General features: G+C 38.6%; 1 protein-coding gene and 1 pseudogene across 1 annotated transcript; both read right to left on the reverse strand.

Moving 5' to 3' along the window:
* Positions 1–13,817: 13,817 nt before the first annotated feature.
* Positions 13,818–44,204, reverse strand: CLCA4 (chloride channel accessory 4). The gene is made up of 14 exons (XM_043878525.1): positions 43,999–44,204; positions 38,730–38,870; positions 38,442–38,589; positions 34,050–34,158; positions 31,844–32,024; positions 31,290–31,508; positions 28,553–28,780; positions 22,542–22,719; positions 21,175–21,281; positions 20,259–20,474; positions 19,062–19,329; positions 16,067–16,237; positions 14,933–15,169; positions 13,818–14,593 (listed from the first exon to the last, which is right to left on the reverse strand). Exons 1-14 carry the CDS (start codon positions 44,155–44,157, stop codon positions 14,151–14,153), a joined length of 2,805 nt encoding a protein of 934 aa, XP_043734460.1. The 5' UTR covers positions 44,158–44,204; the 3' UTR covers positions 13,818–14,150.
* A 519-nt stretch (positions 44,205–44,723) lies between these two features.
* Positions 44,724–46,315, reverse strand: LOC122677251 (annotated as a pseudogene).
* Between the last annotated feature and the right edge of the window lie 14,633 nt (positions 46,316–60,948).

The raw sequence follows: 60,948 nt of genomic DNA on the forward strand, positions 1-60,948 counted from the left end.
TACAAAGTTCCAAAGAATAGCAAGGAGAGATAAGAAAGCCTTCCTCATGATCAGTGTTAGAGAAATGACTCTGATGCTGGGAAAGGTTGAAGGCAGGAGAAGGGGATGACAGTCGATGAGATGGTTGGATGGCATCACTGACTCGATGGACATGAATTTGAACAAGCTCCAGGGTTTGATGATGAACAGGGAAGCCTGGTGTGCTGCGGTCCATGGAGTCACAAAGAGTCAGACGTGGCTGAGTAACTGAACTAAACTGAACTGAACTACCAAACATTAATCAGCCATAGGTTTACCCATATCCCGTTCCACTTGAACATCTGTCCCACCACACTCCTCTAGGTTGTTATCAAGCCCCAGTTTGAGTTCCCTGAGTCATAAAGCAAATTCCTGTTGGTTATCTATTTTATATATGGTAAAGTATGTTTTCATGTTACTTTTCCATGCCTCCCAACCTCTCCTTCTTCCTCAACCAGCCATGTCCATAATTCTGTTCTCTATGTGTGTGCAATTGGATAGTTTTAAGATGCCGTCTTTGTTGTAGGGTAATTGAGCATAGGTAGGTGAGTTTATCTCTGGGCTTTCTTTCCTGTTCCATTGATCTGTATTTCTGTTTTTGGTTAACACCATATACAAAAATAAACTCAAAATGAATTAAAGGCCTGCATGTAGAACTGGATGCTATAAATCTCTTAGAGGAAACATAGACCACTCTTTGGCATAAATCGCAATAATTGATTTTAGGAGCAGTCTCCTCCTGTAATGGAAATAAAAATAGACAAATGAGACCTAATTAAACTCAAAAACTTTTGCCCAGTGAAGGAACCATAAGCAGATTGGAAAGAAATCCCACAGAAGGGGAGAAAATATTTGCAAATGATGAGACTGACAAGGGTTTAATCTGTAAAATTTACAAATGGATCATGAGGCTCAATATAAAAAAACACAAACAACCCAACTAAAAATAGACAGAAGACCTATAGACATTTCTCCAAAGAAGACATAAAGATAGCCAAGAGGCACATCTAAAGATTCTTAACATTGCTAATTACTAGAGAAATGCAAGTCAAATGTAATATCAAACACATTGTCAAATATCAATAAGATATTACCTCACACCAATCAGAGTGGCCATCATCAAAACATCTACAAACAATAAATTCTGGAGAGGGTGTTCCCTTTTGGCGAAATGTGAATTGGTATAGCCACCATGGGGAATCTCCAAAGTATGGAGATTCCTTAAAAAACTAAAAATAGAGCTATCATATAATCTAGCAATCTACTCCTTAGAATATATCCAGAGAAAAAGATGGTTCAAAAGATTCCATGTACTCCAGGTTTCATTGTAGTGCTGTTTACAGTAGTCAGGACATGGAAGTAACTTACCTACATGTCCCCTCAGAGATGTATGGATAAAGAAGATGTGGTACATATATACAATGAAATATTTCTCAAGTATTAAAAAGAGTGAAATAATGCCATTTACAGCAACATGGGTGAACCTAGAGAGTATCATCCTAAATGTGGTAAGTAAGAGAAAGATAAATATATGATATAGCTTATATGTGAAATCCGAAAATCTGATACAAATGAAATTACTTACAAAATGGAAACAGACTCACAGAGTTAAAAAAAGGAATTTATGATTGCTGGGGGTAAGGATGAGTTGAGGAGAGAGATAGATTGGGAGTTTGGGATTGACATGTATACACTACTGTATTTAAAATAGAAAACCAACAAAGACACTCTATAGCACAGGAAATTCTGCACAATATTCTGTAATATCCTAAATGGGAAAAGATTGAAAAAGAATAGATGCATGTAAAATGTGTAACTGAATCATTTTTCTGTATGCTTGGAACTAACACAATATTGTGAATCAGTTATGGTCCAGTGTTGGGGTCCTTTAATGGACTGGAACCTGGTGGTCCGGAGTTCACTATGAGAAAATGAAAGAAGGAAGGAGGCTAATATTCCCTGGGTTACACAGCCAGCCTTCACGTTCCAGGGTATCAGCCACAAATAGAGAGAGAGAGAGAGAGAGAGAGAGAGAGAGAGAGAGAGAGAGAGAAGGACACGGGGACCCAAGTCTCTGGTGGAGCAAGGGTGCCTTATTGAATTCTGTAAGAGTATATATACTGTAAAACAAGGTAGCTTCTTCAGATAAAGATCAAGAGACCAGACTTTACAAGTTACCAAGGAAGCAAGGAGCAATAGAGTCCAGAAGGCCAAAAGGCGATCCATATAAAAAGAGGGTCGTAAAGAATCCCTTTCACCAAATGGAAAAGCTAATGAAGGAAATCCTATGCAATCTTCCCATCTCTTTGATCTCCATCCTGGGAGCAGCTTGCCTGCTCCTCTCGCCCCTGACAGGGACTAATAAGGAACAGAGGGCTCAAGAGAGAGAGGAAACAGCACACAGGAATCCTCCTGTTAAACATTCCCTGACAGTCCAGTACAAAATTAAATTGAAAAAGATAGAGACAAGGTAGGGAGCATCTGCACCCAGCAGATGATGATGGATGCTGAACTGAGGCAGCATCACTGATGGTGAGATGGGGAGAGACAAAGATGAGATGGGGAGATGTCTGTGACAGGACTTGTCAACTGATGGGAGGCAAAATGTGAGGAAATTGGCAGGTCAAGGTTTGGCTTCCTGGTCTCCAATTTGAATGCCTGGGTGGTAAAGATATTTCTTTCTCTGAGAAAAAGAAGTTCAGATGGAGGTGTGGGTGAAGATAATATTTAAGTTTTATGGAATTGTTTCATTTCCTTATCAAAATTGACAAACCTTTATCCAAAAAGCTCTCTAAACTACCCACATTTTAAATGTTGTCTTAAAATGTGTGTTTGTGAGTATGTGTGTACGTGTGACATTCATGGTGTGGGAGCAAAAGCTGGAGATGGAACTGGCATTCAATAGCAGGATTTCCTCTGATGGACTTATCCCTTGACTTTAGATTCTCTGGAATCTGGAGAGCCCTGTTTTCCTTCCTAGGAAAAAAAGTTTGATTAAAGGTCAAAATATATGTGAGAAACTGCTGTGTATGAATTTACATTTGGAGAAAAGCACCAGACTTTGATCATTGCCACTTCTAAGTCCAATCTGATATTCAAATTATGGAATGAGTGATGGCGCTACTTCCATATCACAACATTGTTACTTTTCAGTTTCTCATGTGCCTCTGTCACAATTTTGTGTAAATGCCCTCCTTTATTCCTTAAACTGTGTGAGGACAGATAGCAGGAAACATAGTGTTGAGCACTTTGCTTATATTCCCCTTGAGGTCAGACATACCACAAATTAATGTGTGGGTCATCACATAGTTTTTAAAAGAACATAGAGCACTGGGATCATAATTCGTATAGTTGTTTTGCAAAAAGTGTTACTTGGATTGAGGTATAATGGGCTATTGTAGTACTAAAGCTATAGGACCGCTTAATGGTACATTTACAACCTTTCCCAAAGACTACATATTTTTCATGTGTCAGTCCTATATGGTGAACAAGGCCACCACATGACAACCCTGAGATTGTGCTTTGCTAAACTCCAGTAATGCCATTAATATATGATTTAAATGGATCCCTTTGGAGTCATATATGTGATGGTCCTAGATAAGAATTGAGATTATAAGGAAACAGAAGACAGAAACAGAGGGAAATGGAGCCAATCCAAGGGAGGAAGCCATGCTCAGCACCAGAAGTAGTGGGTAATGCTAGGAGGGCTCACTGGAAATGAAGACAAGGACTTGTCAGGAAATCCAGCATGGAAAATGACTGGACCTATGCCTGCAGAAGGAAGAATGGATGATGATGAGAACACAAATCTTATCTACAGGGGGGGAAGGAAGTGGAAGACAGTAGGAGTTTGGTGTCCAGGAAATTGTCTGTATATCAATTGCTTTGTCACCATAATTTTGTGCAACCATATTGTTGACTGTGATCACTATGAAGTCAATTTATTGAGTGGTATTATCTCTTTACCATCTGAGCCATATCTCTTTGGTGTATAAGCCTGGAAGAATATTGTTCTTCCATGTCTCTAATGAACTGTGCTCCAGAGCTCTCCTATTTGATTGGGTACCAATGTCTCTTACTTACTTACAAGACACTCCAATTCCATTGTATGCGTGTGTTCATGTGTGTGTGTGCAAGTGTGTGTGTGTGTTAGTCGCTCAGTTGTATCCAACTCTTTGCAACCCCATGGACTATAGCCTGCCAGGCTTCTCTGTCCATGAAATTCTCCAGGCAAAAATACTGGAGTAGGTAGCCATTCCCTTCTCCAGGGGATCTTCCTGACCCACTGATTGAACCCTGGCCTCCCTCATTCCAGGCAGATTCTATACTGTCTGAGATATCAGGGAAGACCAAATTCCATTAGTATTATCAATTTTGGCTCTCGTGTTTCGTTTGATGGTTAAATCCCAATCCTATTCAGATATGCCTACACTTGAGTTGGATTTCCCAGGTAGCTCAGATTGTAAAGAATCTGCCTGCAATGCAGGATACCCGGGTTCGATCCCTGGGTCAATAAGATTCCCTGGAGAAGGGAATGGTAACCCAATCCATTATTCTTGCCTGGAGAATTCCATGGACAGAGGAGCCTGGTGGGCTACAGTCCATGGGGTCACAAACAGTCGGACATGACTGAGTGACTAGCACTTCACACTTGAATGGCAGCTTTCCTCTTTCTCTTCCTCTAATCCAAGCCAGACTTATGGCTATGACTTAAAGTAGGGGAGGATGGAGTGTAATACCTCAGTCTCTATATCTTCTCCCTTTTCCTAGAGGTATTCTGCTTGGATCTTGGTGAGGATGAATAGGAGAGGCCTCCTCATGAGCCTGTCCCACTCTTGTGTAGTTTCAGATGTCACTCAGTGGCAGGTGTTCCAAACATTCCCTAGCAGTTTCTTCGATGGGTCCTATAAAGCTCTTCTCTTTATACAGTCTCTTGACATGGGAGATCCCAAGTGGGTTAAGCCCAGTCACAATCTACAGTTCTACTCTAAGAAACTCTATACTCCTTGATGTATCAAACATGCACAAAATACTTGATGCCTTCCACTTTCTCTCTCCTGTTCATTTCTTCCATGTCAGCAGCATCAGCAACTCTGCCCTTCCAGAGGCTCAGCAATGTTGATGTTAGTGGATTACCCTCCTGACTTATGTGGCTTCCTGAGATTTACACTTCATTCAGGAGTGTCTTTTCAGAACACTGCATTCTCCAGAAGGACAACCGCTTTCTCTCTTTCCTTATCTTCTTGTATTGGGCAGTGTTTAGAGTAGTAGAATTAGTGGGTGATTGTCATGCTTGGCTGACTTAGTACCTCTCACTTTCTGTAAGGAGATGTGGCTTGCAGTATTCTAAGTTTGTAATCTGGTACATTGATAAATTTTGTTCTCTGTTTTGGGCCTGCATAGTTGATTTTTGGACATGATATCCTGATAGGTAGTAAATACTCCCTTGTTCTTATAGTAAAGGTCATATTGTGGGCAAAACCTTGTGCTCCTAGAAATCTGAATATGAATGGAAGGTCAGTGGTGTCAATAGTGAGGATTTTACTTGCTTGGAGCCTTGATAAGTATCATGAGAGATACAATTACTAATGAAACCTCAGACCACTTTGAAAAGTTGTAATTATTTGTGTCTTGTCATTTGTTTAATGTCTGTCTTTCTGTGATACTCTAACCTCCATGAAGACTTAGGGTAGCATTTTCATTCACCATTCTACTCACAACATTTAGCTGCAAAGTGTTGATAAATAGGAATTTAATATCCTGGATGACTGACTGACAAGCAATTTGCCCTTAGTGCTGAGATACCTGAATTTAGGGTATGGCAGTACAAACCTGCTTAGCATGAGAGCTGCTATGAAATGAACCATAAGTATGTGCAGAAATGAGGCCAAGGACTGCCATTATCTTGATATTTATACAACACTTGCGGGAGACCTGGGTTTGATCAGTGGGTTGGGAAGATACCTTGGAGAAGGGAACGGCCACCTATTCCAGTATTCTGGCCTGGAGAATTCCATGGACAGAGGAGCCTGGCAGGTTATAGTCCATGGGGTTGCAAAGAGTCGGGCATGACTCAGCAACTTTCCCTTTCACTTTTTTTTTTTCCCCCCCTCTGGTCTTCTAACATTTAACTTATTAATTTTTTTTTTTTTTTTGTCATACATTGATATGAATCAGCCATAGATTTACACGTATTCCCCATTCCGATCCCCCCTCCCACCTCCCTCTCCACCCGATTCCTCTGGGTCTTCCCAGTGCACCAGGCCAGAGCACTTGTCTCATGCATCCCTCCTGGGCTGGTGATCTGTTTCACCATAGATAGTATACATGCTATTCTTTTGAAATATCCCACCCTCACATTCTCCCACAGAGTTCAAAAGTCTGTTCTGTATTTCTGTGTCTCTTTTTCTGTTTTGCATATAGGGTTATCGTTACCATCTTTTTAAATTCCATATATATGTGTTAGTATGCTGTAATGTTCTTTATCTTTCTGCCTTACTTCACTCTGTATAAGGGGCTCCAGTTTCATCCATCTCATTAGGACTGATTCAAATGAATTCTTTTTAACGGCTGAGTAATATTCCATGGTGTATATGTACCACAGCTTCCTTATCCATTCATCTGCTGATGGGCATCTAGGTTGCTTCCATGTTTTGGCTATTATAAACAGTGCTGCGATGAACATTGGGGTACACGTGTCTCTTTCAGCTCTGGTTTCCTCAGTGTGTATGCCCAGGAGTGGGATTGTTGGGTCATATGGCAGTTCTATTTCCAGTTTTTTAAGAAATCTCCACACTGTTTTCCATAGTGGCTGTACTAGTTTGCATTCCCACCAACAGTGTAAGAGGGTTCCCTTTTCTCCACACCCTCTCCAGCATTTATTGCTTGTAGACTTTTGGATAGCAGCCATCCTGACTGGCGTGTAATGGTACCTCATTGTGGTTTTGATTTGCATTTCTCTAATAATGAGTGATGTTGAGCATCTTTTCATGTGTTTGTTAGCCATCTGTATGTCTTCTTTGGAGAAATGTCTGTTTAGTTCTTTGGCCCATTTTTTGATTGGGTCATTTATTTTTCTGGAATTGAGCTGCAGGAGTTGCTTGTATATTTTTTAGATTAATCCTTTGTCTGTTTCTTCATTTGCTATTATTTTCTCCCAATCTGAGGGCTGTCTTTTCACCTTACTTATAGTTTCCTTTGTAGTGCAAAAGCTTTTAAGTTTCATTAGATCCCATTTGTTTAGTTTTGCTTTTATTTCCAATATTCTGGGAGGTGGGTCATAGAGGATCTTGCTGTGATTTATGTCGGAGAGTGTTTTGCCTATGTTCTCCTCTAGGAGTTTTATAGTTTCTGGTCTGACATTTAGATCTTTAATCCATTTTGAGTTTATTTTTGTGTATGGTGTTAGAAAGTGTTCTAGTTTCATTCTTTTACAAGTGGTTGACCAGTTATCCCAGCACCACTTGTTAAAGAGATTGTCTTTTTTCCATTGTATATCCTTGCCTCCTTTGTCAAAGATGAGGTGTCCATAGGTTCGTGGATTTATCTCTGGGCTTCCTATTCTGTTCCATTGATCTATATTTCTGTCTTTGTGCCAGTACCATACTGTCTTGATGACTGTGGCTTTGTAGTAGAGCCTGAAGTCAGGCAGGTTGATTCCTCCAGTTCCATTCTTCTTTCTCAAGATTACTTTGGCTATTCGAGGTTTTTTGTATTTCCATACAAATTGTGAAATTCTTTGGTCTAGTTCTGTGAAAAATACCGTTGGTAACTTGATAGGGATTGCATTGAATCTATAGACTGCTTTGGGTAGAATAGCCATTTTGACAATATTGATTCTTCCAATCCATGAACACGGTATGTTTCTCCATCTGTTTGTGTCCTCTTTGATTTCTTTCATCAGTGTTTTATAGTTTTCTATGTATAGGTCTTTTGTTTCTTTAGGTAGATATACTCCTAAGTATTTTATCCTTTTTGTTGCAATGGTGAATGGTATTGTTTCCTTAATTTCTCTTTCTCTTTTCTCATTGTTAGTGTGTAGGAATGCAAGGGATTTCTGGGTGTTAATTTTATATCCTGCAACTTTACTATATTCATTGATTAGCTCTAGTAATTTTCTGGTAGAGTCTTTAGGGTTTTCTATGTAGAGGATCATGTCATCTGCAAACAGTGAGAGTTTCACTTCTTCTTTTCCTATCTGGATTCCTTTTACTTCTTTTTCTGCTCTGATTGCTGTGGCCAAAACTTCCAACACTATGTTGAATAGTAGTGGTGAGAGTGGGCACCCTTGTCTTGTTCCTGATTTCAGGGGAAATGCTTTCAATTTTTCACCATTGAGGGTGATGCTTGCTGTGGGTTTGTCGTATATAGCTTTTATTATGTTGAGGTATGTTCCTTCTATTCCTGCTTTTTGGAGAGTTTTAATCATAAATGAGTGTTGAATTTTGTCAAAGGCTTTCTCTGCATCTATTGAGATAATCATATGGTTTTTAACGAGTATGAAAGAGGAAATTAATAGTAACACAATAATAGTGGGAGACTTTAATACCCCACTCACAACTATGGATAGATCAACTAAACAGAAAATTAACAAGGAAACACAAACCTTAAATGACACAATGGACCAGCTAGACCTAATCGATATCTATAGGACATTTCACCCCAAAACAATCAACTTCACCTTTTTCTCAAGTGCACATGGAACCTTCTCCAGAATAGATCACATCCTGGGCCATAAATCTGGTCTTGGAAAATTCAAAAAAATTGAAATCATTCCAGTCATCTTTTCTGACCACAGTGCAGTAAGATTAGATCTCAATTACAGGAAAAAAATTGTTAAAAATTCAAACATATGGAGGCTAAATAACACGCTTCTGAATAACCAACAAATCATAGAAGAAATCAAAAAAGAAATCAAAATATGTATAGAAATGAATGAAAATGAAAACACAACAACCCAAAACCTATGGGACACTGTAAAAGCAGTGCTAAGGGGAAGGTTCATAACATTACAGGCTCACATCAAGAAACAAGAAAAAAACCAAATAAATAACCTAACTCTACACCTAAAGCAACTAGAGAAGGAAGAAATGAAGAACCCCAGGGTTAGCAGAAGGAAAGAAATCTTAAAAATCAGGGCAGAAATAAATGCAAAAGAAACTAAAGAGACCATAGCAAAAATCAACAAAGCTAAAAGCTGGTTTTTTGAAAAAATAAACAAAATTGACAAGCCATTAGCAAGACTCATTAAGAAACAAAGAGAGAAGAACCAAATTAACAAAATTAGAAATGAAAATGGAGAGATCACAACAGACAACACTGAAATACAAAGGATCATAAGAGACTACTACCAGCAGCTCTATGCCAATAAAATGGACAACTTGGATGAAATGGACAAATTCTTAGAAAAGTATAACTTTCCAAAACTGAACCAGGAAGAAATAGAAGATCTTAACAGACCCATCACAAGCAAGGAAATCGAAACTGTAATAAAAAATCTTCCAGCAAACAAAAGCCCAGGACCAGATGGCTTCACAGCTGAATTCTACCAAAAATTTAGAGAAGAGCTAACACCTATCTTACTCAAACTCTTCCAGAAAATTGCAGAGGAAGGTAAGCTTCCAAACTCATTCTATGAGGCCACCATCACCCTAATTCCAAAACCAGACAAAGATGCCACAAAAAAAGAAAACTACAGGCCAATATCACTGATGAACATAGATGCAAAAATCCTTAACAAAATTCTAGCAAACAGAATACAACAACATATTAAAAAGATCATACATCATGACCAAGTGGGCTTTATCCCAGGAATGCAAGGATTCTTTAATATCTGCAAATCAATCAATGTAATACACCACATTAACAAATTGAAAGATAAAAACCTTTCACTTTTCTGAGGGTGGATATTAGTATTTTCACAGATTTTTACAGACGAGAAAATTAAAGCATAGTTTCTGTTGCTTTTATATCAATCTCTAATTACAAAGAACTGTTTTAAAGTTTTATTTTTTATCAGCTCATTATGTAGAGAGAGTTTAAAATTTAAAATAGCTCTGAAACATTTGAAAAAAACTTACAATTGTAGTACAGATTAAATCTCTTTGGACCACATATTACTTTTCCCAATTTCTATTCCTTTTTTCTGCTCTACTTCCAAGTTAAAATCTTGAAAGAATTGTGTGCATACAGTTTCTGGATTTATTCACTTCCTGTTTTTCTTAAGCAAGATTTCTCTTATTAAGGTCATTAATAACTGTGTTGTTATATTCATTGGCCACATTTTAGCATTAATCAGAAGTGCTTGAATGCTTCTTCCTTCTTGAATCATTCTTATCTTTTCTTGATCTCACACACTTGAGTTTCTCAATTGTATTTATAAGCTCTTTCTCCCCACCGCCTGCCCCCTGCCCCCAGCAGTTTATGCTTTTCTATTCAGTATCAAAACTATTTGTGTCATTTGGAAGTTGATAATATTTCTTAATTGTTTATTACTGGATAACAAGGTTTATTACTGAATTTGCAAAGAAGCAATACAAAAGGTTTACAGAATATTGACGTAAATAGATAAGTGGGCTCAGTACAACATGCCTCCACAGTTCCTCATGGGAGTGGGCCAGAAGTTCTGCAGTCCATGAAGCCGTTTTGGAGGGAGTAATCTACCAGGTCACAGGAGCTCAGAGCTTCCTGTTTCTTTCAGTTTTCTTATTACATTAAGGACAGGGTCCACTTACTACCACATAAAGAAATTCCTTGCTGTGCTACAGATCATCATTACATACTTCCCTGTTTGAATTTGCTTTGCTGAGGCAACTTGGAGAAAATAGAAGTACATTTCACAGAAACTGTATGGTTTGGGTTAGAGTTGGTGACAAGAGACATTTGCTTGAAAGTTCAAAGGTCTAAAAGAGCTGCCATAACTATCTGAAGCTGGGGTGATAGGAGGCAATAAGAAAGATGGAAATGGGCCAGTGTCCTTACTCTTTCCCTACTCCATGTGCAACTCCTCTGCTTTAATGCTGGCTTTGCTGACCTATCATGATCCCAGACCCACAATGAGATACTTGGCAACTGTCTTACAGAGGTGGTAGAGGAGCAGAGGCAATAGACTTCTACAGCACACAGCAAACTTCTACAGTTCCACGCTAGTTCCTGGCCTTGCTTAACTTCCAACACCCAACGCCAAGAGCTAACTCCAGGGTTTCAGGGAGGTTTGTTATTAATATTTATATTAAGTTTTTTTTTTTTTCTGATTCTACAGTTTTTTGTTCAGTTCTTTAGTGTCCCAGTTAACCCCTATAATAAATTCTCAATTCCATAATGTTAACAGTGGTTCTGATACCCAGATGGAACACCGACTAATACTGTTATTGGTTGTTTCAGTAATTTAGATTTATGGACCAAACTAGTTGAAAACTTGATGGCTAAAAGAACTACCTATTTATCCCCTCCATAATTGTGTTGGCTTACTGATCTTAAAGGGGAGATTCTTTTGCCAGTTATGCTTGAAGTCTAACGACTGCAAATAGAATAATCTTGAGGTATGACTGGGAAGCAGGGATAGTTAGGTCTCTTTCATTCTCTGTATAGTCTTGGAACCTCTGTAGTGATATCTGTCACTATAACTGAATTTTGTAAATGACAGAGTTATCAAGAACACAAAAATGTTGTGTCCATCATTTCTGCTGCTTTCTAATTTTTAAATAAGTCACTGGGGCCATCCCATACCCTAATGTGGGAGGCAACTACATAAGGCCATGAACAATAGGAGCTGTGGCTCTTTGGAAATCCTTTTGGAGACTAGCAACCATACTTTACTGTTAAATCTATAGCAGTCCCAACTCACTTCGTAGTTACTTTGACCTGTGCTATTCTGAGTTCCATTTTATGCTAGTGTCATCAGACACTGTGGTTTGGGTCTGGCCATTTACCCATGCTGTATTAGGTCACTCTGACCTGTAACATCAGCCAACACCAAGTAGCATGCATTATAACATGGGAAAGTGGTTCCCTCAGCTGAGATGGTAAATGGATACCATCTCTTGGTCCTGTAGCTTGGACTGACCTCTCCAGGTGGGTCATTAGCTTGTGACACTGCCAGCTGCCCATCTTTAGGGACTGCAGCCAGTTGGATGGCTGCTGGGGTGGTTTTTCTCTTCAGGAATCCTGTAGTCATTTGAACTTTTGTGGTTAGTAATGGGCTACTCTTCCCCACTTAGGGCTGCCTCTCTTCCTTTACTGGGATAGCTTAGAATTTTTTCCCGCAGTTAGATTTCCTACCAGATGCTGATGGCCCCAAGGTTTCATTTCTATATCTGGTACATTTTATAAATAAATGATTATATCATAACAATGCTATAGGAATGTAATGGAAATCCCATGTAGAGCCTTTATACTGCAGATTTTCTCACTAGGTTATCCTGTACTATAGTCAGGGCTAGCTTTGTGGGGTGAGACTTGTACATTTGCATGGTGTCTCATGCTTAGAAGGTCCAAGAACTTGGTTTAATGCTTTGCTGTTACCATCTTGAAATCCTTATAAATTATCGAGCAGGAGCTCTTCATTTTCATTTTTCACTGAGTCCTATAAATTTTGTAGCTTATTCAGAATGCAAAAACAGTAATCATTCTGCTATTTTTCTGATTCTTACCAATTCATATTCAGCTACTGATGTAGTTCTGGAAATAGATCTAAATCAAAGCCTGACCTGAAAGTGGAGAGTCTTCAACTGAGACTCATCAGAGCAAAGCTGTTGCCTCAGAGAATCAGGAAGAGTACTAACCAGGCTGGTAGGCTTTGCCTCCAGGGCTATTGGGTTGATAGGTTGGAAGGACATAGGGAAAGTCTGGCTATTTCACATTATTTCTGTAACTATTAGAGAATTTCAGGCTTTTATTCCCCTCCTGGTAAAAAGTCAGTTGTCTTATGCTAGCCCCTTTGGAGAAGGAAAACGCAACCCACTCCAGTATTTTTGTTTGGAGAATCCCATGGACAGAGGAGCCTGGTGGACTACTATAGTTCATGGGGTCGCAGAGTTGGATATGACTGAGCAACTAACACTTCCACTTTCAACCCCTTTCCTACATTTTCTCCATGTCCACCTCTATGTATATAGCTTTCAGCAATGCTTGAGTAGGTGCCAGCCCACCAGAGGAATTAAATGTGCTAATAGACCTTCTACCTCAATAGCACAGTCCCTAAATGCCCTACTACACAGCTTGTTTTCCAATGAATGCTATAAGAGTAAAACCAACATTTCTAGTTATCAGGCATCCCTCACTTATTTCCTTTCCCCTAGCTTCTTTAATATTATCTTACATATCAATGAAGTACAGTAAACATGCCCTTATTTATATTGTATATACTAGTATATTGTTGAAGAAGACTCTTGAGAGTCCCTTGGACTGCAAGGAGATCCAATCAGTCCATCTTAAAGGAAACCAGTCCTGAATATTCACTGGGAGGACTAATGCTGAAGTTGAAACTCCAGTACTTTGGCCACTGATGCAAAGGACTGATTCATTTGAAAAGACCCTGATGCTGGGAAAGATTGGAGGTGGGAGGAGAAGGGGACGACAGAGGCTGAGATGGTTGGATGGCATCACCAACTGAATGGACCTGAGTTTGAGTAAACTCCAGGAGTTGGTGATGGACAGGGAGACCTGGCTTGTTGCAGTCCATGGGGTCGCAAAGAGTCAGACATGACTGAGCAACTGAACTGAACTGATACAAGTATATAATTAAAGACCTTCAGTGAATACAATAAAATCAATTTATACTAAAAAATACTGAGACCAAATTATTTCTTGAAAATAATGTTTATTTGCCTCCTTACATTTGTATTTTGACCACTCCAGTAGACAGGTTTAACTTCTTGATGAAACTTGAGTTTTTATAGAGAACTTTTGTGTCAGATAATATGTAACCAGGTATGAATATGAAAAAGATCTTTATCACCTTTTGATAAATTAATAAATAAAAATTGTTTAATTTAATATTGATTTACAATTTTTCAAATATCTCTGCATGTTTATATTTAGTCAAAGTGTCCCTTGTAAAACTTAAAATAATTTTCACACATGATAAATTTAAAAATTCTGAAACATTCTTTAATTTTGTTGTTGATATATTCTTAAAACCCTGTTCTAGGTCTGCTAGGATTTCTTCTCTTGTTTAAGAAATAAATGGTGATGCTTAAAATCAGACTAACAATTACCACAGAGCCAACCACTAACAACACCAAGGCAGAAATGCTGAGTCCGGACTTAGGGGGATTTTTATCAGGACTAGGATCTGGATGAATTTCATCAGGAATGTAATCTTCTTGAGGAACAAACAAAGCTACTTGCACAATGTTGGATACTTTTGATGTCAAATTGCTTTTATCCACACTTTGAATGGCAATGAAAATGTGGGTTTCATTTTCTTCTGAGATATTTCCTGGTTTGAATGTGAAGGTTTCCTTGGAGTTGGCCTCATTGGGTAACAGAGCAGTAGTGTTTACTTGCAGAGCATCATCAAAATTATCCCTTAAATCCAGGATGCTTTCACTTATTCTTATGATATATTCTTGAACTAAGAAAAAAAGTTATATGTAGTTTAGAAACTAGAGCATACCATATGAAATCTTTTTTCATTCTCCTCTGAAATGCTGTTAGTCATGCCAAAGTTATGCTCACATCCAGAGCCTTATTTATTTTCCCATAAAAGCTGAATTCTGATTTTTATACTCTGCAAATTATACATGGCAGGTTATAATGTGCCACATTTGATGATTCATAACATGAGATTATAAAATTAATACTTTGCTGAGCTATTAATTATAAATTATTTTCCTCTCACACACCCTTAGACACTTGCTTTTGCAACAAGCAACTTTCACTTAATCAACAGTGCATGACACATAGTCCTTACCTTTTCCAACATCAAAATCATCTCCTGGTGCTGTCCACGTTAGACTTATCTCATCCTCATGTGATGTGGCCTCAAGATCTGTGATTTGACTTGGTGGGAAGACGTCAAGGGATGAGGGAGACTGTGGGACATTGGAAACCACAAATGCACCTCCTGTTGCTGTTCTGGTGAAACTCTCCACATTTGTCTGAGTGTCCTCATCATTTTCAGGTCTTGATGGATTCCTTTCAATGTTGCCTGCATTACAAATTCCTGGTATTTAATGGACAAATCTGCACTAATATTTTCAGAACTCACTGAATTGTATTTCTTATCCTACATTTCCCCCCCCTCCTTTTTTCCCATATACACAGTTTCATTTTATTAATTTTGATTACAAGGTCATAAGGATGCAGTTGGTAGAATTCTTTCTTTAGCATCCTGACCAGAGTATTGTAGGGTAGAATTGGATAATAAATTGCTTTGGAATTAAGACTGTCCTGAGTGGGAATATTGTTATATAGTTAATATATGCTTTAAAAATAAAGGAATTGCTTTATTTCTTAAATTACCTTTAAGATGGGAATAAATCTGGGGGAATTTCTACTGGTTCCCTTTCAGTCACTTGTGTCAGGTTTCACACTTCGTCCCTGTTGCAAGTGCTAATGAATAATATTCAGATTATATTGCAACAGAAAGCCCCTATAAGGGTGACATAAGGGACAAAATAAAGGAAAGCTAACAAAAATGCATTCTTATTATTTGTCATCGCTTTCCTCTACACATTTTTCCTTTACTTTGCAAATAAAAGCATATATAATCAGATGGATAAATTCTACCATTGGTTTCTAGTTAAGTACATAACATATTAGCCTCTTTACTTCATCCTAAACTGAAAATGTGGCAAATTTTTGTTGATACAGGTCAGATGCTCCAAACAAATGTAATAATGGCTGGCTTTCATTGAAATGTCTATACCAAAGACACTGTACCAAAGCTTAGGTTAATTTGGAGGCAAACTGTCATATGACTGAGAATTCATTCCAGAAATGGGAGAAGCTATACTCTGAAGTTATAGAATATTTGTAGCCTTAATCATACCAACTCACAATTATTCAAGTCACCAGTGAGTTTCAGACATTATGAAGTACTCACCGTCTACTACCCAGCCTGGTATGTATGCAGCTCTATTCGGTGGGTGCCTTAAGCTCCTTGTGACAGCATTTTCTCCTCCATGAGCCCGAACTTTTAAGTTATACATGCCATTTTCTTTATAAGTTGTAAAGTATCTAGAGTAGACTCCATCATTCTTGAAAGAATCAGCACCTTGTTAAGGAAGTGAAGGAATAAATTATTAATGTAAAGAAAAAGAAAAACTTAAGTATTTCCTAAGTCAAGCGTATGGGCATTATAAGCATATTGCTTTTATAGATCTCCCTATTTTGTGATTGACCCCTTGGGGAATATTTCCATTTTGCTCTGCCAACCAGTATCTCGTTGGATGGATATCCTTGTGGTACTGTGTTTGTGTGTGTACATATGCATGCATACTAAGTCACTTCAGTTGTGTCAGACTCTGCAACCCTGTAGACTGTAGCCTACCAATGTCCTGTGTCTATGGGATTCTTCAGGCAAGAATACTGGAGTGGGTTTCCATGCCCTCCTCCAGGAGATCTTCCTGACCCTGGGATCAAACCTGAGCCTCTTATGTTTCCTGCATTGGCAGGTGGGCTCTTTACCACTGGTGCCATCTGGGAAGCCCGTGTGTGTGTGTGTGTGTGTGTGTGTGTGTGTTTGTGTGTGTGTGTGTGTATTATTTTTGTTGTGATTGTTGTTCAGTCACTAAGTTGTGTTTGACTTTTTGTGACCCCATGAACTGCAGCACACCAAGCCTTCTTGTCCTCTGCTATCTCCCAGAGTTTGCTGAAATTCATGTCCATTGAGTCAATGGTGCTATCTAACCATCTAATCTTCAGCCCTCTTCTCCTTTTGCCTTCCGTCTTTCCCAGCATCAGGGTCTTTTCCAATGAATCAGCTCTTTGCATCAGGTGACCAAAGTATTAGAGCTTCAGCAACAGTCCTTCCAATGAATATTCAGGGTTTATTTCCTTTAAGATTGAATGGTTTAATATCCTTGCTGTTCAAGGGACTCTCAAGAGTCTTCTCCAGCATCACAGTGCAAAAGCATCAATTCTTTGGCACTCAGCCTTCTTTGTGGTCCAAATTTTACATCTGTAAATGACTAATGGAAAAACTGTAGCTTTGACTATTCAGACCTTTGTTGGCAAAGTGATGGCTCTGCTTTTTAATATGCTGCCTAGGTTTGTCATAGCTTTTCTTCCAAGGAGCAAGAGTTTTTTTAATTTCATGGCTGCAATCACTACAGTGATTTTGGAGACCAAGAAAATAAAATCTTTCACTGCTTCCATTTTTTACCTTTCTATTTGTAATAATATATTATTACATAGACATAATGGTATATATACTGATACCTATGCATGTGTATTTAATGCCTTCATTTTATGAACTCATATGCAGATTATCATAGCATTCTTCTTACCATTTCTCAGCTAGATAGTCTGTTTGCAGCTCATGCTTTAAGTACAATTACGTTGTCTCTCTCTCTGAATCAAAGGATCCCCACTAAAGAAATATTTTCTTTGCATAAGATTTAATTCTCATTGCTATCACCTACAAATTACTTATTTTAACTTATCTTCAATCTCTCATTTTTCATTTTAATCCCTACCTCTTATACTATGATCGATTAATTTTCTGGTCTAACAGTGGAAAACCCCATCTATTTTTAGAATAAACATTTAGGAGAGCTTAGGAATACTGTATCATAAGGATATTTCTTCATATCACCACTACTAGAGAGTTTTGTTAACTTGCAAACACATTTCTCGGGAGGGTTAGGACTCTAAGAGAGAGATTCTTAAAATGAAATCCTTAGACCAACAGCATCTGCATTTCTCTGGGTCATATTAGGAATGAAAGTTTTTCCAGCGTTCCCATTCTGTGTTATAAAACAAGCTGTTCAGGAGTTTCACTTTTATGTTAAAATTTGAGAACCCCTGCTCCAAATCATTGTTAATTACCACTGCTTTCTTAGGTAAAGCCATTCTTAATCACCTATGCTTTCTTAGGTAAAGGTGTCCCAAATTATTTGAGTTTTATTTGAGAAATTTTATTTCTCCTTGAGAAATGAAACAAGATATAGGAGTTTTAATGTAGCATGGAAGGGGTTGGGAGAAAGAGATTCACAGGATAATTTAAGAAAATATTGTCGTATTAGATGAAGGCACTGATAAAGCAAAGACTTTTGCCTTCTAAACTTTTCACAGGGCCAACTCTAGTTGATGATAGGTTATAAGCTGGCTGATTTAACTGCACTGAAAAGAAGCTAATTGAAAATTCTGACAACTTAGAAGTTTACTGAGATAGTCATTTCTTTACTAAATGACCTCTCTAAAGAAGTTTTAGTTCCCAGAATAATTCGGAATTGGGAAAATGTTTTAAAAGACAGTACTACTCACCTATACAGACCAAGGAGATAGAGAGTGATCAACACTCTATTTTGATACCTTCCAGTCAGATCTGGTATCTGATGATGACCCCGTGATGTCCCCTTCTCTCTGATGGCAGATCTAGCTTCCTTTGGTCTCAATTCCCAAGATTATATGTGAACTTTTATCCAGCTGTTGGGAATTTCTCATGACTGTCATCCCCTCCCTGCCAGGGACCCAAATTGTACTGCTTCATTCCATACAACTACTTGTGTTTCACTGTCTCTGGCCAGATTTTCTTGATTATATACCCCTAAGAATCACTTATTCAGAATTCTTGATGCTGTCCTCAATCTCAGCAATGACACTATCCTATTTATTGGAAGACATTGGTTGTCTAAATGAAAGAAAGAACAATAATGACAGTAAATAAAATTCATTGAGTGCTCTACCATCTGTGAGACACTGGCAAATCACTTTGGAGTTGTTACCTGGATAGATTTTCACCCTGGTCCAGTTGTGCATCCACAATCTGCATCAATTTTCTGATGCCTGTCCCTCTGCCCCACACTTCCTCAGGGACTCATAACATATCCTGAGTTATGAAAATTTAGACTGGTTCAGAGAAATCTGTGATTTACCTGCACCATTATCCAAAAGTTCCAAAACTTCTGTTTCTCCAAATTTCGATTCAATGAAAGCAGTCACATTGGCTCCAAGAATGGGTAAATACCCTTGTACAATTTCTGCATAAACAATCAGTGGGTTGGGATAGCTGTTTGTATCTTTATTCATTTTAGCATTCACTGTGATTGGAGGCACAAAAGAGTTTGCTGCCCGAGAATTTACTGTTATAGTCAATGTTTCTTGGCTTGCTTTTGCTTGAATGTTGTAAGTCCACACACCCACCTACAAATGCAATAAAAATGGAGTAAGTATCCAACAACAGAAACAGCAAGCTATTTTCTGTTTTTCCATTATCTAACTCTAAACTATTAAGTGTGTTACCAAATAAACAGTTTTGAGAGCTTTAAGAGTTTTGAGGGTAAAGAGGTAAGAGTTGAGGCAGTTTGGAAAGAATATCCTATTATCATGCCTGGTATCCAAAGTTTATGAAATCTCCATTGGTAAAAATAAGTTTTGGAAAGTTTGCCTTGATCTTGGACTTATCCTCAGATCTCAGAGTCTACAGATTCTATGACCTGGTGAAAAGTGAAAGTGAAAGTCACTCAGTCGTGTCCGACTCTTTGTGACCCCACAGACAATAGTCCATGGAATTCTCTAGGCCACAATATTGGAATGGGTAGCCTTTCCCTTCTCTAGGGAGTCTTCCCAACCCAGGGATCAAACCCAGGTCTCCTACATTGCAGACGGATTCTTTACCTGCTGAGCCACAAGAGAAGCCTAAGAATACTGGGGAGGGTAGCCTATCCCTTCTCCAGCAGATCTTCCCGAGCCAGGAATCAAACTGGGGTCTCCTGCATTGTAGGCGGATTCTTTACCAACTGAGCTATGAGGGAAGCTCTCCTATGACCTGGTAGTACTAAGAAATAGCTCTGTAGCTATCTACACAGCAAGCTGCACAGACTTACTACACTGTCTCCTCAAAGTTATCCTTAGCCTACTTAATTTTTTCCCTTCTCTTCCTTTCTTCTAAATGCTTAAGTTCTTTTTTTTTTTCCTCTGTCACCAAAATTTTCAGGACCATACAGTCATACCAAGTACATTCTACTTTATCTTAATTTTGAAATGATACAAGTATTGGCATTCATATTTATGATATCAAATGATGTATTTTCACCTATAAAATTTGGGAGGTCTAAAAATGAATTGCTTACCTTTGTAGCTCCTGGAATATTGAGATAGGCCATTTTGGAAGCTGAATCCACTATGAAAGTCCCCATTGATATTCCACTGGGATCAAAGAGATAAATAGAGGGAAGTTGCTGGTTCCACGTGATGAGAAAGAATGTGTCCTTTCCCACAGTGCTATCAATTATTACAGTGCCATTCATCCAGTCATTACTGTTGAGTTTTAATCCCTTGCTTTCAAGCTGTTTAAATATATTAAAAATTAATAACTGTAGAAGAGAGTAATTTTATGCTTTTTTTCTGTTTTACATATTTTTAAATTTCTGCCTTGAGAACAAACTTAAATATGGCATACCACTTAGGCTTGTAATCTCTTTGAAAGCTAATTGAGATGTGACAGTTGTCAGTCAGAAAGTGTGGAAATATAGCTACTGAGGCGAGAACAGGGTATAATAAAAGCATTAGAGCAGGACAATGGGATTTACAGTTGGAGATATGGCCCTGGGAGATTATTTTCCCAGTTGTCTTGGTGAGCACCTACACTAGGATTTAGCATTAAAGTGCTAAACTACCTCTGAGAAAATTAGTTCTGTGTGTGCGTGTGTGTGTGTGTGTGTGTATTGCCCTCAGTTTACCATTTTCTTGATGACTTAAAATAAAGTGCTCAGTCACTCAGTTGTGTCTGACTCTTTGTGACCCCATGGATTATAGCCCTGCAGGTTCCTATGTGCATGGAATTCTCCAGGCAAGAATACTGGAATGGATTGCCATTTCCTCCTCCAGGGGATCTTCCCCACCCAGCATCTCCTAAATTGGCAGGCAGATTCTTAACCACTGAGCCACCTGGTGATGATATAGAACTCAAAACTTGTAACAACCAGATTATTTTTCTTGGTTAGGTCTAAATCCAAACATAAATACTCAAGGACTAGGAACTCTGACCTGAAGAGATTGCTGGGAGGCATCGATGTTCCCTGATGCAAGGGCCGCAAAAGCATCAATAAGGCCATTGTTCTGGCCTTCATCCGAAGCATAATCATATATTCCTCCTAAAATGTAAATACATTAACTAGGTTGCTTTTCAGAAAATAAGTGCTTTTCACATTTTAGTGATTAAGACGATATCAGGGTAAACAAAACCATAGTTTCAGTATGTATTATAAAAATAAACCCAAATCGGATAGGTATAAAGATTATCTCTGAAATGTTACCTTAAAAATGTCATAACTGGGAGGTAAGCTACCTTTAAACTCCACTAATAGAAATCTTTCTGACTTAAATGCATCAACTAACTAAAGAATATGAAAGGAGATGCTCTAACTTCATGAACTAAAGCTCACAGGATCACATAACCTTTAGGAAAAGTATTCACTTTGATGATTATTTAAGATACGTTCTAACCATATCAGCTTTCAAGTTTTCCTGCCAGAGTAGATCAGAATCAGAAAGGTTAAAGAGATTTCATATTGAAGCATCCTGACAAAATTTGGCAATGAGCAGATAAAAAAATGGTAAGCAATAGAGACAAGTTTAAAAACAATACTTTTGGAGGGATATTTAGGACAGAAATACTTTACAATGGCTATAAAATTACTTCAAAATGATGGGAGTTTGTACAATTAAGCATTAAAAAGCAAGTGTTTGTTTGGTAACATTAGAGGTCAATTCAATACAATAATTGATTTTTATAATGTTATAAATTATATATTCTCTACTATGTTTAAGAAGGCACTGAACACATGTAGTCCATTTTCTTCACATGTCTCTGTCTGTAAGATAATAGCTGTTTTATGTTTAATCTAGAAACCTTGTTATTACTAAATTTATAGCCTGAGCTTCTGTTAAACCCATCCTGAACTTCCAGTCTATTCTCTAGTCTCACGTATTTCTCACTATCCTTCAATATGGCTTCCATTGTTACCCCAACATGCTTTATATTCTCTGTCATCCTTTTTCTTCCAGAGAAAGGAAACAAATTGATAAATGTCTAGCTCCTCGTCTCTCATGCCTTGTTTCCCTGACTCTATTCAATGCTGAGAGAATCAATGACTCCATCTGCTCACGTGGTGTTTGACATCTATGTATGTCTCTTGGTATGGAGGAGTGTTATCTGACTATGCTTTTCTGATTAGCAGTGTTATTTGTCTCTCGGGTCAGCAGGACTATTGGCACATTGAGATCATGTCTGGTTTAACTCTGATCCCAAGCTCCTGGCACAGAACCTGCAGAGTAGGAGCTTAAGAGGACTTGTTGAATTGTCAGCCTCTACATTTATGTATTGCTATCAAAGGATGTATGTCATATTTTACCTGTTGCAGTGCTCATCTCTATGACTTCTGGTGCAGCAACTGGTCCAAGAGCAATAAAATGAATGATGGCCCCGCTCTGTTTCACTTCCTCAATACAAGACTTTGCAGTGTTATCCTCCCCGTCTGTCAGCAGCACTATTTCAGATCCATCTATTGGGAAGTAAGCATTTCTAATTGCCTACAAATATAACCAGAGCATTATTATAGGTGATCCTAGGTCAACTAGGCCTGGGAGAGATTAGGATAAAATGGATATAGAAAATAATGTGCAGAAAAGAGGAGAGAGCTTCATTTTTAAATCAAAGGATCTGTAATCCACAATGCTAGGGGAATTTAAACAGGACTTTTTATTTTCTGTCCACCCACTGTAGGAAATGTTTGCTCAGATGAAATTGTGTGGGAGTAGGGGTATGGAAAATCCTACTTGAGTTCAATAACTATGACATCACATTCTGTGGCACTCAGGAAAACCAGACATCAAGCATATAATGGCATTAAATATTTTTCTGCTTCTTTGGTTCTATATGCAGCTAGATGTATTAAGAGTTCACCTCAACATTTTAAAGAAGCTGTTGATTCCAAATTAGGGTATCCTCAGTATGCTAATAAACAAAAGATATGGAAAGTTCTACACAGGTTAAAAATCTTGTTATACAATTTTTAATTAATCTCTAATAGTCACAAGAACATAGCTAAGCATATTAATGGTGCTAAGAGAATATAAGAGTTGACTCATTGGAAAAGACCCTGATGCTAGGAGGGATTGGGGGCAAGAGGAGAAGGGGACGACAGAGGGTGAGATGGCTAGATGGCATCACCAACTCGATGGACATGAGTTTGAGTAAACTCCGGGTGTTGGTGATGGACAGGGAGGCCTGGTGTGCTGCGACTCATGGGGTCGCAAAGAGTCGGACATGACTGAGCAACTGAACTGAACTGAACTGAAGAGAATATATGACTTACTGAGAATGTGTCCTATTTATGGCTTGAGCAATTTCCTATAAAGCGAAACAGTTTGAATCACAGAGCTTTGAATATAGGATAAAGAAAAAAAGGATAAAGAGAGTTTATCTCAGGAAGGCAACTGTATTTCATCTTCTTTGACAGCTTTATTGGAAGTGGCTTCTTGACACATCATTTTGAGAAACCGAGTCTAGTCCAAGAGGAAAAAAATGATAGGCTATTGGTGGCTTCCCTGAACTTGTAGTGGAGATGTATATAGGTTTACAAAGAAAGGTTTACAATGTAAAAAAGTCTTACTAATGTTGGTGTCAGGATACAATGTGACCAGTCTTGTTTCAATTTTTGCAGGTTTTGAGGCAAAGAATGACTGTTATATATAATTTTCAGTTCAGTCAGTTCAGTCGCTCAGTTGTGTCAGACTCTTTGTGACCCCATGGACTACAGCACACCAGGCTTCCCTGTCCATCACTAACTCTTGGAGCTTATGTCCATCGAGTCGGTGATATCATCCAACCATCTCATCCTCTGTCGTCCCCTTCTCCCGCCTTCAATCTTTCCCAGCATCCGGGTCTTTTCAGTTCTTTGCATCAGGTGGCCTAAGTGTTGGAGCTTCAGCATCAGCATCAGTCCTTCCAATTAACATTCAGGACAGATTTCCTTTAAGATTGACTGGTTTGATCTCCTTGCAGTCCAAGTGACTTCAAAGCATCAGTTCTTCAGTACTCAACTTTCTTTATAGTCCAACTCTCTCATCCATACATGACTACTGGAAAACCATAGCTTTGACTAGATGGACCTTCTTTGGGAAAGTAATGTTTCTGCTTTTTAATATGCTGTCTAGGTTGGTTATAGCTTTTCTTCCAAGGAGCAAGCGTCTTTTAATTTCATGGCCGCAGTCACCATCTGCAGTGATTTTGGAGCCCCCAAATATAAAGTCTCTCACTGTTTCCATTGTTTCCCTATTTACTTGCCATGGAGCAATGGGACCAGATGCCATGATCTTAGTTTTCTGAATGTATATTTTTAATATATGTGAAATATGGCTCAATGTACACTAGAACCAAATTAAAATTTAGGAAATGCTTTCAGGTATTATAGCATTTATACAGCATCCCCATCACATCCCCCCTACACATTTGGGAACAAATGAAGATTCAAAGATGAAGCAGAGTTCTCTGTCCTTCATGTCTCCCTTGTATTATTTTATTCACTGAACACTTGCAGTGTGTTTTCACTGTACTGACTGCTGGGGATTCAGCAGGAACTACATGGATTTTGTATTCATGGAAATAATTACACTTAAAGATATTTATTGGGAGTTGGGTGAGAGACTGGAGAAATATAGAGATGACTGGCAAAGGCAAAACTAATATATTCAATAAAGAGAATTATAATATTATAGTGCTACCATTTACTGAAATTTGCTGTGAGTTAAATGTGTTTTACACATTTTGTAATTTAATCCAACTCCAAAATCCCAACCTGTCTCTAGATTACTACTCTACTAAAATGTAAAATCCTTACATTTTATTTGATATAGGGTAACGAGAGTCATCTTCCCAAAATATGAATTAATTATGTCTTTTATGGCCCTCAATATGCCAGCAAATTTGGAAAACTCAGCAGTGGCCACAGGACTGGAAAAGGTCAGTTTTCATTCCAATCCCAAAGAATGCTCAAACTACCACACAATTGCACTCATCTCACACGCTAGTAAAGTAATGCTCAAAATTCTCCAAGCCAGGCTTCAGCAATACATGAACTGTGAACTTCCAGATATTCAAGCTGGTTTTAGAAAAGGCAGAGGAATCAGAGATCAAATTGCCAACATCCACTGATCATCGAAAAAGCAAGAGAGTTCCAGAAAAACATCTATTTCTGCTTTATTGACTATACCAAAGCCTTCGACTGTGTGGGTCACAATAAACTGTGGAAAATTCTGAAAGAGGTGGGAATACCAGACCAACTGACCCACCTCTTGAGAAACCTATATACAGGTCAGGAAGCAACAGCTAGAACTGGACATGGACCAACAGACTGGTTCCAAATAGGAAAAGGAGTAGTACATCAAGGCTGTATGTTGTCACCCTGCTTATTTAATTTATATGCAGAGTACATCATGAGAAATGCTGGGCTGGAAGAAGCACAAGCTGGAATCAAGATTGCTGGGAGAAATATCAATAACCTCAGATATGCAGATGACACCACCCTTATGGCAGAAAGTGAAGAGGAACTAAAAAGCTTCTTGATGAAACTGAAAGAGGAGAGTGAAAAAGTTGGCTTAAAGCTCAACATTCAGAAAACTAAGATCATGGCATCCAGTCCCATCACTTCATGGTAAATAGATGGGGAAACAGAGGAAACAGGGGCTGACTTTATTTTGGGGGGGTCCAAAATCACTGCAGATGGTGATTGCAGCCATGAAATGAAAAGACGCTTACTCCTTGGAAGGATAGTTATGACCAACCTAGACAGCATATTAAAAAGCAGAGACATTACTTTGCCAACAAAGGTCTGTCTGATCAAGGTTTTTCCAGTGGTTATGTATGGATGTGAGAGTTGGACTGTGAAGAAAGCTGAGCGCTGAAGAATTGATGCTTTTGAACTGTGGTGTTGGAGAAGACTCTTGAGAGTCCCTTGGACTGCAAGGAGATCCAACCTGTCCATCCTGAAGGAGATCAGTCCTGGGTGTTCAATGGAAGGACTGATGCTGAAGCGGAATACTTTGGCCATCTCATGTGAAGAGTTGACTCATTGGAAAAGACCCTGATGCTGGGAGGGATTGGGGGCAGGAGGAGAAGGGGATGGCAGAGGATGAGATGGCTGGATGGCATCACTGACTTGATGGACATGAGTTTGAGTAAACTCCGGGAGTTTGTGATGGACAGGGATGCCTGGCATGCTGCGATTCATGGGGTCACAAAGAGTGAGACACAACTGAGCGACTGAACTGAATCATAGTCATCTTCCAAAAATATGAATTAATTTTGTCTTTTGTGCTTAAAGCCCTTCTGTTGTGTTTAAAATACAAACCTCATCATATTTTTTTGAGAGTTTGAAAAATATCACCATTTTCTACCTGGCCATTACATTTCATTCCCCTTACTTGCCAAATTCCAGTGTCACTGGCTTCTGTCATTTCTTAAATAATTCAGTTTTTGTTCACCTCATTCCCAGGGGACTTTACCCTTTTCTTTCTACCTGAATGACTAGCTCCTTCTCATCCTTCAAATCTTAGCTTAACCATCACCCTTCAGATAGATCCTCTCTTCTAACGTAGGCTTTGTCCCTCTTTTCCCTCTTACTTAATCACATCACATTTGTTTGGTCACTTCACAAGACTATATCTACAACCTTCAATTAAAAAAATTATTGATACATTTATCTGTATATTATCTGTTCCCCAATAAATTAACATGTGAGATTTTCTTCTTACATAAATATGTGTTAATAAATTATAATATATTATGGTTACTCCCTACAGTAAATATGTATTGAATAAATTAACATGAACAACCCTACAGACTAACATTCATACTTAATTTTATTGATGAGGTAATTAAAAGCTAGTGAGGTGAAGAATGCTTAGGGTAAGAAATCTGGTAAGTGATCATTGGAGTATGAACCCAGACTTCATGCTAGAAAACTATACTAAAATGCCATTAATTCATAAAAGAAGGACATTTGATAGAGTTGGAAGTATCAGGAGAAGCTGCATGAAGGAGCAAGGATTTTGAAGAATAGATAGAATTTGGGCATGCAAAGACAGAAAAGAAGCATTTTAGACTGGAGAATTACATGTATGGAGGCTGTTAGTACATAGGGGCTTGGAGAACAATGTGTGTTGTAAATTGGTTGAAGCATAGAGTATTGGTAACGGAGAACTGAAAACAAAGGTTGGCAAGAGAGGTGAGGGCAAGTTTATCATAGAATGAAAAGCTTTTAAATAACATCACACTGAGGAATTCAGACTTTGTCTTAAGGACTGTGAAGGGACACGTTTTCTAAGCAGGAAAATGATGCAATTGATATTAATTTTGAGCTCAAGATGACCAGTTGGATAAAAATAATATTTGTAATAATAATTAATGTGAATTATATGTTTACTATGTAGTATAATGACTATTGTCCTAAGTACAAACATGTATCATTTTGCTTAATTCTCATAATAATCCTACGAGTTAAGCATTCTTATTTTCCTATATTTTATACATAAGACATTGGAGACTAACTTCCAAGGAGGCTGAAGACTGTGCCTAGATCACATGGCTGGTAAGTAGTATAGCCAGTACTCTGATGATGTCACAACTCATGTTATGACCAGTATTCCTTACCCTAAGTATGATTAATAGTTCCTGCTACATCTGGAACTTTGACAGATAAACATTAGTTTCCCTAACTGAATATATAACAGAAGCTAAAATGAGGATTGCTCTGAAGGAGAATCATACCATATAACTTGCTTCATTGCTTAAAATTGGATGACTCTTGCTGCTCAAGCCCTCTTATTTAATTAACATTCCTTGAGCACTGACTGCAGCTGCTGCTGCTAAGTCGCTTCAGTCGTGTCTGACTCTGTGTGATCCCATAGATGGAAGCCCACCCGGCTCCCCCGTCCCCGGGATTCTCCAGACAAGAACACTGGAGTGGGGTGCCATTTCCTTCTCCAATGCATGAAAGTGAAAAGTGAAAGTGAAGTCGCTCAGTCGTGTCCGACTCTTAGCCACCCCATGGACTGCAGCCTACCAGGCTCCTCCATCCATGGGATTTTCCAGGCAGGAGTGCTGGAGTGGGTTGCCATTATAAGACAAAGTCTCTGACCTCATTGGCCTTACACTCCAGTGAAACTGTAATAGTCATTTATTTACCCATTACTTTGCTCATTGATTTCTTTTAATGAAAAGATGGACAAGTGGATTTCTCTATGTGATTAGTTCTCTACTTTTTAGAATTAGTTATGTTAAAATTAGACAGCAAGTATGAGGAGCATCACTTAACATTAAAATGTTCTAATAATAAACAAAGTATATTTGAAGTATGATTTTCACCTGAAATCCTGATTTAATTCCACTGCAGATGGAAGTTCCTCCGCTAGCAACTGTAGGTAAACTTCCCAAGAGCTTTCTTCTTTCACTGTTGCTTATGATTTGGATTGGATTACTTTTGATGGAGGCAGAACTATCAAAGTGCACCATCCCCACCCAAGATCCATTTTCGACAGTCTGCAGCAGGAAATGTTGGGCCGCTTGGTTCATTCGATTTAGACGATTATAAGTCTGAATAAAAACGGGTAACAAAAACAAGTAATTTTTGACAGGAAAGTAATAGAAGATCACATAAAATGAGTGAACAGATTTTGTTGTTAAAGGTTTTCTATCAATAGTAATTTATGTTATTTAAAAAAGCAAATTTTTTTAATTGATAAAATTAAAAATATAGTTTTGTTTATTGTGTAATACATGGTGGTTTGGTTGCTAAGTTGTGTTCAATTCTTTTGCAGCTCCATGAACTGTAGCCTGCCAGGCTCTTCTGTCCATGGGATTCTCCAGGAAAGAATACAGGAGTGGTTTGCCATTTCCTTCTCCAGGGGATCTTCCTAACCCAGGGACTGAACCCGCATCTCTTGTATTGCAGGCAATCGCCTGCATTACAGGTGGATTCTTTACCCTCTGAGCCACCTGGAAAGCCTTATGTAATACATATGTATAGTATATTAAGGAACATGGGTTTTTAACTAGAGCTGATCCTTGACTTCTAAGCACCTCAATTAGAGGTATAGAGTACGGTGGAGGTTGGGTTGGAATTGGAGGGTGATGACTCAAATGTTACAGACTGCCTGATTACTCCTGGGATCCTCTGTTCTGGTTGTATCAAGATGAAACTACTCCCCAGGTCCCATAATATCAATATCAAACCAGACCATCATGGACTCCAACTAGAGACTGAAATCTCTCTATCCCCTGGCCACCTGACTAACCAAAAGATGAAATTTACTGTAAATCCCACCTCACCCATTTCTGCTTCTACACCTAACCACACCCCACCACATTTCCACTAATGGATTAACTGTAATTGGTTCTTTGGTAACTGATTAGGATTCAAGTCCTTATTTTCTAGGTGAATACCCTGGGATGTACACCTTTTCATGCACTGGTCTTGTCCAGTCCCTCAGTACCAATTGAACTGTGGCACCTGTTCCCAATACATGCCCAAATTTCCCTCTGAACTGCCTAGAAACAAACCACAGTGAGGAACTTCTTCTATAATACATCCCCATCTTAGAGGGTTGTGTCTGCCATTTTGCTTTACCTCTAAACTTGACTATGCCTGCATCCTGTCTAGGGAAAACTGCTCATCTTCTCTCCCAATTAAGAATCTCATGTCTCCCCAGGGACTCTTCCTAAAACATTGCTATGTGGTGAGGTTTAGCACTCTGATGTTCTTTCTGAAACCCTGTAGTACTGTGGATTATTTCAGCCAGCTGTATCATCCTCTGCCATTTCCACTAACTAAGCAACCCCCATTTGTTGAATGCATTATTCCTGATCTTCAGCATGCTTTATTCTGCTTCAAATGTGCCATCCTTTTGACACATTCCATCTGCTCATTTATAGTTCATTCATTTCAACAATTATTTATTGAATGCCTACATGTGATAAACCATATTCTAGACAAAAGGACACAAGATGAATAAGACTACTTCAAGTCCTAGAAGACCTAGTTCCTAGATAGGATGGTTTCAAGTCTGAGAGGTATTCATAGAATAGTGGGAGAAAAATGTGTAATTTCAATGTAATATATAGTAATGAGGGGAACCCTGATGATTCAGCAGGTAAAGAATTTGCCTGCAATGCATGAGACACAGGAGACATGGGTTCAATCCCTAGGTCAAGAAGATCCCTTAGAGGAGAAAATGGCACTCCAGTATTCTTTCCTGGAAAATCCCATGGACGAAGGATTCAGTTCATCGGGTCACAAAGAGTCAGACATGACTGAGTGACTGAACACACACCCAGGTCCCTGTGAAAGTACTACAGAAATGCCCTTAGCCCAGCCTGGAAGACCAGCCCATGTCCTGGACAAAGTGGATACCTATGCCAAATATTGAAATATAATTAAGTATAAATCATGATGGGGAAGAGAGTGAAATTTTTCTTTATTCATCTATTAACTTTTCAAGGATATAGATCTCTATTCCTAAAGCCTAGTACCAGCCTAGTACCATTCTCTTAATATAGTAGAAGGAATGAATGACTGAATCTGGCCATATCTTCTTTATAGTGATGCTTTTTGTCTGTGTCTTTGAGCATAAGGAGGTCATTCCTATAGACAGTTTAAATAAGAGAAACATGTTAAGAATCCTCCTGGTTGATCTTGTTCCTTGATTTGGAATATAGTTTGGAAGCTCTGAATCAACTCTTTCTTCATGCCTGTCAAGTATTTTCAATAGATAAAGGGAGTAAGACTAGGAAATAATTACACATTTCAATCTCCAGTTCTGATCCTGGAACAAAAGTTTTACTAAAGACTTAAAAGTTCTCCTCAATAAACTCTCCATTTTCTGGGAAAGAAAATTCTTGGATTAGGTCCTTCTAACTCTTATTATCATCCTTCTTTCATTATAATGTTCATTGCCCCTCTTGAGGTCAAGATCACAGGAGGTGACAGTACTTATGTCACCATACATTTTAGAAGAACCCAGGTGCAGGTAGCAGTCAGAATGTTCTTAGACATTCAGTCACTGCCCTGTCCCTACATCCAGGAGAAATGGGCCCATGAACTCACCGCCATGCTTCCAGACTTGTCAAGGACTAAGCACACAATTCTCTCACTGATCTTTAGCAATGAGAAGACAGGTGGTGGGGGTGGTGCCATCATAGCTGTTGTGTTTTTAAAATCCTCAGAATTGCTGATCACCTCCCATGTGCTTCTATAATTGCACATTTTGTTTTGTAGACTTGGAGCTTCTCGGTTATGGGTTTTTTCATTACAGAATTTAGTGACCTAAAAGGTTAATATTATAAAATGAAAAAAAAATTATATGAGGTGCATTTAAATACTCACCAACAGATCTGAAAATATTAAAAACCTTTTCTTTAAAAATGCTTATTGAATGAAATATGATTTAAGGGAGGAAATGTTTTAGTAAGGCAGATTTTCAATAATAACAGGTAACACTACTTGAGTGCTTACTATGTGCCAGCCAGTGTTCAAAGAATTCTATAATATTACATCTAATCCCTCAGGTCACCTATAGATAATTTATAAACATGATAACAAGTCCTCTGATTATAAATATATCAACACAAACTGAAGTAATGATTGATTGGTATACTTACAGAATCAATACCTTGCATAAACATTATGGATGTCTTTTCAGTTTGATCTTTATCAGGGAAGAATTGACAATCTTTTTCATACAAGTTTGTCTTGGAATCAGTTCTGCATTGCCTATTTGTTACACAGCTGTCTCCTTGACATATATACACTCTATTTAAACCAGTAATACCTGTGGAACACCTGAAAATATGTGACAGTTAGTCTTTCAGGCAATCTAATCATTAAAATTTTTATAAAATATTAAGTGGTCTTCTTGTCAAGGTTGTTAATAATGATCTTTATCATTATTTTTGTCCTTATTTGTATACCACACACATCCTATTTTGACAGCAAAGTTTAAGGGTTCCCACCAGGTAGCTTATCTGTTTTACAAGAAATTTTTGAAGGAAATTTGAAGTAGAATCTCCTGTCTATGCAAAGGGTGAGTCCTCTGGAATTAAATCTTCTGTTGTCCCACTTATACTAGTGACTGTAGGCTCCCCTTTTCCAAACATCTCTCCCAGTAACCTCGTGATGGTAAATATATTGCAGGAATCTGGAAAAGGCATCTTGTGAAATCATTTACTTTTGGTACCACTTTAGCCTAAGACTTTTTGTGTATTCCTCACTCAAAGAAATTTTCTTCAAAAGAATGAAATGTTGCATAGCTACAAGTGTTTTGATTATTCAAGGAGCATTTTTATGCAAAGTGAAATGTGGCTAGAAGGAAAGACTGGGGTTCTGCCAAGGCTAGTAAAGAATAGTAGAGGAATTTTAGACATATGTCTTATTGCATGGAATTTGCATGTGACAGTGATTGCAGCAAATATGTTGTAATGTTAGTGTAGCTCATCTTTTCAGTGTGTTCCAGTCCAAATTAAAGAAACAAAGACTAGCTTTTATTCAGTAATTTCATAAGTCTTCTAAATATGTCTATGCCTCTATTGCCCCCAAACTCAGCAGACTTAGCATTACCTATGTTAACAACTAAAACTCAATTGGTAAAGAATCCACCTGCAATGCAGGAGACCCTGGTTCAATTCCTGGATCAGGAAGATCGACTGGAGAAGGGATAGCCTACCCACTATAGTCTTCTTGGGCTTCCCTTGTGGCTCAGCTGGTAAATAATCTGCCTGCAATGCGGGAGACCTGGGTTAGGTCCCTGGGTCGGAAAGATCCCCTGGAGAAGGGAAAGGTTACCCACTCCAGTATTCTGGACTGGAGAATTCCATGGACAAGTCAGACATGACTGAGCAACTTTTACTCTCACATGTTAACAACCATGATGAATAGCCTGTAGCAGAGATAGGATTTTAGGGGAATATGACCTAAACAAAGAACTTCCCACCTGCCTGCCAAAGCAGGAGACATAAGAGACATGGATTCTATCCCTGGATTGGGAAGATCCCCTAGAGAAAGAAGGGCATGACAACACATTCCAGTATTCTTCGCTGGAGAATCCCAGGGACAGAGGAACCTGGCAAGCTACCGTCCATAGTCTGGCAAAGGGTTGGACACAACTGAAGTGACTTAACATGCATGCATGATCTAAACAAATGTTATCAACATAATAATCTTTGAAATATGCATCCTAAAAGTTGGTGCTATGGTGCTGAGGAAGAATCTTCACTGAAATTTGTACATTTTTTAATAAGTCCCCATTCCCAGCAGGGCATCTAAGGTTGATTAAGCAGCTGGCACCCGATTTTATATTTATTAGCCCACATATTCTGTTCTCTTGATCTCATAATCAAGGGGATTGTCTATTGTTAAGTGTGATGCTTCACAGATATTTTAACGTAAACTTTATTAATCTCAAGAAATTTCTCCTTGGCTCTTTGAAGCTGGTTGATTTCCTGCTCAACTGGCATTCTCCACTACTTATTTTTTCATTCTTTTGTAGTGTAAATAATTTTTACCTCCTAGAACATAGTACAACCCTTTACATAGAGCATTAACTTCAGCAAAAATGAGTTCTGGCAGCTATGGTAGAGAGGTATAAAAATAAATCAACTTGGCCACCAGATGCTCTTGAATCTATGTGTATTTTAAATGGACAACCAGTTTCTTTCAGGTATATTTTCTTAAAAAACCAAAAAGCTCTGTTTTGTGATATGGCATTCATTATCTACATTGGGACAAAAATGAAAGAAAGGCTTTTAAAGAAATAAGTCTAAGGAAAATAAGTTACTGCCAGCAGTAATTTAAAAATGTAAATATTCATGCCTTGTTGCTTCAATTTTCCTTGACTTTGCCCTGTAGAAAGGCTCATCATCGTTGTACTCATCAAACACTCCCCAGCGGAGATGGGCCCACTCGTGGACAAGCAGTCTACCTGTGGGAAAATATTTCAAATCCATGATTATATTTTAAGTGACATAACTTGTCCCTCATATTTTAATAAAAAATTTAAAGTCCAGAATATTTAAATATCTGCTAGCATTTGTATTTTGTTTCTAAAACACATGTTGCATTATATTTCATTGCATTAATTATCTCGTTTCAGCATATTATTTTTTATTCCACATCTGTTAAGTCAACAAACCATTTACTATGTATATGCTGTGGGCAGAACAGTTTGAACTCTGAGTTTTGGTTCTTGAGGGGTCAAAAAGTCTTAGATATTACTGTGGTTTTTATCCCTACAAAAGTTACTTCTACCATAGCATAAACATATATAAAGCACATCTATGGTATTAAAATTTCATGAAGGTACAACTAATTTAAAAAATGTTTACATATGCTTGTTAAGGATTGATAATGAAAAAAAGGTTGAAAAACACTGCTGTAGACAAAATATAATTTGAGGATGTCTAATGAGGTGATAGTGAAGAAGAACTAAAGAGCCTCTTGATGAAAGTGAAAGAGGAGAGTGAAGAAGTTGGCTTAAAGCTCAACATTCAGAAAACAAAGATCATGGCATCTGGTCCCATCACTTCATGGCAAATAGATGGAGAAACAGTGGGAACAGTGGCAGACTGGTTTTTTGGGGCTCCAGAATCACTGCAGATGGTGATTGCAGCCATGAAATTAAAAGACGCTTACTCCTTGGAAGGAAAGTTATGACCAGTGAGGACAGCATATTAAAAAGCAGAGACATTACTTTGCCAAAAAAGGTCTGTCTAGTCAAGGCTATGGTTTTTCCAGTGGTCATGTATGGATGTGAGAGTTGGACTATAAAGAAAGCTGAGTGCTGAAGAATTGATGCTTTTGGACTGTGGTGTTGAGGAAGACTCTTAAGAGTCCCTTGGACTGCAAGGAGATCCAACCAGTCCATCCTAAAGGAAATCAGTCCTCAATGTTCACTGGAAGGACTAATGTTGAAGCTGAAACTCCAATACTTTGGCCACCTGCTGCAAAGAGCTGACTGATTTGTAAAGACCCTGACGCTGGGAGGGATTGGGGGCAGGAAGAGAAGGGGACGACAGAGGATGAGATGGTTGGATGGCATCACTGACTCAATGGACATGAGTTTGGGTAAACTCCAGGAGCTGGGGATGGACAGCGAGGCCTGGTGTACTGCAGTCCATGGGGTTGCAAAGAATCGGACACGACTGAGCGACTGAACTGAACTGAATGAGGTAATTAGTTTATAGTACTTAGCACATATAAGCATTAATTAAATAAAAACAGTTATTTTTAATTATATATATTCAGCACTGTACTAGATACTAAGAAATATAGATATGAGTAAGATAGAGTCCTTGAGTAGGATAGGTTCTAGAGTGAGTCAGAACTAAACTTTTTTTCCCTAAGAGTTTCAGGATTAATAGAAGCATAAAGGTTAAATCGAAGCTTAAAATGCACAAAGAAGAATAACTACATTTTTGTTTTAGCAATATTAAGAAAAACTTTAGTGGAAATTGAAATAGAGAGGTAGAATTTGAAAATATAGTCTGGTCCACTACAATGTGTGTTTCTCCAACTGTAATGACCTCATGAGACATGAAAATAGGGGGAAAATGTCACCATTATGAAGAAGTCATGCTTCTTCTTTAAACCTTTGCTACTCAATATGTGTTCCTTGTACCAGCAGTGTCAGGATCACCTGGGAGCTGACAAGACACGTAGAATGTTGTGCCTACTCTAGACCTAATGACTCAGAATTTGGTCAAGACCCCTAAATTACTACTCTACACATTAAAGTTTAAAAACACTGTTTTTAGGTTTCTTAGGCAAATGGTGCCAATGAGTGAGCATGAATTATTTATATCCTTCAGGGTGGGAGGAAAAAGCTCTCATATCAATGACTGTGATAGAAATTTGGTGAACTTTAAGAAAACTCATATCTTCCTGCATCTGTGGTTCCTTTTTTAGAACAGTCCACGTCAGATTGACTTTTTTAGCTCATGGCTGGTTGCCTGGCTCCCATGGTTTCCTCAGTTTGTTGAAAGGATAGAATTCAGGTACCCTGACCACACATGTGCTGTGGTGTGCTGTGCTTAGTCGCTCAGTTGTATCTGACTCTTTGTGACCCCATGGACTGTAGCCTGCCAGGCTCCTCTGTCCATGGGGATTCTCCAGACAAGAATACTGGAGTGAGTTGCCATGTCTTCCTCTAGGGGAAGGGTTCAACCCAGGGATTGAACCCAGGTCTCCCACATTGCAGGTGGATTCTTTACTGTCTGAATCAGCAGGGAAGCCCAAGAATACTGGAGTGGGTAACCTATCTCTTCTCCAGGGCACCACATATACAAAAGGGTAACTATGTGAGGAGATGATATGTTAATTAGCTCAACCATGGTAATCATTTTACTATGTCCAGGTATGTGAAATCATTGTGTTATACATCTTAATTATATACAATTGTTATTAAAAAGCAGTTCCTCTGACTTAGAATTCCATTCTTATCTCAATTATTGGCTCAGTTCCTACTAGTCCTGTTCTTGCTTCCAATAGTATTTCACTGTGTGTGTGTGTGTGGGGGGTATACTTCTAGTATCTGCTTTGGAGGTAGCTTCCAGACACGCTGAACTGCTGCTTGAGGGTCCAAAAACTCTTTCCAGGGAACTATTGCTTTGCTGTTATCATTTTTATTACAAATTGCATAGATTTTGAAGAGTTTCTTCTTAATCTTATTTCCTCCCAAAGCCCTGTTGTTTTTAAGGCATCGTTTTCCAGAATTTGAGTTTTCCCACAAACACATGTATCACATTATGGGAGAAATACTTGTCTAAGAAAGAGGGGGAAACTGTCAGTTATGGGATGGGATAATCTGAGAAGTGTGGGAAAAGAATAAGAGCTCCAGTGGGGGCATTGTTTTTTAAAAACTGAAGAAAATCTTCCTCTTCTAAGACAGGTGGAGATGGAGGGAGATGACATGGACATGAGTTTGGAAGTAGAAAGGTAGAAGGTAGGGGCTTCTACTTTCTCAATCAAGGCGTTCATTAACTTTTAAGGTGGAAAAGATTGGTTATTGGTCTTAAGAAAAGTGATAGATATTTAGGACAACTGTTAGGGGGAATGAACGAGATGATAGGAAGCAAGTCCAATCATTGTTGAGTGGATTTGAGAGCTTCACTGATCTTGTGAAGTGTGTTTTTTAAAACAATGCCAATTAGTTTTATAATTTTCTTTCACAATCTTGGAAAGATACTACAGAAGTCAAAAGAAACTGTCTAGAAATTCAATATGGAGAAATGGCAGTTGAATAAAACATAAGGATAAAAGTGGTAAGGGAGTTGTGCTATTTACACTAGTATGTGACATGACCAACTTCGCTGGACATGCCAAGTAGAAAAGAAACTATATCTAGAAAGGCACAAGGGGCTAAAGGTGCCAAGTACAACAAACATGGTCAGATCAAAGTGAGGGGGAGAGGTAAGACTGGGATGGGATGGGGTGATGGGGCTTTAGGATTGAGGTGGAGAACAGGTCCAGAAAATGTTGAGGATGAGGACTGACTTGTTTGACAAAGATAAAAGACTAAATAATGTTCATTGAAGGGGCAGTGCAAGAGGAAAAGTTGGTTCTGGGGAGTGCGAATTTAAGAAGTCTTTTTATTGATTAGTGATGAGTTGGACATGCTTTGACAATGATTTTCATCTTCATCTGAAATATAATGTGCTTTAGTTCATTTCAAAAAATGATCTTAACTCTTAGATTGAACTAGATGAAATTGTCATTTTCATAGGTAAAAATGATCACTTATAAACAAGTTCATCTGGTTCAAAGAATGGGTTGAATAATAATAGCAGCTACCAGCCTATTAGTGTTTTCTCTTGGCCCTTTTCATTTTGCCTTGCATCTGCCTTTCATGGAGGTGGCATGTGATTAATATCCAGCAATGGAGAACTGAAAAATTAAAATCTAAAATGTGTTCCTAAAGTAAAAAATTTATCATGGCTGTCCCGTATTCAAATTTCTGTAGAGACAATACTGAGTACACTTACAAGGATTATCTAGTTTAATGTTTCCAACAATTCTATAAGGCAGGAGCAGCTCCTCTATTCATCATTTTTAAAGGAAATAAGCACAGAAAGTCTTGGTCACTTGTCCAAGGTCACACACAACCATAGGGGAGTCAGAATTTAAGCCTACGAGGCTGCATACTAAACATGGATACAAATCTGCATGTTGGAATCATTGCAAAATATTTGTTTTAACCAAAATTCCTACCTGATGGTCCAAATTCATTTTGCTTCTTTCCAAGTACAAAGTCGGGAGTGAAATGAATATATTCTCCTTTTTCTTCACAGGCTGTGAATTGCTTAGTATATGGTTCATATCTACCTGGGAGTGTAGGTGGAGCAACTCTAATATCTGCCTGAGAACGTTTAAAAAGGTGTTTAAAAAATCAGAATAGAAATTATAACATTTATGTGAAAAATTCTGAAATGATTAATTAACATCAAATTTGAGAAGCAGCAGAGAAAATATTTTTAAGAGATGCTTTTTGATTCTTACATGTTTGTAGCTTTCATGTTTTGGCCTCTTGTATTGAGTGATGTTCTTCCAGTTCTCTGGAATTAATATTGATACATTTTTGAAAAAAAATCTGTTTTCTGTGGCTTCAAACAGGTAAGTAGATGCATCAATCACCATGTTCTGTTATTATAGGAAAAAAGAGAAGTTAGGCTGGCCAAGGGAGAGTAGACTAAATGAACAGGCATTCATCACAGGCATTTCTCACCGTTAGTCATTAATAAAAAAGCAGCTGACTGGTGAGTAGGGTTTCTGATCCAAAAATCAAAATCTGTCATCTGTCAGTTCAAAATTATGACTTAATTTGCACATTTAACAGCTTTCAGTCTTCTGTAATCCTACATCAAAATGCAAATACTTATGTTTGCATTATGAGGAATTGATTAATATGATAAAGGGCATGGACTTTGGAAGCAGCTAGACTTCGTTTTGATACTAGCTTAAGCCTCTTGCTATTAAAATTTGACTGGTTTATGTGACTGCTTTGAATCTCAGCCTTCTTATCTATTTAATATACTCTTACAACCTATCTTTAATGATGGCATAAACATGAAATGAGTTATAAAAAAGGATTCTACACAAGGTAGTCATAAAACTCATTGATATCATCACTACTATAATTACTAGTAAGGTAAGGCTTTACCTGATGCAAACTGAGAAAAACAGTTTATATGGATGGGTCATAGAAGAAGTTTTCACTACCTCTCAGGAGAGGCAGTTGGGTTGGGAGCACAGGGAGTGGAGTAATGGAAATGTTTATAGGCAAGGCAGAGCTTTTTTAGGCAGAACTTCTTGCTCTGCCATCAAGGTGAAAATAATATATTATTAGTATCCCAAACCCAAAAATGTTAGGATTAATAGGAGAAATAGTTCCTCAAAAGAGCTTATTATCTAGTGGAGGAAATATATGGTTGAAAGGTTCTTTGGTGATCTATTCTACATGATCAAATCCACTGAAAAATTGAAGAATACTGGGTGCTGGATGATGATGTCACCCTCTTCATGTTGCTGGCAAAGAGCACAGTCTACAGTATTTTTTATTTGAAAATATCTCCTCCTTTTTAATTCTTCCTGACCTAAGACCAGAATATAACTCTTCTTCAGAAACTCCAAGGATGTATTTCCTTTTCTCTGGAAGATGGTCTAGTGTGCTCTTAGTGTATTGAAGAGATCATTAAAGTGATTAGGCTCAGGGCAGGGATTAGCCAGAAGTTAGAGTACAGAGAACTGAAGACCAGAGGACTGGCTGTCGGTACGACAAGGGCTTTACGGAACTCCCACAGTAGGTTGGAGGTTACTTCCCAGTTGATTATAATTATATTTTTCCAAGTATTCGAGCAAAAACCTGTGAAGTTTCTGACTCCTACTCCCTCAACCCTTCTCTATCCCACACATCTAAACTATCAGCAAATTTCCCCATAATACTCTCAGAAAATGTCCAGGATCACACCACATTAATGATCTCTCCCACAATACCTCCATTCATATTCACCATCACTTTTCATCTGCTGCAGCTTCCTACTAATGTCCCTTGACACCTCTATGCTCACAACTTATACAGGATGGGTGATAAGTGGAAGCCCTGTAGAGAGTGTCCTCAACACTGCCATCAGAGTGATCTCAGAATAAGCAAGACAGGGCACACCTGACCTCTGCTCAGACCCTCCTATGGATTTCATCTCACTTGAAGTAAAAGCCCAGATCTCTCCAGTGGTCTGGGCCCTGCTGCCTCTCCACCTTCAGCTCTCCTCAGTCTTCCTGCTCATTCACAGCTGTTTCCTTGGTCACATCAAACATGCTGTCACCTCCATGCCACTGCAACTGCTGTCCCCTCCCCAGATTTTCAGTGGGTCTTCCCTCACTAATATCAGGCCTCTGCCCAGATATCACATCTAGTGAGACATTTCCTGACCACCCTGCCTGAAACAGTAACCCACATTCTCTTCCTACCCCAGCTCTACAATGACGACTGCCTATCTCTCTTTGCTGATTTATTTTACTGCATAGGAACTTACTACTACAGACTTGTTTACATTGATTTTTTTTTTATTATCTATATCATCTGAAGAGAGTATACATTGAAAGAGATCAGGAGCTTTAAGAAAATTCACTGCTTTCTCACCTGGAATGCCATAAGCAAGCATTCAATAAATCATTGTTTAAAGAACATACAAGTCCAATTGCTAATTTACAGATAGGAAACAGAGGATCACACGTGCTGATGACCAGAAAGCAGACCGAGTTCTGAGCCAGGGATCAGTCAGAAGCTAGGGTACAGAAAACTGAAGACCCAGAGGACTGGCTAGGAGTTTGGAAGAGGACTTCAGAGATCTCCTAAATTAGACCAAAGATTACTTTGTCACTGGCCTAAAGCAGATGAAATTATTTTCCCTAAGAATGTCTCTCCTCTCTTTTTGTTTTGGAATATTTAGATCTCAATCAGTTGTTTTCTGCTTAAAGTGATGACTCTCTCTGTCCCTTTGAGTGTATATAGCATGTAGTAAATTGAATTGTAGTACAGTTTGGGAAAATAGGATCACTGCATACAGTTTTGTGGGCTGGGAATTGTACAAGTCCACGGGATTCAATTTATTTTGTAGTCTTGTAACACTATACAGCTGTCTTGGGTAGTGGTATGTTTATAAAGTCATGGAGAGATTTCAAATACCCTATATCAGATGACTGTGATATCTTGGGGCCTGCTGGGGTGGCTAAAAATGGTTCTCAGAGGCTTCCATGCAGAATTTTATAATATTCCATCTAAATTCCTTCTCATAATTCCTATAATATCCTAGTTGCATCAAAGAAGATTAAGATATTAATGTTTCAAAAAAAAAGTACTCTTAAACCCAAAAGACACGAGAATAAAAGGAATAAGGAAAGTTGACAATTGAAACTCAGGTTATAAGTTATGAATCAATTCAACATATCTTACTACGGTCAGATAGTATCCCAAGAGTAAGAGTATATTCACTGTTCACCCTTTACAAAAAGAGCGATTTTTGTTATCTTATATAAACTGGATCTCAAATCCAGATCTATCAGCTTTCAAAACCCATGTGCAGGATCTCAGCTCTGATTGTACTATTTAACTTGACCTTGGGAAAATTATTTCCTTTTCCAAATCGCAGTTTTCCCTTCTATATAATGTGGATGAGAGTATTTCACAAGGTTGTCTGAAAATATCAATGTAAGGACTTTGTAGATGACTCAGAGAATGCCAGAAAACATTCTTCTTATCTGGGAATGTCTGCTAAACATTGAACTTTTACATTCAATAGAGGACCATTTTAACAAATGTTTTGCCCCTACAAACAATTCTTCCAAATACTGTCTCCTGAGCTTCTGTTAGTTTTGATACTGATCAGCTAGCTGGATACTAAAAAAGCCACCATTCAGAATCAACTATATTAACTGCTACTCAAGCCTGTGTTCATCAGTAAATTAATCTTTGTATTTTCCCAGAATTCAAAATGTACCAGTAAGTAAATACTGCTGTGCTTAAGATTATAATGGCAGCCACAATATCACCTGCTCACCTTTCAGGTCAAGCCCATCAGCTTTTGATGGATAACAACACCCTTGGCATGGAAAGCAGAAAGTGAGAGCTTAAGGAAACAATAGTGAAGGAGTTAAATATAAGGAGTTAGTAACTGTTGAGGTGAGTGACAGGGAGAATTAATGTACATGGCTGTAACACCAGTCTCTTTATTATATGGAACGTTATAGTTGGATGAAACAATAGATATGAGTCTTTGGTTCAGTCCTGGAAACTTTCTCTGGCCTATCCACACTTCCAAGTGAACTCAATTACTCTCAACGGCTTGAAATCTCATCTACACACTGATGACTCCCAAGTTTTTATCTCTCCCTAGATTTCCTCCTTGAATTCAGATTCATATCTCCAACCATATACATATTTAATGGACTTCCCAGGTGGCGCTAGTGGTAAAGAACCTGTCTGTCAATACAGGAGACATAAAAGACTCAGGTTAGATCCCTGAGTCAGGAAGACTCCTAGAGAAAGAAATGGCAAAAGCATCTCAAATTCAAAATTTTGCAAGCTAATTTCTGATCTCCCAGCCACCAAATTTTCTCCACTTAAGTCTTTTCCTTCTCCATCAATGATAATTCCACCCTTCCGAGTGTTCAGACCAAAACCCTTGAAGTCTTTTGTGACTTTTATTTTTCCCTCTTCTCTTCCCCCTACCCCACACATCTAAATCATTAGCAGACTTGTCTCTGATAAGCTCATGGCAAAGAACACGTTCAGGATCACACCACATTAATGATGTCTACCACAATACCCCTGTTCATAGTCACTGTCATTTCTCACTTCCAACAGCTCCCTCCACAGTTCTAACAGCTTACACAAGATGAGTGACATGGGAAAACCCTCTCCAGTGTTTCCTCAACACTGCAGACAGAATGACTCCACAGCAAGTACAAGAGAGCACACCTCTCCTCTTCCATGGATTCTGATTTCACTCAGAGTGAAAGTCCAGATCTCTCCAATGGTCTGGGCCCTGCACCTGTCCACCTTCAGCTGTCCCCCACTCTTCCTCCTGCTCATTCACAGTTGTTTCCTTGGTCACATCAAGCATATTGCCATCTCCATTCTGCTCACCTAGTGTCCACTCCAAGGTTTTCAGTGGACTCCTTCCTCACTCAGCTCAGGTCTCCAACCCAGATGTTACATCTAGTGAGATTCCCTGACTTCCCTGCATGAAACAGTAACCTACATTCTCCCCTTATCCTAGCCCCACCATCACTGCCTATCCCCTCTGCCAGTTTATTTTACTGCATAGCAACTTACTACCATGAACCTGCTATACACTGACATGTTTTTATTATCTGTATCATCTGAAGAAAATATATACTTCATGAGATCAAGAGTTTTAAAAAAATCTACTGCTCTCTCTCCTGTCATGCCATAGCAAGCATTTGGTAAATCATTGTTTAAAGAACATACAAGTCCAGTTGCTAACTGACAGATGGAGAAACGGAGGGTCAGGGAGGCCCCATGGCTTGTCTTTGATCTTATGGTGGGACAGGGTAGAACCTTGTCTGGAACCTTCAATTTTCACTGCCCATTCCAGCGTTATTTTATTTTCTTTTTTTACTGCACCTTGGTGCTTTTAAACTTCCTGAAGTTTAAAAGTTTCCTGAGAAGTTTCCATTGCAGTTATTAACTACTATATATATTTTTTTCTCATCAATTCAAATAGAAGAAATCCCATTACTTTCTTACCTGTATCTTTTCAATTAGTGTTTCATCTTCTGGCACAGCGGGGTCTATAGCAATGATAATGCCCTCGTAGCCATTGTTATTCAGCTGAACAAGGGAAGCATTGGACCCCTTCAGCAGGTATAGCATTAAGAGGAAGACAAAACTTCTGAATAACCCCATTGTTCCTCTTGAGTTGGTCCAGGCCCCAGTGTTGTTCAAGGGGCATTTCTTTCATCTTTAATCTCTCCATATATATATACTCCTGAACATTATCAACATTGGATAGTTATGGGACTTTGACTGTATAAAGGTCAAAGTTACATATGTGGGAAAATATTTGACTTTAGGTTACACAATTGTTTTATTGTATGTTACTGTAAAATGACCTGAATCATAGATGAGTTCAGAACTTTTTATAAAATATATTGCACATATTCCTTTTGGGACATATTTTCTATGCTTTCTAATTCTGGCCAATTTCCTCAGTATAGACATATACTTTATATTTTCTGAAGAGTGCAATGTGAAAATAAATAAAATTTCATCATGATATTAATAGAAATAAAAATGCTAATTTTGTTATTCAATTTTACAGTGATTTAACTATTATTTAGATTATTTACTAACAGTAAAAAAAAAAATAGAAGAAAATGTTAAGATTACTAAATGTAAATAATGCCAAATTAGGTAAGATGACTTTGAAAATTAAATTAAGTATTTTATTTTTTTATTATTTTTTTTATTTCAAAATCTTTTATTGGCATAAAATGAGAATGTTGTAAATAAATTGGCACCAAATACTTCATTTAAATGCATATTACAGTATTGGGGTCAAAAAAACTATCCCTCTTTGCTGTTTTCCCCCCTTCTGCTCACTTTCCTGGGTGTTGGGGGTGCTCGCTGACAACGGTCACAAATCCAGCGACCTGATGGGATAGCACCAAGGCCCACACAAAAAGCATGATAACCTCTGTCACACACATCACAGAACATCATTTCTTCTTCATGGTGGGGTTGTCCACATATAATGCAAGTCTTACACTCCATACACTGCCATGGGTAGGTCTTAATCATAGAAACAAGCTCCATGGTCATATCCAGGCAAGAAGTATGGCCACTGTTGTCACACTGGGAGCAGTGTACAAGTGACTCAGCCTTCCCTCTCTTGTTGGACTCCTTACCCTTCAGACAAATTCCACATAGAGCATTTGGAATGACCTTTGGCTTGTACCCAGGAACCGACTTGGACAGTACAGAACGTTTGGAAGCATCTTTGCGTGGAGGGGCAGCCTTGTCCCTGGACCTCTGTCTTCCTTGCAAAGGCTCCTCCTGGCCTTCGGGAAGGCCTTCGCCCTGGGACACGTGGCCGGAGGAGCTGTCCGAAGTGCCTTTGTTTTCAGTTTCTCATCACCTCGACCATCTTCGGCATCATCTGGGTCACCATTGCTCTCAAGAGCAGGGAGCTCAGGGTCGGGGGGCGTGGGGGGGCGGGCTCGTAAAGCACTGTGTTTAGTGGCAAACACCGCAGCTCATCCGATGAGTACCTTTTGTAGTATTCCTGGAACTGTCCGGGGATGAGGGCCACCGGGTAAGAACTGCCCTTGGTTCGCTCTGTTGGTAGCACTTTGTACTTCCCTTGAGGCACCTGGATAACGTGTGTCTGTAAGTCAAAATAAGCTCTCCTCTCTTCCATTCGCTCCCGGTTTAAGTTGCTGTTAAATTCAGCTGCTTTTTTGGCAGCTTTCTTAATGTACTCAGGCACTTTGCTGGCTTCAGCTTTCTGAGTATTCTGTTGTTGCATTTGAGAATACTGTTTATAGTGATTTGTAATTCGTTGGCATTCTTTTTCCTGTAGAATAACAGAATATTCAGCATGTTTGGCTGGATATTCTTTTATCATTAAGTCGAGTACTTCATCACTGCGCAACGCTGTTAGACCTAAGAGTGCACCGTGTCTCTGTGATGATGTTCAGCTCTCAGGTACAGCTTCTCCTTATGAGACGAGTCTCGTCGCTCTAAATCTGGGTATTTCCGTTTAAAGGAGGTCACACCCAAATATTCGCTGACTTGTTCTTGAAGCATATAGTATTCTGTTTCATCAGGTGGCCACTTGTACTCTATCAAATCTTCTGCTGGATAGTAGCTAAAGCCAAGATCCTGGCTGGAAGTGCCGCAGCTCCTGGAGCTGTCTCCAGAGCCCATTCGCCTTCTTTTGGACGGCTGGGTCCCATCATTTGAATTATCTTCATTATCATCCTTCGGGGACTGGGCTCCGGGGGTGGCCGGATCGCTGTCGCACAGCCACGGAGACAGCGCCGTCCCGAGCGACCGGCGCCGCCGCCTCTGCCACCGTCGCCGCCTCCTAAATTAAGTATTTTAAAGACTGATAAATTAAGGGAAACTTAATAAAGTTATTAGAGTAAATTTTTAAAGCCCTGTCCAGTAAAGAATGAATAGAATTTGTTTTTAATCAAGTGTATAAAAAAAGAATGGAATGTGTTGGTTATTATCGAGGCAGAGTGAATCATCTTAATAGTTAATATTTATTCAGTACTTACCAGGGCAGAGATTCTTTCACTTACTCCTTACTGCAACTCTGTAACATAAGTATGAATATTATTTTCATTTTATACTTGGGGAAACTGAGGCACACAATTTTGGTACCTTGCCAAGATCACATAGCTAGTGAATGGGAGTCAGTATTTGAACCCAATATTCTTACTCCAGAGTTTTATCATACTCCACAATAAGGCAATATTGTCTTATAAGGCAAATAATAAGATTTTTTAATGAAAAAAGGGGGTCAGGATAGGAATTATAATGATGAGTTAAGTATATCTAGTCCTAAAGAAAAGGAGCCAGGACTCATCAGAAATTCAGAAGAGAACTAAAAATAAAATAGTAAAAAATATCTTTAAGAGCTTAAGTAGGAGGATACCTGTGCTACATTCTGAACAAAGACAGAAATATAGATCAATGGAACAGAATAGAAAGCCCAGAGATAAATCCACAAACCTATGGACACCTTATCTTTGACAAAGGAGGCAAGGATATACAATGGAAAAAAGACAACCTCTTTAACAAGTGGTGCTGGGAAAACTGGTCAACCACTTGTAAAAGAATGAAACTAGAACACTTTATAACACCATACACAAAAATAAACTCAAAATGGATTAAAGATCTAAATGTAAGACCAGAAACTATAAAACTCCTAGAGGAGAACATAGGCAAAACACTATCCGACATGAATCACAGCAGGATCCTCTGTGACCCACCTCCCAGAATATTGGAAATAAAAGCAAAAAAAAAAAAAACACAAATGCGACCTAATGAAACTTAAAAGCTTTTGCACAACAAAGGAAACTATAAGCAAGGTGAAAAGACAGCCCTCAGATTGGGAGAAAATAATAGCAAATGAAGCAACAGACAAAGGATTAATCTCAAAAATATACAAGCAACTCCTGAAGCTCAATTCCAGAAAAATAAATGACCCGATCAAAAAATGGGCCAAAGAACTAAACAGACATTTCTCCAAAGAAGACATACAGATGGCTAACAAACACATGAAAAGATGCTGAACAAGCAAAAGATTTTTATCAAGATAGAAGTTTTATCATATGTGTTCAGATTCCGACCTCTTAGGTAGCATCTCATACCCTCCTTCCATTCATTCAGGAATATTATGGAATAACTTTACATTCATAGAATTAATATTTTATGCAAGATACAGGGTGGAGTCACTATACTAGCCACTGCAGGTGAATTGTGATTACCTGGAGGGATTAGACTAGGTATTGACAAACATATACTAGGCAGTCTTTCTTGGTTTCCTCACTGACCTCACTTCCTACTTCCCTCTACCTCTCCCTAAACTCTCTTGAGTTTTTTCAAATGTAATTACTATGAATTGTTTTTATATAATACTTTTATAATGCATGAAAAACTTTATTCAACTTCAAAATAGAGGGTTTTATTAAGTTTAGTTTTCACATAATAACCCAAAGGGAAAATAGTTGGTAGAATTTGATTAATAATAGATTCCAATGGGTAACAGTTTCTATTGCATAGTATCAACGTTTGAGTGAGCATTTAGAGAACATACATTTACTGTGTTAATAATTCCCTATTCTACTCTCTTTCTGTCCCAAGTAGGCATTTTATTGGCTGCCATAAATCATGGTGGATTCACATTTGAATGAGTAACACTGTTTTCCAAGAGCCATAAAGCAAACAAACAAACATGTTTCTCCTTGCTATTTTACATCTATCAAAAACAGCAGAAGTCTCTTACACTTCTCATAGGGGGAATCAATATGCCAAGTTAAGAAAATGGGATATTAATTTTATGTTCTTTTTTTCTTTTTAACATTCCATCCCAGCTTCTCTTTTTGGGGAATTTTGGTGAGTAACACTGAATTCCCCAGGGAGAGTCAGATTTTGATTGCCATAGCGACACAGGATCTCTTATCAAGGGATTTTTAAATCATGGGTCAGTCACATGGTAAGACAGTAACAGCCAGTTTCTTTCCTTATGAAAAGAGGACTTGGATTGGCAATACGGAGGCAGGTGTACAGTCTGTGATTTCACTTTTGATTTCCTTGAAGGAATGATGTTTGCAATGTCTTCATTTTTAAAAAATGAAAAGAGTTTCTTTCTGAATTGTTAAACTGACTTACCCCACCTTATGAAATTCCCTGAAGGTAATGAGTTCTCCACTAATAACACATAATTTAAGGTATAAATAGGTTGGAATTCCTCCTTTGATATTGTTTCTTCCTCCTCCTTTTGTGGATCTTCCTATCCGCACTGTGTATATTGTGTTCTAGATTACTTGTGCTAAGCACACATTGGTCAGAATCCTTTCCTGCCTTCTAGAGTCAGATCTGGAAATCAATCTCTCTTTCTCTACAGCTAGTACACAATTTATGAGAGGTTGTGGTTCCCTATGTACCTAATTAGATAAGTACCTGCTTTTCAAACTATGTTTTGGAGATAGTAGAGGGAATATGTTTCTGAGTTCTAGACCTGGAGAGAAGCATTAGAAACCCCAACTGTGGCTTCAGTTCAGTTCAGTTCAGTAGCTCAGTCATGTCTGACTCTTTGCAATCCCATGAACGGCAGGACGGCAGGCCTCCCTGTCCATCACCAACTCCCGGAGTTTACCCAAACTCATGTCCATTGAGTTGGTGATGATATCTAACCATCTCATCCTCTGTCGTCCCCTTCTCCTCCTGCCTTCAATCTTTCCCCAAGTCAGGGTCTTTTCACATGAGTCAGCTCTTCCCAGCAGGTGGCCAAAATATTATTGTAGTTTCAGCTTCAACATCAGTCCATCCAATGAACACCAGGACTGATCTCCTTTAGAATGGACTGGCTGGACCTCCTTGCAGTCCAAGGGACTCTCAAGAGTCTTCTCCAACACCACAGTTCAAAAGCATCAATTCTTTGGCACTCAGCTTTCTTCACAGTCTAACTCTCACATCCATACATGACCCCTGGAGAAACCAAAGCCTTGACTAGACAGACCTTTGTTGGCAAGGTAATGTCTCTGCTTTTTAATATGCTGTCTAGGTTGGTCATAACTTTCCTTTCAAGGAGTAAGCATCTTTTAATTTCATGGCTGCAATCACCATCTGCAGTGATTTTGGAGCCCAAAAATAAAGTCAGCCACTGTTTCCACTGTTTCCCCATCTATTTGCCATGAAGTGATGGGACTGGATACCATGATCTTAGTTTTCTGAATGTTGAGCTTTAAGCCAACTTTTTCACTCTCCTCTTTCACTTTCATCAAGAGGCTCTTTAGTTCTTCACTTTCTGCCATAAGGGTGGTGTCATCTGCATATCTGAGGTTATTGATACTTTCCCCAGCAATCTTGATTCCAGCTTGTGCTTCTTCCAGCCCAGCATTTCTCATGATGTACTCTGCATATAATTAAATAAGCAGGGTGACAATATACAGCCTTGATGTACTCCTTTTCCTATTTGGAACCAGTCTGTTGTTCCATGTCCAGTTCTAACTGTTGCTTCTTGACCTGCATACAGGTTTCTCAAGCGGCAGGTCAGGAGGCCTGGTATTCCCATCTCTTTCAGAATTTTCCACAGTTTATTGTGATCCACACAGTCAAAGGCTTTGGCATAGTCAATAAAGCAGAAATAGATGTTATTCTGGAACTCTCTTGCTTTTTCGATGATCCGGTGAATGTTGGAAATTTGACCTCTGGTTCCTCTGCCTTTTCTACAACCAGCTTGAACATCTGAAAGTTCATGGTTCACGTATTACTGAAGCCTGGCTTGGAGAATTTTGAGCATTACTTTACTAGGGTATGAGATGAGTGCAATTGTGTGGTAGTTTAAGCATTCTTTGGCATTGCCTTTCTTTGGGATTGGAATGAAAACTCACCTTTTCCAGTCCTGTGGCCACTGCTGAGTTTTCCAAATTTGCTGGCATATTGAATGCAGCACTTTCACAGCATCATCTTTCAGGATTTGAAATAGCTCAACTGGAATTCCATCACCTCCAATAGCTTAGTTTGTAGTGATGCTTTCTCAGGCCCACTTGACTTCACATTCCAGGATGTCTGGCTCTAGGTGAGTGATCACACCATCGTGATTATCTGGGTCATGAAGATCTTTTTTGTACAGTTCTTCTGTGTATCCTTGCCACCTCTTCTTAATATCTTCTGCTTCTTTTAGGTCCATACAGTTTCTGTCCTTTATTGAGCCCATCTTTGCATGAAATGTTCCCTTGGTGTCTCTAATTTTCTTGAAGAGATCTCTAGTCTTTCCCATTCTATTGTTTTCCTCTATTTCTTTGCATTGATCACTGAGGAAGGCTTTCTTATCTCTCCTTGCTATTCTTTGGAACTCTGCATTCAAATGGGTATATCTTTGCTTTTCTCCTTTGCTTTTCACTTCCCTTCTTTTCTCAGCTATTTGTAAAGCCTCCTCAGACAGCCATTTTGCTTTTTTTAATCTCTTTTTCTTGGGGATGACCTTGATTCCTGTCTCCTGTACAATGTCATGAACCTCTGTCCATAGTTCATCAGGCACTCTGCCTATCGGATCTAGTCCCTTAAATCTATTTCTCACTTCCAGTGTATAGTCATAAGGGATTTGATTTAGGTCATACCTGAATGGTCTAGTGGTTTTCTCCACTTTCTTCATTTTTAGTCTGAATTTGGCAATAAGGAGTTCATGATTGGAGCCACAGTCAGCTCCTGGTCTTGTTTTTGCTGACTGTATAGAGCTTCTCCATCTTTGGCTGCAAAGAATATAATCAATCTGATTTCAGTGTCGACCATCTGGTGATGTCCATGTGTAGAGTCTTCTCTTGTGTTGTTGGAAAAGGGTGTTTGCTATGACCAGTGCGTTCTCTTGGCAGAACTCTATTAGCCTTTGTCCTGCTTCATTCTATACTCCAAGGCTAAATTTGCCTGTTACTCCAGGTGTTTCTTGACTTCTTACTTTTGCATTTCAGTCCCCTATAATGAAGAGGACATCTTTTTTGGGTGTTAGTTCCAGAAGGTCTTGTAGGTCTTCATAGAACTGTTCAACTTCAGCTTCTTCAGTGTTACTGGTTGGGGCATAGACTTGGATTACCGTGATTTTGAATGGTTTGCCTTGGAAATGAACAGAGATCATTTTGTCGTTTTTGAGATTGCATCCTTTTACTGCATTTCAGACTCTTTTGTTGACCATGATGGTTATTCCATTTCTTCTAAGGGATTCCTGACCACAGTAGTAGATATAATGGTCATCTGAGTTAAATTCACCCTTTCCAGTCCATCTTAGTTAGCTGACTCCTAGAATGTTGACATTCACTCTTGCCATCTCCTGTTTGACCACTTCCAATTTGCCTTGATTCATAGACCTAACATTCCAGGTTCCTATGTAATATTGCTGTTTATAGCATCGGACTTTGCTTCTATCACCAGTCCCATCCACTGGTGTTGTTTTTGTTTTGGCTCCATCTCTTCATTCTCTCAGGAGTTATTTCTCCACTGATCTGCAGTAACATATTGGGCACCTAACGACCTGGGAAGTTCATCTTTCAATGTCCTATCATTTTGCCTTTTCATATTGTTCATGAGGTTCTCAAGGCAAGAATACTGAAGTGGTTTGCCATTCCCTTCTCCAGTGGACCACATTCTGTCAGACCTCTCCACCATGACTCGCCTGTCTTGGGTGGCACCACACAGCATGGCTTAGTTTCATTGAGTTAGACAAAACTGTGGTCCATGTGATCAGATTGGCTAGTTGTCTGTGATTGTGGTTTCAGTCTGTCTGCCCTCTGATGCCCTCTCTCAGTGCCTACCATCTTACTTGGTTTTCCCTTACCTTGGACGTGGGGCATCTCTTCAAGGCTGCTCCAGCAAAGTGCAGCCACTGCTCCTTACCTTGGACTTGGACTGTGGCTTCAGGTCAAATCATGTTTCTTAGTCCAGTTTTGCCATTGATCTAGCCAATATTTTGATTTTCTAACTCCTATACTCATTTCTAAATTAGTTCCAACTTCTGAAAAGGAAATGGCTGGGGCTTTTGTATATGTGTCTGTGATTTAAAAGTCCAAAGTATTAATTAAATAGGAAAAAGTATAAAATCACATTTTTATAGTTTCTTGGAACATCCCACCAATAATGGTTTCCTATTGGCCCTTCTTCCTACTTAGTGACCAGCTTTCCCCTTTCTTTTCTCATTCTCTGCTTATTCTCACTTATTCCTTTCAGGACTGTTAAATTCCTGGAACTGCAAATACTTTTCTCTGTTCTACAAAGTAGTACTTTAGCTCTCTCCTGCTGCTGCTCCCAAACTTGCACATTGAAGCCTGTTAAAGATGAGTGAGTGATCATCACTGACTGAGTGATAGTCACTCACTCAGTCACATCTGACACTTTGCAACCCCATGAACTGTAGCTTACCAGGCTCCTCTGTCCATGGAATTCTCCAGGTAAGAATACTGGAGTGGGTTTCCATGTAAGAGCTATATAGCCTTATATAAACAAAACGAAGTCTACTTTCCAACAAGTTCTTCATGAGGGGATAGACAGTCAGAAAGTGAAAGTGAAGTCGCTCAGTCCTGTCCGACTCTTTTCGACAGCATGGACTATAGTTTGCCAGGCTCCTCTGTCCATGGAATTTTCCAGGCAAGAGTACTGGAGTGGTTTGCCATTTCCTTCTCCAGGAGATCTTCCTGATGCAGCGATCGAACCCTCTCCCACATTGCAGGCAGACGCTTTACCATCTGAGCCACCAGGGAAGCCCTTAGACAGTCAGAGGTGGTTTCATTTTCTCTTATTGTTAGAGGAACTATACCTTGTTCAACTAGTCTTTATAGTGCTAGCCATATGGTGTAAAACCCTATTTTCAAAGAGTTTTAATTTCATAATCAAGCAGTTAGGCAGCCTTCTTACTGAATCTTCAGTCACCAGATTTTCTGGCTCCAGTTCCTCTTGTACATCAGTTGTCTCACGTACAATGTCATCTTTCCCTTCTCCAATTCTTCAAGAGAATATCATTACCTTCAGATTGGCACAAACCTTGATTTGCTGTTTAGAATATATCAGAATCTGGTCAATTTACAGTTTCAATTTTGTCTTTTAATACCACCAGTAATAAATATTTCTCTCTCATACTTTGTGAAAAATCACCTTTACTTTCCACTATGGTATCCTTGACCACATTCATTTTTCTAATTATTCAATATCTAGCTTAAATTCTGCTTCCTATGGTTTCACTGATCAATACCTCCTGTTATTTCCCTTCTCTGAATTTCTGTACCCTTTGATTAATAACACAGTTTTCTACACAGAGAATCCTCTCAATTTCAGGATTTAGCGGTTGAGGTTTTGAATAGCTTCATAAGACAGTTTTAGTGCTGGAAGACCTGAGAGACCTGATAGACCATCTAGTTCAACCACTGATATTATGGATGACAACACATGTCCTAGGAAAAGTGACTTAGTAGCAAAACTTCAACCAGAACATCTGACTTTTGCCCAGTGTGACCTCTTCCCATGGCTTCCTGCTCCCAACACTGAGCCAGTACCTCCTTACTCCCCCTGGCTGCCGCTGCTATGGCTGTTTGTTACACCAGCTGTACCCTGAACTCAAGGTACCTGTTTCTTTTTAGGAGTTGTAAAGTTATCAGATGCTACAGAAATTTTGTAACATACGATTCCTAAGTTAAAGACTTTCTCATTGTGTAATCAGAATTGGACAAGCCACAAGGAGAAAAAAAAATCCTTTGAGCAAAATTGCTTTAAACCGAAAGTTTGTCCAAAGAATTTTATGCCAGGAGCAAGTACTCACAGGTTCATCTATTCATAGTGATCTCTATAATTCATTCTTGTGTATATATGGGATCCTATAAGGATCAGGGAGAACTAGTATTTATTGAGCATCCATGTCAGATACTCTTATTGTTACTTTACATTAACTCATTTAGTTTTCATAATCACTAACTTTAAATTTTTATTTTTTTAAAATATTTTGTTGTAGTATAGTTGATTTAAAATGTTGTGTTATTTTCTGCTGTACAGCAAATTGAGTCATGAGATAGGTATCCTATTATCTTCCTCCTTCTACAAATGGTGAAACAGAGATCAGAGATGTCAAGTAAATGTTCTGAATAATAGGCCCATAGAAGGAAGAACATGGGATTTGAACTTATGTCTTTTGTCTCTACATCATGTTATGGGTAGCTATATTTTGCCTGTTTGGTTACACATTGGACTGTGGTGGTGGACACTGTTACCGCTGTGCCCCCTCTCCTCTTGCCTTTTTAGTGTTCCTGTATACCTCTTCTCTCTGTGTCAGGGGCCTTTTCTCTCAGTGGCTCACACTGGCAACTCTCCTCTGGAGGATGGTCCTCAGACTATGAGAGCTGCTTAATCTGTTTATGCAGACAGCCAGTGGTAGCTTACATCCTCCCAGGTAGTCCTTAGCCAGTGACTGACAAGTGCAAGGAATGTGAAATCTTAATGTCTTTGCTTCAAGTTGGGACAAGTTCTAAGATGTAACTTAGATATTAGAGCTCCCTGTGGAAAAAACCTAAAAAAAATCTCCACAGGACGGTAATCAACATCCTACTTGACTTAATCTTTCCTTGTTTTGTTTTCTTTCCTCCGTTGTCACTTTTTTCTTTGAGAACTTCCTTAATAAATTGCTTGTATATAAAGTCTTGTCTCAGGATTTAATTTTGGTGAATCCATTCTAAGATAGAGGAGCATGTCTTAATTTCTCAACTATTATTTATTAAGCACTTACTATATGCCAAGCACTATGTGATATTCTTTAAATCTACTAAATCATTGAATCCTCACAAGAACCACATGAGTAGATACCATTTTTCATTTTACAAATGAGAAAGCTGAGCCTTAATATCACCATCAAGGTCACGCAGCCAGCAGGTGTCAGAACCAAGCTGAAACCCTGGTCTGACTCCCAAGCCATATTCATAACCCCTATGCTATATTCCTCAAGGATACATAAAGTCCCCCGGTAAGGGGGCCAACTCATAGTCAGCCCCTCCGTCTGTGGGAGAATACAAAAACAAATGATAAAAATTCTAGTTGCAAAACACAAATTATCATGTATTTTACAGTTTTCTTCTCCTAATCCAGAAGATCTACATTTCTGTGACTGGGGAGAGTGAGAAATCTTGTCTGGGCAAAACATATTATATGACATTTCATATAGTCTTTAGACTACTGCCTTGAATATTTGTGGAGTATTTGCTTTCTGATAAGCTCAGAAGATTAAAAAAGAAGTACTTACTCTTAAGGAATCTACAATTCAGTGAAGGAGGCTGACCTGTGAAGGTCTATAATGCAATCTGAAATATACAGTAATAAAAGCACAAGATAGCACAAAAGAAGGAGTAAAATATTCTGATTCAGTCCTAGAGATGGAGTTAAGGAATGACTCATGAGTCACAAAGAATGGATAGGATTTTAGTGTTTTAATATCGGAATTGTGTTTGAAATAGAGGCCAGGATCACAGAGGTAGGAAATGGCCTGTATCTGTGATTTTTATTAGAAATCTAATACAAAGACCTAGACCTCATTTACTTGCTCTGGTGGAAAGAATAGTAGTGCTTTCCTCTGATTGACAGATTCTCTTTAAAATGACTCAGAATTATTTTATAATTAGAATATTCACTTTCAAGCAGTTATCACTTATATTTATAGCTATATAAAAGTGGGACTCTGAGATTTCAAGATTTCAAATGTTTCTAATATAGAGATGTGAACTTGAACATATTAAAGGCCATGCTAGGTAAAGGAGAGTGATTTCCAAATCAAAGGAGAGTGATTTCCAACCTGTGGATTAAGACTCTAAGGGGACTCAAGTTTACTGAGATGGGTATTCAAATCCATATGCATACATATATTCCTTTTCCAAGCTATAGATACTAGAGCTCTTATCTTGTGGGGCAGCCATAAGCAAAACAGTCAAGAATATAAGGGTTTGGAACTGTACTGTTTAAGTTCAAACCCTAGTTTTACCATTATGTGGATGAAGTTGGTTAAACTACTTGACCCTGCTGTACCTCAATTTCTCAATATATTTTTTGTAACTATTCCAAAATTATTTACATGTAAAAGAAAATGCAAGAAAGGTAGGAAATTTGTAACAGGTAATGAAAAAGACAAAATCAGTTGGCCCTGAATGATTTTATTTTACCTCATTATAACTTTGTACAGTAACTTACTAGTACAGAGACACAATCTCTGTCCTAACAGAACACCTTGTCTTTACGCTAAGTCCTCCCAATGTTTCCCACCCACAGTCTTTCTCAATAAAGACTTTGTTTTTTTTAACCATCATTTCCCCATTGCCTGTAGGTTAAAGTCCAAGATCTTTGGCATTTTATTCAAAGCCTTCCTCTGTGGCTTAGCTACTTTCTCATTACCTTCTTAGTCCTCAATTTCTTGCCCTCTCCTCTTCCAGCTTAGAATACCCAGAAATGTTTACATTTTCTCCTTTATACTCCTATAATTACATGACACTGTATCACATCACATGAAATTGCTTTGTCTCCTTGACTAAATCGTAAACCTCTGGGAAGAGCAGGGACTATGTAGTTCCAGACTAAAGCACAGTGACTATTATACAGTACAAATTGTGCTCAATGAATAAATGAATTCAAGTTAACAGATATTATGTTCTAGGTGCTAGACACTGTTAGACTCAGAGCAATAGTTAAGAAACAAAAATTTAGGAAATAGGTTCTTTTACAAAGGTTACAATGAATGTTTTTTTTCAGCTCTAAAAAGATTGTTTCCTGAAGTGTTAATTATACTGTATGAGTATTTTAAACAGGACTCTGTGGTTGCATGTGATAGAAAATCAACTCACATAAGTTAGTGAAATCTATTTATATGTTTGTTCATTTGAAGGATATTGGGTACATCTCACATAGCACTGCAAAGAAGTAGCCTGAAGAGAACTCAAAACCAGCCCTACTGTGCATTATCCAGGAACCAATACAAAATCAGTTTTGCTGACAACTTTGTATACCTAGGTCAGATTCTGAAAATATCTGGGGGATGATTTCCTAAAGTCTGAGATGGTCCTAAGGTGAAAAAATCCTGGTTGGCTGAAGCATTAGACTGCTATGTATGCTGTTCTGGAAGAACTAGGCTCAGTTCATGTGATATTCTTTGATGCTACTTGATATGGATATCTGGAAGCCTTGATTATCTGGCATCAATCAGGAATACATACTGCCATTGAACTTCCCAGATAACTGAAGCCTAATTCATTTAGTTTGAAAACTTAATTTTAACTCTTTTCAGGCCTTTCTTTCTAAAAGAGAATGTATTGAATAGAATATATCGAGGATAACTTGAGTAATGAATGGGGCACAAGAGTGAGTGAAGGTGTTAAGAGTCTTTAATGAATGCCCTCCATTGGACACCAGGATCATATATTCCCGTCTTTATCCACAGGACACATTTATATTGAGGCACACAAATACTTTCACAGAAGGGAAGTGCCAGATTTAAAATTTTTTAGAATTCAATTTCAGATAAATTAATATGGTAATCCCTTGGACTGCAAGGAGATCCAAACATTCCATCCTAAAGGAGATCAGTCCTGGGTGTTCATTGGAAGGACTGATGTTGAAGCTGAAACTCCAATATTTTGGCCACCTGATGTGAAGAACTGACTCATTTGAAAAGACCCTGATGTTGGGAAAGATTGAAGGCAGGAGGAGAAGGGGATGACAGAGGATGAGATGGTTAGATGGCATCACCAACTCAATGGACATGAGTGTGAGTAAACTCCAAGAGTTGGTGATGGACAGTGAGGCCTGGCGTGCTGCCATTCATGGGATCGCAAAGAGTCGGACAGGACTGAGCGACTGAACTGAACTGAATGTGGTAATCTGTTATGGGAAAAGAGAGAGAAGAAAGCTCATTTGCACACATGTGTGTGCATCGCTCAGTCATGTCCAACTCTTTGGAACCCCATGGACTGTAGTCTGCCAGGCTCCTCTGTCCATGGGGATTCTTCAGGCAAGAATACTGGAATGGGTTGCCATGCCCTCCTCCAGGGGATCTTCCCAACCCAGGGTTCAAATCCACCCCACATTGCAAGTGGATTCTTTACCATCTGAGCTACCAGGGATAGAAGAAAGCTCATTTCCTTGTCCTCTTTGAGTGTGTTTGGGCTTGCCTTTCTGTGACATCTATGTCATATCAGAATTAGTTTAGTTGCACACTCAGGACCATCATTCTGTAGATCAACTTTGGCCACCACTCTGGAGACCAGTACAAGGTTCTTGGAAATTTGCTAATCTCTGTAGAATTGTGTGCAGTGGCCAGAAGTGAAAGCACTGCTGAGATGTTGTCCATATACAGCAGAACTGCATATTCTCCATTTTCCTCATTTCATATGTGTATATGTTCTCAATTTTTCAATTTTGTAAACCTTTAAAAATTAGATATACTATGAGCATTCTACCAAAAGACTGTTTTGGAATGAGAATGAAGATGATAATGTAGCTGATGAGATAACCAATATTGACTTAGTGATTCTTCTGTACTGGACCCTGTTCTAACCACCCTTCTTATAGTCATTCAGTTAATCTTCACATCAGTCCTATGATGTGAAGTCCTATGTTTTCATTTTATACCACATATAAAGAAGCTTTAGTACAGAGAGATAACTTGGCCAATGTTTCATAACTAGTGGGAGGATATGTATTTTTAAAGCATTTTTATATCAATATTTCATAAACCAAAATGAATGAGTAAAATTTCATCACAAGAATACAATAAAATTTACTATTACATTGATTTACTATTATATTGTACTGATATTACAAAGATACCCAATTTGGGTATCTTTCAGAGAATGCTGCTGTGAATAACTTTGTTGGCAAGTTTATTTATTTCCATATGATAGATACTGTTTGTGAACTAATGTGTCAAGGGGAGATTTTTATGGCTTTTGGCATTGCCAATTGCTTTCTAGAAAGTCAGTGCCTATTTATGGTTCATGAAATGGTATATAAGTGTATATACCTCATTACACTTTACAAATAATATGTATACATAAATACTATATATATGTATATTTAATTTAGTAACAATTATTTTATTGTTTTTTTGTTGCTGATCAATGGGGTTGCTCACAGCACTTCTCTAACCTCGTTCTCATAAGAGGAAATTGAGTGAACCCTACTCTTGGTTACCTTTGTCACTGTTTATTATTCAGGATTACTGATTCACTACCAGGTATGCATATTTGATACCTGTTTCCACATAGATCTTATACTATCTGGTAATAAAACAGAAAGCTAACTAGACAACTAGGTCATGCTGTATTAGCAAATTTGATCCACATACTATCCATCATTAAAACAAAAAGAACCAAAACAAACAAGGAAGCTAGGCAATAAACTCTGTACATTGATAGCAAATTTGATTGACGCTCAATTCTGAAGTTAATAGCCATGTTGAGAAATGTACTAACAATTTTGTTAGTCATCAGGATTTTCTCCTTATTTCCTGGTTCCTGGCCTTACTGTCTGTCAGTGTAGATAAGGAAGGTATATAGGATATTGAATTAAATACAAAATGTTTCCTGCATATGAAATCTTGCCTACATGATGAAAAAAACTAGATCTAAAATGGAAACTTAAAAAAAACTTTCTGAAAAGTAAAAAGGAAAACTAATTAATGTAGGATTTTAGTTATGTCTGATAAATGAAAATGCTATTAACATTCCCTTTACTGTTATTCTAAAAATATTTATTGATCACTTTGTCTTGGTCAGTTGGCTTAGTTCTACCTGTCTGCAAGTAGACTTCATTAATATAGGGATGGATATGTGTGTGTGTGTGTGTGTTTGTGTGTGTGTAGAGAGAGAGAGAGAATGGCTATCAACAAGTCTACAAATAGTAAATACTGGAGAAAGTATGGAGAAAAAGGAACCCTCTTACACTGTTGATGGGAATGTAAATTGGTACAGTCACTATGGAGAACAGTATGGAGGTTCCTTAAGAAACTAAAAATAGTCTTACCATATGATCCTGCTTGGAGAAGGCAATGGCACCCCACTCCAGTACTCTTGCCTGGAAAATCCCATGGATGGAGGACCCTGGTAGGCTACAGTCCACGGGGTTGCAAAGAGTCAGACACGACTGAGCGACTTCACTTTCACTTTTCACTTTCATGCATTGGAGAAGGAAATGGCAACCCACTCCAGTGTTCTTGCCTGGAGAATCCCAGGGATGGAGGAGCCTGGTGGGCTGCCGTCTATGGGGTCGCACAGAGTCGGACACGACTGAAGTGACTTAGCAGCAGCAGCAGCAGCATGATCCTGCAGTCCTACTCCTGTGCATATATCTGGAGGAAAGCATAATTCAAAAAGATACTTGCACCTCAACGCTCATGGCAGCACTGTTTACAATAGCCAAGATATGGAAGTCACATAAAAGTTCACTGAGGAAAGACTG

The sequence above is a fragment of the Cervus elaphus genome, chromosome 20 (genome assembly GCF_910594005.1).
Source record: "Cervus elaphus chromosome 20, mCerEla1.1, whole genome shotgun sequence".
Classification (NCBI taxonomy): domain Eukaryota; kingdom Metazoa; phylum Chordata; class Mammalia; order Artiodactyla; family Cervidae; genus Cervus; species Cervus elaphus.

Excerpts from the sequence above, each read along its gene's own strand:
- CLCA4 (XM_043878525.1), bottom strand. The coding sequence starts at position 44,157 with ATGGGGTTATTCAGAAGTTTTGTCTTCCTCTTAATGCTATACCTGCTG. Across the intron at positions 32,025-34,049 it reads AGGAAAATTGAAGCAACAAG|GTGTTCCACAGGTATTACTG; the intron begins GCATGAATATTT and ends ACATATTTTCAG. Across the intron at positions 31,509-31,843 it reads TTATGCAAGGTATTGATTCT|GTCACTAAATTCTGTAATGA; the intron begins GTAAGTATACCA and ends TTAACCTTTTAG.